A 72,089-nucleotide genomic window follows, 5' to 3' on the forward strand; every position below is an offset into this window, starting at 1 on the left:
TTTAATTTTGAAAAGACAGATGAGTTCTAGCAGCAGTGGGAAAGGGAGGCTGTCAGTCAGCATTTTTTGCATGTTTAGATATGTTTAGATATCACACACACATGCTCCTCACACTAAGCCACTCTACAATATCTGTGTTGCTGTTTCACTTGCATATAGAGGATAGATTTAAATAGATTGTTAATGATCAATTCATAGCACTCTTGACTGCAATGCGTTGCGGAGAACCTATTGTAGTGATTCAAGGAGACTTTGACTGGTTCCCCATTTTGCTTCTGGGTGCAATTTGAAGTGGTTTATTTTTAGAAAAAGGAAATAAATAACTGCACAAACCATCATATTATGCACAGTGGAGAAAAGGGACTATTATTACCCAGATGGTCCTGATACTTCCCACACCTGCATAATGTTTTAAAGAGATTCGCACAACCGCAAGTGATGCGTTTACCACCACGAGTCGTTTGACCCCCAGTTTCCTAAAAGGTGAAGAGTGGCAGGGCTTTTTTTCCTTGCTCAGGCAAGCCTGCCAAGCTCTTTCCCAGATGGCCTCTAGAATTATAACAGCATGTTTTCATTTTGTTAGGCATTTGTGCTATTGCCATTACATTTTATTTCTTATTTGGTTATTTTGCTTATTGTTATTTTATGTTTTTGAACATTAGCAGGTTTTATGGCCGTACAAGCTGCCTTGTGGGGAGGGGTTTTTCTTGAGTCTGAAAGGCAGGATGGAAAATTAATTGATGTGGTAGCATGCAAGTCTCTTTCCTATTAAGAGAACTCCTGGCGTATGTTGGGCACATGCCAAAACAGGCAACGGCTGCATAGGCAGGTTGTTATGCGGCAAGTGGGAAAATATGTTGTCCAGGATCACAAACCGCACTTCCATAAGTCTAAGGGAGGTTTGGGCAGGTGTGTATGTATCTATACACAATATATACACACATACAAACATCACCGCCATGTGAAACCTATGGGAGTTTAGAGTGCAACTTGTGAGATGGCACAGAAGAGAGGGGGCTGCAGTCCAAAAACAGAGCAGTGTCAAAAACCACACTGAACACATCTAAAGCCACTCTTTGGGTCCTGACTATGAATGTGCTGTGGCAGTGGCAGACCTTGGGGTCTCAAATTTCAGTGGCATCCCATGGCATGCCAAAATTCGGCACCCCTGCATCTCTCTCACTCCATTGTAAATCATAGTTGTGGCGCCCCCAGTGCCCCCCCGAGGCTCTGCACCCAGTGCAACCAAACTGGTTGCACTCCTATAAATCTTGCTCTGGCTATGGATCCATCTTGTAATTACGCCGAGTGCTCACCTGCAGCATGAAGTGGTATAATCCTGGAAGATATTTACCATTTGATTCTGCTAAGTGAATAAACTGCCCTTGAGCGGTGCTTACAAGAGAGGGAAGGCGAGTGGGGTGAACCCTTGCATGAGATCTTTGGTGTTGGTCGGCGTGTGTTATTTGCCTGTGGCAACAAAGCCTGCTCGAGGTCTCTGTGGAGGCTCAGAGGTTGTACAGAGTGGGTTGAGCTCTCCATTCTCATTGGCAGGGCCGGCCCAACCATGAGGCAGAGTGCAGCAGTTGCCTCAGGTGGCAGAATCCCACAGAATGGCGCCCCTGAAAGCACCCTGCCCACCCCGCTGGGGTCATGCAGCTGTGGCTTCTGGTGAAATCTTATGAAACTCTTGTGAGGAGGAGGAGGAGGAGAAGAAGAAGAGGAGGAGGAGGAGGAGGAGGAGCAGGAGTTTGGACTTGATATCCCGCCTTTCACTCCCCTTAAGGAGTCTCAAAGCGGCCAACAATCTCCTTTCCCTTCCTCCCCCACAACACTGGGGGCACTTGGGACTGGCCCAAGGTCACCCAGCAGCTGCATGTGGAGGAGCAGGGAATCAAACCCAGTTCACCAGATTACGAGTCCACCGCTCTTAACCACTACACCATGCTGGCTCTCATGGAACTCTTGTAAGATCTCCCAGGAGCTGCTGCTGTGTGACCTCAGTAAGCAAGGTGGGTGGTGTGGGGGAGCGGTGGCACCTTCCTGTTTTGCCTCAGACAGCAAAATGGGATGGGCTTCCCCATCTCCATGGTCGCCCCTCCTTTCCTCTTCTAGCAGCTTCTTCAAACCCAGCCTAGCTACAACTGCATTTGAAAGCTTTGCGCTATAAGGCTTACAAGGAGACTTGTTGAGGCATCTTCCTGGAACAGATGAACTTGCGCGCTTCCTGAATGGGCATTCAAACTTTTAGATTGGACTCTCTCCTCCCTGCCCATCTGTGCGGATAACACGTTTCTTATTAAGCCCTGCAGTGGGCACAATGTATTCTCTGCAAAATACACGGAAAGGGCAGCCCATTGATCGGGATAATTTTGGTTGCCGCACAAAGGCAGACTCAATAGCAATGGCAGCGACCTCAGGCTACGGGGCCATTCATTATGTGCAGGGTTGAAATGGCTCCCTTTTTATAGCCGCAGGGGAAAATTTCCCTGTGATGAATCACAATGTACTTAGGTAGCTTCTCCAAGAGGAAAATCAAGTTGTTGCTACCAGGTATAGAAGAAAGGGATTCAGATAAAAATAGGAACTCGTCCCAACCTTATCATTTGTTTTGCACTGCCTGATGTGAAGGGGGAGCGACAGGAGGTGAATAACAGTCTTCTGACCCAGGGTGCAACATCCCCATTGAGCCTTTGTGATTTGTGTGTGCAATTCGATTTAAGTGGTAAAAAGAAGTGAGATGGAAAACAAACTTCCACTATATTTGATATAGGCCCTGTCTCTGATGATACCTGATCGTTAACTGTAATCAGTCTGAATTTAGAGACACACCCTGATAGGCTGCTGAGTCTGGGAGACAGGAATTGCAAGAGGAGCCCTGATCAGAGACATAATGTTTCCCAAGCCAATGCAATGGTGGAACCTCTAGTGCTCAGCTGAATTGCAGGCAGGGGACAAAAATGGCACTCCATGAAATGTGGCTTCCTTTTTACGCCGGCTCCCTCGGCCAATAAAGCGAGATGAGCACCGCAACCCCAGAGTTGGCCACGACTGGACCCAATGGTCAGGGGTCCCTTTACCTTTACCTAAAGGGAACTATTTCCCATTAGAAGGCAACCAGTCTCCCACATCACAATCCTAGCATGCTTTGTTGAATATTTGAGGCAGAATATGGATGTTGGCGCACTGCAGATGCGTGGCATTGGCAATCCAATGTGCCTTGCTCTTCGCGTTCTGCAATGTCTTGCCATTCATACTGGCCAGGGCTGGCCCTACCATTAGGCACCAGGGAGGCAGCCACCTCAGGTGGTAGATGCTGGGGAGTTGTCTGTGCCATGCAGCCCACCCTCCATCTTCTAAGCTAGCCTGCTGCCTTCAGATGCCATGGAAGACACTGGCCCATCACTAGCATCAAAGTAAGATTCAGCTACCAATCTGGACAGCTTTGGGACATTGCATGGGGGAAGGCACCACCTTGTTCTTCGCCTTGGAAAGCAAAATGTCTTGAGCCAACTCTGATAACCCCACAGATCTAGTACTGAATCTGCAATGCAGTGTGGGAAGGCAAGGAGTGTTGGCTCAGTTGCCTTTCTCAGTGGAAATGTGTCCTTTGTGCTTGCAAGTGAAGTAACAGAAGAGGGAAACAAAGGCTGAAAAAAGGTGCAAAAAATGTACTGAAGAGTGTAATGTGGGGGTGTGTTTTGCTAGCACTTCATGCCCCCTTGAAACATCAACTTTCACAGCAAGGAATAAGATCACCACCATCATCATCATTTCAGGAAAGAAATCAAATCAGCACAGTGCCAGGAAACTATTCTCTTTTTAATTTTATTAAAAGTCATTATTTTTTTGTGATGGACAAACTCCTTTCATCTCAGTTTGAAATTGGATCAGCAGTTACAAGTTTTATTGGAGAATGTGCCCAAAAATAATAATCGTTTCCCCCACAAGACCTCAAAATTGCCTTGCAATATAATCTGCACCTCATCACATTGCCGTATCATTTTTAACTGTCCCTAAAAATTGTATATATGTTTCTTTCAAGACAAAACTGGCTCCCACCAAGGGCACGTTTGTAAGGTTCTAGCCCACAAAATCCCCTGAGCAGTTACACTACAATAACTGAACTTGCTTAACCGAAGTAGGAGAAGCTACCCACCCAGTCACACACAGTTTCATGCTAAGACATTGGCTTGGACTGGATAATAAAAGTTTGTTCTTTTAGTTAATGTATTATGAAAAGTCTCAATAAATTATTATTATTATTATTATTATTATTATTATTATTATTATTATTATTAAAAAGGATTGTAAGCATAAGGAAACTCTCACAAGGGAGGGAGGGCGCTTTGAAACTCTCACAAGGGAGGGAGGGCACTCCCTCCATCTAGGCCCCTCTGCTTGTTCCAGGAGCCAACTGACTGTGGTAGATTAATGGGAATCATAATATTGAAGTATTAGCCTACTAAAGCTTGGAGTGGATACCTTTGTCTTTCCCCAGTGAGGCAGCTGTGAGGACTGAAGGCCCCTTCCTGCAGCTGCCTAAGTCCTCTCCTTTCCAGGGTTTTCCCCAAGCAATCAGAGACTACTTCTGCTTACCAAAAAACTCTCTGCTGCTCTTTTCACTTCTCTGCTTTCTTCTGGGAGACCAGTGGGAGACCAGTGGTGGTAGGGAAGCTGGTCACAGCAGGAGGGGGAAACTCCTGGGATTCTTCAGCCGCCTGACAGCTCTTTCTCCTGGCTCCCCTTGCCTCCAGCCCCCTGAATCAGAACTGCTCTCTGCCCCAGTCGCCTCTTCAGCTTCTGACACCAGTCTCCTCCCTTGTCTCCCTCTGACCACTCACTGTGACTCTGAGCCTTCTCCCCTGGGGGTTCCCTTGGGGGTTCACCAGCTGCTGCCTCCCATCACTCCTCTGCAGCCAGCCAGACACCACATCTTGCCTTGCAAAAGCCTTTCAAGAGGGCCAGGCAACCCCCCCAGAAGAAGCACATCACTGGGTACAGACTGCCTATTGCAGCGGCGGAATTGCTCAGAATGAGGTGCATTTGCAAGATGGTTTTGCCCCTCATTGGGCAATTCGCCCAGCAATTCCCAACACCCTGCCCCATCTTGTTGAACAGAGTCCCTCTGACCATCTGGAGGGGCTGTGTGGAGAGAGGAACAAAGTCCCCTTGCACAAGCCTCCTTACACGGCTTAGGATCCAGCCCCCAGAAGCCTCAGTATTAAAGTAAATATTCCTTGCTTTTTGCTGCAGCTTCAATAGCAAAGGCATCTAATTAGTATTCGACAAGACGGCTTTTAGGAGGAAAGGTGTTGACCTCATCATAAACTTTAGGGAATGGAACAGTAGGCGAAAAGCTAACAGTAATGATAGAAGAGCGCCCTTACATAAAGCTGTGGGTCATTTGTGCTGAGTGCCTCCCTGTGTTTGTTCAATTTAAATGGATTGACCTTTGGTGCAATATGGGGTGGCTGCTATTTTTGGCTGGAAAGACAAACCAGCCAACGAGAGAAAGAGGACAGACTTGGGGTTATGGGGAGGGGGGTTAAACAAGATTTCCAAGTACCATTTAACTAGAGCTCCCATCACACATAGTTCATTACCCCCCCCTTTTAAAAGTATGATACAGTGGGAGGGAAGGGCACCAAGTTGATTAACGCTTTCCCTGTAGGCCATTGTTCTTAGCAAAATAATTCCCACTATGTGAAATTTTCCCACCAGAGGGAGTAAACGCAGGATTTTCTGTGGGGAGGGTATATCATTGCACATTATGGCTGCACTGAAACTGTCAGTCATCTATCCATCTCCCCACAAGCCATGGCTGCGGTCAGTTTCACGACACCCACCTAATCACTGCATTTCACTTTTCAAAAACCCCCACAGATTGTCAAAAGGCACAAGTGGACTTCATGTTCTCTGAGCCAAATGATGGGCTGTGTTTGCATTTGCATTGGTAGGATAATTTTTAATGGTTTTAAAACTAAGTGAAATTCAACTTTTCCCCACATGGAATGAGTTCTGAGACACAGAAAGAACATGGATTCCTGTCCTTGCTACTAACTTTGCTCGGGGGAAGAGGCACAGATATGCTACTACCTAATTACAGCGATGTCAAAATCCAAGATTTTTACACTGTTTCCTGTGGACAGCTACCACTTCTGCCCCGAAGGAGACAGAAACAGAGAAAGCGTGTCAATATGAACCAGGAAGTCACATCTTCAGACAATGGGTCTGTCATTCTTTCCTTTCTCTGTGGATAAAAGGAAGCCATTTACCTTCTGCTGTGGGGTAGAACAAAGAAGAAGGGCTTGCTATCAGATTGGCTCTGGAATCCATGGGGAGTGGGTCTGCAGCTCAGGGGTGTAGCATGTGCTCTATAGGGGTCCAAATTCAACCCTTAGCATATATCTTCAGTGAAAAGGGTCCCTGGCAACCTGCCCCAAATATTGGAGAGTTGCTGCTAGTGAGCATGTCCAACACAGGGCTAAATTGACCAAGGGGATGATATTATTTAAAGTAACTCCTTCTGTCCAGATCCCAGAACACACAGGTTCCCCCAGCAGGCCCAGAGGCAGAGGCAGCTGGAAGCTCCTGCACAGAATAGTCAAAACCTGTTGTTCTTTAGTCGTTTAGTCGTGTCCGACTCTTCGTGACCCCCTGGACCAGAGCACGCCAGGCACTCCTGTCTTCCACTGGCTCCCGCAGTTTGGTCAGACTCATGTTTGTAGCTTCGAGAACACTGTCCAACCATCTCGTCCTCTGTCGTCCCCTTCTCCTTGTGCCCTTCATCTTTCCCAGCATCAGTGTCTTCTCCAGGGAGTCTTCTCTTCTCATGAGGGGGCCAAAGTATTGGAGCCTCAGCTTCAGGATCTGTCCTTCCAGTGAGCACTCAGGGCTGATTTCCTTCAGAATGGAGAGGTTTGATCTTCTTGCAGTCCATGGGACTCTCAAGAGTCTCCTCCAGCACCATAATTCAAAAGCATCAATTCTTTGGCGATCAGCCTTCTTTATGGTCCAGCTCTCACTTCCATAGATCACTACTGGGAAAACCATAGTTTGAACTATATGGACCTTTGTTGGCAAGGTGATGTCTCTGCTTTTTAAGATGCTGTCGAGGTTTGCCATTGCTTTTCTCCCAAGAAGCAGGCGTCTTTTAATTTCGTGACTGCTGTCACCATCTACAATGATCATGGAGCCCAAGAAAGTAAAATCTCTCACTGCCTCCATTTCTTCCCCTTCTATTTGCCAGGAGGTGATGGGACCAGTGGCCATGATCTTCGTTTTTTTGATGTTGAGCTTCACACCATATTTTGCACTCTCCTCTTTCACCCTCAATAAAAGGTTCTTTAATTCCTCCTCACTTTCTGCCATCAAGGTTGTGTCATCTGCATATCTGAGGTTGTTGATATTTCTTCCGGCAATCTTAATTCCGGCTTGGGATTCATCCAGCCCAGCCTTTCACATGATGAATTCTGCATATAACTTAAATAAGCAGAGAGACAATATACAGCCTTGTCGTACTCCTTTCCCAATTTTGAACCAATCAGTTGTTCCATATCCAGTTCTAACTGTAGCTTCTTGTCCCACATAGAGATTTCTCAGGAGACAGATGAGGTGATCAGGCACTCCCATTTCTTTAAGAACTTGCTTTAGTTCGTTGTGGTCGACACAGTCAAAGGGTTTTGCATAGTCGATGAAGCAGAAGTAGATGTCTTTCTGGAACTCTCTAGCTTTCTCCATAATCCAGCGCATGTTTGCAATTTGGTCTCTGGTTCCTCTGCCCCTTCGAAATCCAGCTTGCACTTTTGGGAGCTCTGAGTCTACAGAATGCTTGAGCCTTCCTTGTAAAATTTTAAGCATAACCTTGCTAGCGTGTGAAATGAGTGCAATTGTGCGGTAGTTGGAGCATTCTTTGGCACTGCCCTTCTTTGGGATTGGGATGTAGACTGATCTTCTCCAATCCTCTGGCCACTGCTGAGTTTTCCAAACTTGCTGGCATATTGAGTGTAGCACCTTAACAGCACCATCTTTTAAAATTTTAAATAGTTCAGCTGGAACTAGTCAAAACCTAAGTAAGCCTTATATATGCAGCAGACAGCAAAGCTGCCTTTCATGTGGAGGATGACCATAAGAATATAAATCAGCGTCCAAATATATATGTGTTTGAGGCAGTGTCCTATGTTCCTAAGCATGGGCACCCAGGGAGGCTGCATAACGTTGGCCACTAAATAGGCCATTTCTAGAACAAAAGAAAGGATCCTTGCAGACACCTCTCAATCACCTCAATAAGAGTGACAAAACGCCTGCACCCCACCTATGAGAATTTCACTGAGATTTCCCCTCTCCTTTGGTGATTTTTGAATGCAATTTCTCTTCTCATTCATTGATAGAGAAGGTAAGGGAAATTTTAGCACAGTGCTCATCTTCTCTGCTCCACCTGTGACAAGTTCTTAATGCAGGAGTCTTGCTCTGAGACACATTAAGCTCAACTTGTTATTCTCGATCCAGTTGAATCTGTAAAAAAAGCAAACAAAGAAACGCCAAGCTGTATGCATTTTTTAAAGACACACAATCAAGGCAAACTCTCCAACAACTTTGCATAATGCATGGCTAGGACATCTATCCATTAAACATGATCTCTGAGAGCAACCTTGGAGAGGCAACTTTGAAATGGAAGGGAGAAAATGTCACCTCAGGGAGGGGGCATGGAGAAGGAAAGCAGAATTGGGAAACGGAGAACTAGGAGGAAAGTGAACTGTAATTGTACTAGAGTGTTAAGTATATATATTTTTCCAAGGAAGAGTCTGTTTTTATTCATCCAGCTGCTTCCATATGCACAATATCAATAACCTCAATATAGAGGATGCTGGGACACAGCTCATGCTACAGGACCATCTACCACTCTTCCTCCAACCTTTATCTGGGCCTTTTTGTTCATCTGGCTGCACATAACCTCACTTTCCCCCCATCTTCACAAACTTACAGCCTTATCTTTCATTGGCTTTGAACATGCCCACCTGTCTTGTCTTCTGCAACAAAGGTGCTTGTATTGTAGCTCCTGTCCCTCTCAGCTTTTCATTAAGATGCTGCACACCCGGCAAAGCTAAAAGTGTATATTGCAAGGTTCGCCAGGCTGTCAAGATCTGGCCTGTTCGGGATTGCTTTAAAAAGGCCTCAAAGCTGTACAGATACAAAGAACGGACCAGCGAGGGGCAAAAAAGAATACACATGCCTGTTCTGAAAACAAACTACAAGGCACAAAGTGCTGAATATCGCGGGAACAAGAAATGATGCTTAAGAGCACAAGAAGAGCCTGCTGGAGTAGGTCAATGGCCTGTCTAGTCCAGCATCCTGCTCTCACATAGCCCGCATGGTTGGTAACACTTCATAGCCCTCTTCTCCTTGAATCTGTCTAATCCTCTTTTAAAGCCGTCTAATTTGGCCATCACTTCCTCCTGGGGGAACGAGTTCCATAGTTTGCCTGTGTGCTGCTTTTATCTATCCTAAATCTTCCAACGTTCAGTGACATTGGATGTCCACAAGTTCTAGTGCAGGCACCCCCAACCTGTGGCCCTCCAGATGTTTTGGCCTACAACTCCCATGATCCCTAGCTAACAGGACCAGTGGTCAGGGATGATGGGAATTGTAGTCCAAAACATCTGGAGGGCCGAAGGTTGGGGGTGCCTGATGCAGTGTTTTGCTTGTTGGGATAGGGGTTATTAGTGAGTGCAAAGAGATGCTTGATGGTGCAGGGGACATGGGCTGGGGTCCAAAAGGGGTGGATAATATGACTTCTTAGAATGACAGACATAAAGTAATAGAGTGAGTAAGTCTCTTAACAGGTTCTGGGGAACTCAGTTTGAGTTCTGACAATGGCATCCTTGCTCACAGCGATATCCGTGCGTGTGTGAGAGAGATTTGCCTGGCTGGAGAGCACTGGGCACTGCTTGACTCCTTCATGAACCCAGCATTCCCAATTCGCCCCCAAAAGGAAATGGTTTCCTCTGAATCAAAGGCACCGACAGGTTTCTTCAGAGTGTTTGAATTTTACTTCTCTGGGAAAAATAACAACAACAAACCCACAGCTAATGGCAAGCAGGTTTCTGGCAGTGCTATGATCTCCTTCAGCATGCGATTTTCTCTTCTTCTTCTTCTTCTTTTTTGAAAAATGTGCTTTTGTAATGGCAGGTTTTTGACATACAGTACCAGAGGTGGATTGACGCTAGGACGAAGCCAAAAGCTATTTATTGTTTTTCACAAACATTTTGACAGTAAGGAGGGTGGGTGGAAGAATGTCACCACTCCTAGCATTTCTTTCATCACTCCTGGCAAAAGAAAAGAAAAAACACGTTGCTTGTTCATTTATATTGCGATCTGTTGCCCTTTCTCACAGTTGCCACAATTTCCCCTCAGTAGCCAAATATGATTAGTTGTTAATCTTTTATTTTCTGACGTCTGTCAGATTTACTATTAGTCAAGATGAGGATGAGAGCACCATTTGTGAGAGAATGGATAGCTAAGATCTGGGACTTCGCATCCATCTATATGAGAGGGTCAGCAGCAAGAAAATGTCTTTATGGAGATATGGAGTCTCTTTATAAAGTACTGGAGCAGTAAAGAACCTCTAAATATTGATCTGAATGCTTGATTTTAGAACAGAATGTTTTTCTATGTTCAGTTCTAGATAGCATTTTTACTTTTACTTTTGGCATTAAACTGCTTTGGTCGCCTTGTATGATGGGAGAGAGATGGGGGAAATGTATCTCTGTTAATTCTCCCCAACCTCTCAGTGGCTTTCAATACCATTGACCATGGTATCCTTCAGGAGTGGATGTCCAAGTTGGTGGGGGAGGTGGCACCGCTTTGCAGTGGTTTTGGTCCTACTTGAATTGTGTTTTCAGCCCCGTGGAACCTTCAGTGTGGACTTCCACAGGGTTCGATCATATCCCTTATGGCTAGGCTGTTCAGCATCTACATGAAACCACTGAGTGGGGTCATCCAGAGGTTTGGAGTATGTTGCCAGCAAGATGCTGATGATGCTCAGTTCTCCTTCTCCTTTACATCTTCAGGTGAGGCAGTGGACTGTTACCTTGCCTCGGTAATGGACTGGATGAGAGCCAACAAAAGGAAACTCAATCCAGATTAGACTGAGGCACTGTTAGTAGGTGGTTCACTAGACCAGATTTGGGGGGGGGGGGGAGAGATGGCCTGTTCTTGAGGCTCTCAGGTGGCCTCAGTGGCTCAGAGTGCCTTCCATCAGCTTCGGTTGGTGGCCCAGCTGTGCCACATGTAGGATAGGTTTAGATATATCTACAGATTTAATCCTGCATCAGTCTCTCACAATCTCCCCCCCCCCCCCACTCTTTCTAGGCACAGAAAGAGGGTCAGGGTGGTTTGTTTTTGGTTTTTTTGCCTCAGAGCTTTCCCTGCTAAAACCTGCTGTTTCGCACTCAATCAGAGTAAGTATCAATTTGAGTTTCCCACAGATTGCAGTTTGCTTCGAATCAGCTTTAAAGAGTGGGTTTTAAAGGTGAAAACTCTCTAGAGCAAATTTGGGGGGAGGGCACTCAAACACGGAGCTTTAAAACATGGACCATGCCTGGAAAGAGTGAAGGAAAGGTAAATGTGGATAAGGTTTCCTTCAGCACAAGCTCTTTGCATTTTTTTTTGTGTTCAAAAAGCAGCAAATGTTAATCAACCACAATTTTTAAAATGTTTCCTTTCTTCTTTTAGATGCCATGGCTGGACCTGCGCCCCCTCTATGTTTGCAAACCTCCAATGCTTAGGTTTTTGCTTTTTGCTTAACTCCAGTTTACATTCATATTTGCATAAATTAATAATTTATCATTTTTATTGACATGTTTTAGGTGGATAGTCCTTTATTTTATGCACACAGTCATACCTCAGGTTACAGATGCTTCAGGTTGCGCGTTTTCAGGTTGCGCACCGCACCAAACCCAGAAGTACCGGAATGGGTTACTTCTGGGTTTCGGTGCTTGCGCTTGCGTAGAAACACTAAATTGCGCTTTGCGCATGCGCAGAAGTGCTGAATTGCGACCCGCAGGTGAGCAGACACACTGCAAACGCTGCGGGTTGCGAATGTGCCTCCCGTACGGATCACGTTCGCAACCCAAGCATCCACTGTATAAGGTAAAAAGGTAAAGGACCCCTGGATGGTTAAGTCCAGTCAAAGGTAACTATGGGGTGTGGTACTCATCTCTCTTTTCAGGCTGAGGGAGCCAGCGTTTGTCCACAGACAGCTTTCCGGTTCATGTGGCCAGCAGAACTGAACCGCTTCTGGTGCAACGGAACACCGTGACGGAAACCAGAGCACACAGAAACGCCATTTACCTTCCCACCGCAGTAGTACCTATTTATCTACTTGCACTGGTGTGTTTTTGAACTGCTATGTTGGCAGGAGCTGGGACCGAGCAATGGGAGCTCACCCCATCATGCAGATTCGAACTGCCGACCTTCTGATTGGCAAGCCCAAGAGGCTCAGTGGTTTAGACCACAGCGCCACCCGCGTCCCCCATTTGTGCATATATTGCAGACTCTTGCTTGATGTGAGATGCAGAATAAGGGAGTCTTGTTCAGCCCTCCAGATTTTGGGGGAAATGAGGCACCATGACAACTACTGTTGTACCATCTCTGCCTTTTTACTGCCAGCTAAATCTGCCCTCCTCCTTGCCTGTTGTTTTCCCTGCCTGTCTCCTTGCTTTGCCACATGTCACTTAGGGCTCTCTGTTCTGTGCCTCGCTGGAGAGCTCAAATAAAAAAGGGCAGAGCAGGAAGTGGGAGCAAGAGAGGCTTTTGAGCAGAGATCTCATTAATCACAGCTCCACTTGCGCCAGGGCCTGCCATAATGGACTCACTGTCTCTTTGGAACACAAGAAGCCCCCAGGGAGAGAAAGGTGGCTGGATAAGAGTCCTCAAAACTTTTATAAAGGTCCAAAAAAGAGAAATGTGTGTGCATGCGCGCACACACACACGCACACACACACACACACACACACACACAGCTGCAAATGTGCTGAAGTTGCGTATGACAACCTGAACAGCAGGAAAACACTCATGCCTGCCAATTAACAAGGAACTGGAGCTAATTTGCCACCTGTACTGCACTTCTGAGTTTGTCAGGGAGAAGGGGTGGAGGGAAGAGAGAAAGCAGCCAGCAAGCCCTTCATCTTTGCTCACAGCTTCACAGGATGTGTCAGGAAATGCAATTCGTGGGGGGTGGGGAGGAAAGAGAGTCTCATAACAACAGCAACAGAAAAAGCTCCCTATATACCTGACACTTCCAAGGAAGCCAAAGCAATACACCTGGAAGAAAAGGGGGCAGGTTTTACAAACACAGCAGAGAGATTATTGAAATCGAGCCTTTGCAGCCCAGATAATTCCCTTGTTACCTGTAAATGCTCTAATGGCCATTTCTGCTATTTGTAAGAAGGGCATTGAGACAAATGTGTTTAATTTTGTTTCTTTGTTTGCTGCTTCTATCATATACTCCAGAAAATCAAACTAGCAAGAGGCTGGCTCACCCAACTTTGTGTCTGAATTAATTTAGAATAATCAGAGTAAGATACATGCCTTGGATAGTTGGGAAATGTATGCATGCTCCAGATTGGATCTGAAGTAGGCTGAGTTCCTAGGCTGTGCTATGTTGTGTGCAAGCAACGTTACTGACGTACGCCTGGTTCTATGAAGCATAACAGGGTCAATGCTTGCTGTATAATTCCACAGATCCATCTGCAGTCCGGGGAATGGGGATGCCAGTCCAGCAAATTCCATGGCAGCAGCATGGCTGCCACTGTTTTCCCAGAGTGATTTCCATGGTCTGCTTGCCACCTCAGCTTGCTGTTAATAGTCTCTGTCCTGCTTTTCAGTTTTGCTGGGGTCAGGGGCACCATAGGGGGTCGGGGTAGGGGCAAGGCCTGCCAAATTTCCCTTCAATATTCTGCAGTCTGTGGCAGGCCGCAATGGGACTTCCCATGGCCACAACAGGCCCCTTTAGGCCTACCTACAGCCACAGTGGACCCTGTTGGGCCTCCTCCCAGCACATGTGTCATGTGCTGTTACACGCGCACTCCATAACCCCCAAAGTTGGGCAGAACCCGGCATGTGTAGCTGCTGATCTGAGTCCCGTTTTGTGCAGATTTTTTGAAGGGATGCACAAAAAGTCTGCATTTAAAGTATATGGACTTTTAATGTAAAGTGCATATTTTCTATGGTTTTTTATGCTCGCCCATAAAATACATATTTGGGTTTGCACCTTTTGTGCACTGAAAGTGCATTGCAAAATTCAGAGACGAGCATAATCTGGCTGGGAGTTGCATCTCCAGCTGCAAGGAAATTCCGGAGTGTCAGATTGGGTCAGTCCACAGCAAATTGGGTCCTCCCTTAAAGAGGGCACGTATTGAGGTGAGGCCTGGACAACCGACACCCTGCATTTTCGGTGGGTGCGATTGGTCAGACACAACACCCGATTGCTAGTTCCCTCGAAGCTGGGTACAATCTGGCCAATGGGATGCAGTCCAAAAGGTTCGAGGAACCTATTTATGCCCAGGCACATGACCCAGAGCTTCCTCTTTCAGTGCGTGCATTCGGGACACCCGCCAACCTCTCCCTAATTTTAGGGCTATTGCGCTTGACCTTGCTATGCCATTGTGTGTCGTCTGTCGTTCGGACAGGGGCACAGCAGGAATCTTCCCCACTTGGCTGATTGGCTGCTGCCATTTGGGTTTCGCCTGCTGCGTAGCAAATCGTCACAACTTGTAAGGTTGCGGATAGGCTCTGGTTCAGGTGATAGGGATGGGAGAACGCTTTCGCCATCCCTATGTGGAGGGTATTCCATTAAAGGAATCCAGGGACTCGATGGTTTGGTCAACCCCTGTGAGGGGGTTGTGCCCGTGCCTGAGTCCAGGGGGACAGTTGGGTGGCGGAGTTAGCCCATTCCCGGCTTTCCGCTTATCCAGGTGTTCACCCTTGGCTGACCTATGCTGGAACCCTGGGTCAGCGCTACCTGCATGGCAGGGAGCTAGTCGAACCAGAGCCTATGCAACCAGTCACTTTCTGTAATCAATAAAGTTGTGGCCTAAATTCTACCAAAAACCAAACCAAAAATTTGAGTCAAGTGCTAATTTATTTAGGGGGGAGGTTTCTGGGTCTGAACACGCAAAAAGTCAAGTGGATGAATTCCTCCTCCATCCCTTTATGCTGCTCCATTTTGAGAAGCCACACAGCTTGCCCAGTTAATCATCCCTACAGTGTATTCATCATATTGTTTACCTTGCAACACCTACCTCTCCAGTTGTCAACAATTAGCTAATCGCCGCTCATTCATACTTGATTATTCTTAAATGCTCTGGCTGGAACTCACAAGTGGTACAAAATAGATGTTCCATCTTTTCTTGAGTCACCTCAACTTAAGAGCACTTAATGCAGATCAACCTTCATTAGAAAGGCAAAATGGGAAAGTTGTTTTAATATATGCTTCTCTGGCGTGGCTTAGTACAAACCCTTTCTCTTGTCCTCTTTATTATCAATAAGTCACAAGCAATTTGGGGGGGGGAGTTCTTTCCCATCTCTAAAGGCATTACAAACTGGGGCTAAAATTATGTGGGAGAATTCATTATATATTCTGGAAAGTTGTTTGCCTATCCACTGTGCATTTGGACAGTTCTTTAAGGGATCATAACCAAATTCTGCATGATGATTCCTGAGAATGAGGAGCAGATTTTTATCTCTATTTGGATATCATTTTTAATCAAGATGGTGGGCTGAACCTTTCAAAACTGTACTAATTTTAAGCAGTAATTTCAAAACTTTGAATTGGACCCAGAAACTAATTGGTAGCCAGTGCAATCGGACCATAATCGGTGTAATATGCTCAAACCAGTGAGCAACCTCACCGCTGAATTCTGCACTAGCTGAAATTTCCAAACTGTTTTCAGAGGCAGCCCTTTGTATAACGTGTTGCAGTAACTAACCTCAAGGCTACCAGACAATAGACAACAGTAGTTTGGCTAGATAAGGGCACAGCTGGTCCACCAGCCGAAGCTGATGGAAGGCACTCTGAGCCACTGAGGCCACCTGAGCCTTGTGACAGCAAAGGATCCAGGAGTACCCTCAAGCTATGAACCTGCTCCTTCAGAGAAAGTGTAACCCCATCAACAGCAGGTGATCTCCCACCCATCTGGTCTAGAGAACTACCCACTAACTGTGCCTGTCTTATCTGGATTGAGTTTCACTACGTTGGCTCTCATCCAGCCCATTACCAAGGCAAGACACTGGTCCAGCACTTCCACTGCCTCACCTGCAGATGTAAAGGAGAAATAGAGCTGAGTGTCATCAGCGTATTGCTGACAATGTACTTCTAGCCCATGTGTAGGAGACAAAAGTAATTAGGCTGTGAAACCTTTTTAGCAGAGCAATAACCCTTATAATTTTTGCAGTTTATTAAAGCTTAGGAATTAGACAGTTATGCCTGTTATCCTATTTGTGGTCTGTAGGCCTTCCCCAGTTCACCCCCAAAACAGAGAATGAGCCCCACGTTTTTAGTAAAATAAATTGAAAAATAATTTACTTACATTTCAATGAAGGCAGCAAATACAGCAAAGTAGTGTGCAGAGAAATAAGTTACGGTAAAATAAAAGTTGGTAGTCTTAGCTAACATAGCTGAAAACAGGGACTTTAGCCATACATGTCTGGTCAGGTTGGAGGTGTAGTAGAAAGATAAGAATCACTTCACAGGCAGAAGGAAATATAAAGGATTGTCTCTTTTGTTACAGAGTTCCCACCCAGAGGAGGCAAAGGAAGAGAGGGTCCTCTCTAGAAAGTTCAAGAACTCTCTGTGCACAAGCCCTGTGCTTGTCTAGCAAAACATGCATTTGGGCTTTGGGCTGCACACACCACAAAGGCAAGTGTGGATAAGCCAAAAGACATCAATTGGAACTAAGCCGTAACTACAGTTTCAAACTACATTCAACTCCTTTGGGCTGTAATCCTTTGCACACTTTTTTGGGAGTAAGCTCCGTTGAACACAGTGGGATTTACTTTTGAGTAGATATACATAGAATTGTACTATAACTTAGGACTGTTTCGTTATTTTATCATGATGAAAATATCTTTGGAATGCTAAAAGTTCCTAAAATGGAAGGAGCCTGGCATGGAGCTGTGTAGTGAGCTTTTATTAAAGACACCCCGGGTTATACCCAATGGATCCAGTTGTAGATCCAACCCCAGCCCACGTTCCCCACTCTCTCCTGGCATCACCAACCTTTCTGGGTGTTAAGGAGATAAAAAAGGAAAAGGTCCGTGTTTGCTGTCCTGAGATCCTAAAAGGAAGGTGCAGAAGAATGCAATGGGGGTACCATTTTTAAATGATCCCGTGTACAACAGAGCAAAACAAAAACCACAAACATTAAGATATTGCACAAAGAAAGCTAGCAGGACAGGGAGAAATGTTCTTGCAGAGCCCTCTCCCTGGCTGTGATGTTGCTCCACTTGAGGCATTTTTCGCTCCATAAGACGCACTTTTTTCCTCTTAAAAACTAAGGGGAAATGTCTGTGCATCTTATGGAGAGAATGTGTGGTCCCTGGAGCTAAATTGCCAGAGTGCGGCATGCTCCTGAGCTGCTCTTTGGGGCTGGCGGGGAAAACCCCGGATGCCGGCAGAGCCACCAGGGCTTCCCCCGAGAGCCCTGACAAGCTCTGGGAGCAGCGGGTAGCCCTGACAAGCTCTGGGAGCTTGCTCCCTGAGCTGCTCTTTGGGGCTGGTGGGGGAAACCCAGGCTTCCCCCTCCAGCCCTGGGAGCAGTGGGCAGTCTGCGCGCAGATGCCCCATGCTCCTGAGCAGCTCTGGGGTAGCCCGCGAAGCCTCCGTTCTGTCCCTTCTCCCTGCCTTATGTTTTCCTTAGATGGGGAACTTGTGGGGGGCGGGGGGCAATGCATCCCTTTTAATAGGAACATTATCTCTGTACCCATCTGAATATCCAGATTGATCCCGGACCTTCAGGAAGTCAAGAGCCCGAATTGGTTAAGGCTGCTTTGAAGGACACCCCCTTTACTTCAGACAAGCCCTCCTTTGGTTTGGGATTTGTCTGAACTGAATGCACACCCCTCATTGGGGGAAAGGTGGGTGGTTTCTGTGCAAATCCTGGTGGTGTTTGATGTCTTCGCCCATTCTAGTCAGGCCTCACATCTGGCATGGGAGGCAGAGGCGGGAAATGCTTGAGGAACTCATTCACTTCACATGTTGAAGTGAATTGACCAGAAAGATGCCCCCTCAATTAATTGTGGTTCTGAGCCATCCACTCCTCACTTCATTAGTGGAAGAGGATCTTCATTTACAGCCTGGGAGCAGAAGAGAGAAACTCTACACGCTCTTCTGGACCTTTCCTTGGCTCCTGGTATCACCAGCTGTTACATCTATCTGGGCTCGCTATCAGACTAGACTGCTCCAGCTTTTCCTAACCATTTGATCTCAGATTACTTTAGCTATGAAGTTTGCGACTCTTCTAGTTGACAGTTGTCCTGCCAGACACCTATGTGAAGCTGTTGGAAGAAGCTTGATTTGGGGTTAGAAGTACAGTGTAAGCAGTACGTTGATGACAACCAACTCCACTTTTTCCATATGCCAGCTAGTTAAAGGGTGGGGGCATGAGCTTCCCCCTGAGCCAGGACACACAAAACACTTGCTGGCACCCAGAGTAGCTGCCATGGCACCTTTCAACCTTCCAGTTTTCCTGCTACCCACAAGGATCCACCAAACACACCTGGGGCAGGAGAAGGAAAAGGTGGCAGAGGCAAGGGTTTTGAGCACCTGTGTTTTGCATGGGCTTGCATGGAACGTATGCAGAACAGGAATCCTCTGTTCCTGCTTGAAGGGTAGAGTCTCTTTGGCATGAGCAAAGAGACCCATGTATATGGTTTCTTGCCACAATTACTGGAGTTGGTTTCTTTCCTTATTTCTGGGATTAGTGTTTTTTGTCTTTTTCTGTTGAAAATGTGCTTTCTGTAGACAAATGCTTCTATAAATGTTATCACTTTTCCTAAAGTGTTGAAAGCCGAAGGAAAAGGAGGGTTTCATTCAAAGTCTTGTTTGATGACTGGCAAATAGGTGAATGTATGCATCATGAGACTAACAGTTAATTAACAACTCTAATAAAAATTGAAAAGGAAAAGTGAAATGATGGCCAGAATGAGAGATGTGAAGCAATATGTGACTTAGTGTTAAATATATAAAAATGCAGTGAAAATATGGACAGGCCACCATTTGGGTTGTACTCCTCCTGGAGGAGCAAAATTCAAGGTTGGGAGCGCAGTTAGATCTGGCCTCAGGTATCCTCTGTAGCTCATAACCATTTCTATCAGCTTTAGTTGGTCCACCTACTGCATTTGTTCCTGGGAAAAGGAGATGCGGCCATCTCGGTTGTATTACTGCGGTGCATTGCATGTGGGGCTGCCTTTGAAGACTGCAAAGAAATGATACTTAATATGAAACACAGCAGTTTGGCTTCTAACTAGTACAAATAATAGGAGGCATACCTTGCCATTTCAGGGGGACCCAGTTTGTTCCCAGGCGTAATTCAGAGAGCAAGTTTTAACACAGAGCAATTTTTAACACAGAAAGCTCTAGAAAGGGCTTGAGACTCGGGTATCCAAAGGACCTCCTGTTCCTCCACACTTACATTATCACAGTTTGGTGGTCATGATAAACAGGGTCTTCTCTGTCATGGCCCATCACCTAGTTTTGCTGTTCATGGCTCTGTTTATTGTGCTTTTCATAGGTGGTTGTGATTTCCCCCCTTTATACTATGAGCCAACTCATGACCCCTTGAGGCAAGAATATGGTCCAATAAATAAATCACTGGTAGCATTTAATTTTTAAAAGGTAGAACATAAATCTTTTGCCATATTGAGGTCATAATGAGTCCACAGAATAGATTGCTATCTATAGTCTTAAAGGGTTGCGGTTGCCCAACTTTATTTATTTATTTATTTTATCGTGGTTCAGGCTTTTGTTCTCCATCATCTTCTTCCGTTACACAAATAAAAAAATATCGTAACTTCAGAGGAGACAGCCCTGAAGGGCCAGTTTGTAAAGAAATAAGGCTAGAAAACGGAGAGAAGTTCTGTCTTTTATATATACAGCTATCAATATTAAACAGACGTAATTGGTGCCTTTGGGATACCATTTTTTTTCCCACTCTCAAGGAATTTCTAATGATTAATGCATGCCTGAGGTACCGCCAGCTTAGTGCGAATTCTGTGACATGCCTGGTGTCCAAATTGGAGGCCATTAACTATTCTTTTTATTGCGGACAAAAGTAAAGGAAAAGCTATGCAAAAGATTTCTTCTTCTTCTTCTTCTTCTTCTTCTTCTTCTTCTTCTTCTTCTTCTTCTTCTTCTTCTTCAGCACCTGCCATTTGGTGCTGCTTTGGATGATGTCACTGGAATCTTGATGCCACATGGTGAATCAACCTGTTTTGCATTCATCCAGGTTTCTGCATGAACAAAGAGCTACTTTTCAAGGCGTTATTATTATGGCCGTCCTACAGTCGAAACATTTCTGTTAATATATCAGCGGCTTTTTCTGTGATTAATTGACTGATTATATTTAAAGATATTTTCAGGTGTCAGGTCAGGGAAACCAGGCCTGAGGCTACGGCACAGGTTGGCAGGCTGCGGACCCAACAAATAGCCTGGTGCACACATAGTCAACCAAGTGATGATCTGCAGTGATGTCCAGCCCTGAGTGGAACTGAGAACCCAAACAACGGGAAGTCAGTAGTTCCAGATTCCCCAGGCAGGCAGAACAAAGGCAAACAAAATATTGTACCTTAGAGGAGGAGCAAGAACCAAAGATACGAGCACTCCTGCAGATGAGGTGGTGGCGTTTGGTTCAGGCTTGAGATGGGGGGTGGTCTCACATCAAGTCCAAGAAAGTTCCACCCCCCTCCTGGCACCTGTCCTGGATCTGGCTGCTCTTAGTGGTACTTCGCTCCTCTTTGCCCTTGCTTCCACTTGGCATGCAACGGTCCCGCAGCACACCTTGCCCCGCCATCTCTGCTGCACCTTCACCCAGCATGGCTTGCCCTGTCCTCCTGTGCACTCCCAACATCCTACGTCACTCCCTGTGGGAATGTTCAGGGAGGCACAAGAGGATATATTGTTTGATTATAGCCTTTCCAACTTGTGTTATCAAGTTCACAATTTAGCAGAGTAACATTCCCCTTTTAAACTTACAGCGGATGCGTTTGCTCAGGCTCACTAAAGCCTCTATAATAACTCTTCTGGTATTTTCCCAATATTCCCTCATAAAAGATAAGACACAACACAGTCTTCTATAAAAGTATATAAAGAGTTTACTCACATTCTGTTCACAATCGGATTCCAGAAGGCAGACGTAGCTTGGAAAAGTAACATACACCTGGAAACTATTTCATAAGGAGACAGTCCCTTTGTCCTCTCTTGACTGGAAGCCAAGAGAGCATCTTTGGTTAAGCAGATGTTGCTTATTCGATGCATGTAGTCAAAGAGAGAGAGATGGCTGCCCTGTGCTTTTGTCGTTACCTGCACAGGTGAGGCCACGCCCACCTCTAGTCACATGCAGAGGAAGTCTGTCCCAGCCCAGAAGGAAACAGGAAGTTTACCTGCTGGCTGGACAAACATCCCTCCCCATGTGGAAACATGTTCACTCTAGGAATGTTGTACTTGACTGCTCTTGTGTTTCACATCCCACACTCCCTTGGTCTTCACAATACTTCTCTTTCTCATGCCTATCCTGGAGAGCTGTGCCGACACTTGGGGTTGCATTTTCTCTCCTTAAATAGGGCACTGCTATTAGGGAAGATTCCATTCTGAGTTAGCTACAGGTGCAGGGACTGTTCTTCCAGTTCCATCTTAGCCTGGCCAGGCACAGCTGCGAGCATTTATTCAAGTATTCCCCACCTATCATTCTGCACAGGCTGCTGACGGCATTCATGCAGCCTCTCACTCCTTCTCCTAGGCATGCCAATGGACCAGTCATTAGAGTGTTGCAGCAGAGGTGTGACCCAAAGACCCAGACAGGATGGACCAGGACCTGAATTTGTCTTCTGCCTCAGGAGCTGCCGTTGGTGGAGGACTCTGCCTCTGAAGGCCATGACAGGTAACCTCTCCCCCAGCAACAGTTGCTGAAATGGAGGCTGTCAGTTAGCCCAAGAGTCTTATCATGTGAAGGCCGTTTCGGATTACCTGTAAAGGACTCGGGAGCACAAGCCCATGACACCCATTTATGTATGCTACTTTATATGTGAAGATTCCTCTGGGCAAACTAAGATGGACGGTGGTTTCACTGTAAGCAAATGAATAAGCGAGGAAATGGGACTGGGGACTCAGGGCCTGTTGCAGAAGACCATGGTCCAAGCCACCCAATAGGTAAGATTTAGATGACCTGTTAACAAGCCATTCATATATTTCTGTTAGGATATTTCCGTTCCACCTTAAAAGGGAGCAGGATGTTTGTGTCACAGCCTGCGTATTTCCTGTCTCACAGGATGTTTATGTTGTCAGTTCCTTTCGTTTTCTCCTTGTTGCCTGAGCAGCCGGAGCAGACGGTCATGGTTTCTTTGTTCTGACCCATGCTGAATAAACTGTAAATATGCTGTCCTGCTGTGCATCTTTTGCTGTGTGAATTCTGCTGATAGAGTGTGCACAAGTCCAAGAATGTGGCAATGTTTTCTTGAGGCTTCGTGTCGCTATTGCTGATACTGCGGGACTACGGGAGATCGATGGAACGTCCGGCAGCCGGCTTGGGGGCTCAGATGGACTTTGTCTCCCTGGCAGTATCCCAACAATTTCTTCCTTTTTCTTTCTTTCTATGATCTCTTCCTCACTCACTTTCAAATTACAAATTACGTACATTCTGGACCAGACTTCTTGTAACCTTAACTCCATCCACCCCCCACAATGCCGTCATTATTAGCGACACTATTACCAATGGTATCATTACTGTCTACTGGCATTAGGCATTTCTTCAGACCAGTTGCCAGCTACTAATTATGGGAGGCTATTAGGTGGGCGTTAACTTGCTGGCTCGATGAGATTTGGTACAATAAGATTTGTGGACCCTTCCCCCGCCCTGCTTAATTGCATCGGGCTGCTGCTCACAAACGCCAGGGTGTGAGTTCATTTGCTATATTGTGCAACACTTCAAGCAGTACTTTGCAGTGGCAGGCACTATCCATCTGGGCGATCTATAAAGCTGCATCTTCTCTGTGAGTTACCTACATGCGTCAAACTGGAGGCAGTTCAGTTCATAAAAGGGAGGAAATCGAAACACTCACCTTTGCCCTAACTATGGGGCAGCATAAGGGGAAAAGCTAAAGCTACCATCTAATGCACAGGGATCTCCAGGCATTAAGGCTCCCATCTTACACAATATGGGGCTGCCCCCTACCCTTTCTGCAGAAGGCACAACCACCTGTGTTGAAGGCCTCTTCACACATAGAGCTGTCTGCACAAAGGCTTCAGTGTGATCCAGAACCCCAACCACACAGGATTCCAGGTCATGTAGAAGCGTCCATGCAAACGGCTGTATTCACAGAAGTCCCCCAGTACAGACCCCTGTGCTGTTTGTGTAAGGGCTATACAGCAGGGCTACTTGGTCTATGCACATGGCCCACACTGACTAAAATGGGAGCATTACTGCCTAAGAGGGCTTAAATCTCACTGAAAGCGCTTCTTAGCAAGCAGGGATATGATGAGGCCAAACCAGTAACTCCTCCAAGGTAAATGGCATTGCAATCCTATTCATGTCTATTCAGGAGCAATCCCCATTGATTTCAACAGGCCTTATGCCCAGTGGGTTAAGAATGACAGCATGGGTGCCGCAGAAAGGGAGGTGAGGCATGCAAAAACTCACAATATATACTGTAGCTTTTGGTAAAATTTTATTTCTGGCCTTGCCTCAATTTGGTGGGCAAGTGCAACAGGAAAAGGAGGCAGACATAATAGTTGATGTGGCCTGAGCTTGCTCTGTGTACTGATTCAGAATAAGAAGTTTCTTTAAAACCAACTCTGTGCATGTTCAAATGCACTGTGCACCTTGAAATGCAGGGGGAATGATCACGGTGTTGGGCAATTGCTGCTCTGCCTCAGGTGGCAAAATGTTTGGGGCCAATGTGGTCACCTAAGGGGTTCATCTCCTGCTCTGCAGAGGTATCAGGATGTTGGCCGTTGGGACACACACACACACACACACACACAAAATGTTTTCATCCTTAAAAGTTACTTCCTAGTGGAAGAGCTGTGCCTGGTCTGTGCTCTTCAACTTCTCTGCCAGCCAGCTCTCTGCAGCCTCTATCTTATGCTAGGGGTAGACAACAGAGCGTCTCTGGATATTGTTGGACTACAACTTCCATTAGCTCCAACCAGCAGTGGTCAAGGCTGATGAGAGCTGCAACAACCAGGGGAGGGGAGCAGCCATGTTGGCGACCTACTGTCCCCAGCACCTACACATTCAAACAGGGAGGTAGGAGCCAGGGGTCAGGGGCCAAAACCAGTCACGGCTGTCAAATGCAGCCTCTTCCCCACCGTGCTAAAGTTTAGTAAAGCAAACCGTCTGCTGACTCTCTGGGCGAATCATTTGCTGTTGAATGTTTTTCTTTTCGTTGTCACTTTGATTATTCTCTCTGCTCGCCCCCCGCCCCTCCCCAGCTTTTGAATGCTTTAATTTTTTGTTGCTATCTGTTTTGGATTATTTATGGAAGAAAAGTGGGACACAAACATTCAGAATAAATGAATAAGTGTTACATCATGTCACACTACGAGGGAGAGAAGAGAAGAGCCATTAGCTTCCCACGTCAGCTGAAACACACAGATCCAGCCAGAGAGAGGGCGACCTTGCTGCTTCTGTCCCCTAACCCTTTTTAAAACTAGTACCTGGCCCCACCCTGTCCACCCCCCACCCGGTTCCTTTGACTCTTCTGTCTGAAAAATTTAACTTGCTCTAGATTACATAATGGGCTCCTTTGGGGAGAGAGGATTCATCTGGTTGGTTTGAGTGTGGAACAAGCTGCCAGAATGAAATAATAATGGCTGGTGTACACAAAAACCCAATTAAAGGGAGATGGCAGTTAGCAGAGGGAGGAAGTACAGTGAGTTCCAAGCCAGACACATTTTTATTCCTGTCACACACCTATGAGCCGCTCCCTTTCCAGAGCCAGCTTCAGTTCCAGTCCTGAGGAAGCCCAGCACCAGAATCTAACCATCAGCAGAAATACGTTTGGGCTGAGGGGGTCTCTGGTGTTTAAAGAGGCCAGCTGGCCTTTCACTTACAGCTGAATGAAATAATTCCCCTCTTTGCCAGAACCCAAAGTGAAACCCAGCAGTGAAACCCATTCTTAATTATATCATGTCACAATAAGACCTTTCGGGGTTCAGAGTGGTTTATCTTAACACAGTGGGGTGATTGACATGACTTCCAAATATAGCTGGCACACTTTTATTTAGTTCATTTTCTAGCCAACGTCCATCAAATTCTCCACAAAATCTACCTCTGCCAACGCTGAATATCTTCTAAATGTTTGAAGCAAATGTGTGGGTTCCTGCTCTTACAAAACACATAATGAATTCCTAAGGTAAATACCTTCAGGAAGACTAGAACGATCTGGAGAGTGGGTGCTGGGGGTTCGAATGCTCAGCAGTATTATTTGATTGTTGACATGTAGAGGTACTTATTATTCATTATTTTGTGACTGATATTCTTTAGTACAGTATTTGAAAACTGACTTGAAATGTTACTTATGCTTCATCGTTGACATGTACCAGTAGAAGTCTGTTGCAGCATTTTTGCTTGTTGCAGCAGAAGCAACAAAGATACATGTGAGGTGGAGGTCTCTAGTACACAAAAGCTTAAGTCGTAATAAAATAATTTCTTCCATTTAAGGACATGAATCAATGACAGCGCATGTTTCATGATATTTGATACCCAATAGAAACCAAACAGGAGACTGTGCAACCAGGGTAAAACATTCAAATATCATATTTTGAGTTCACATTTTCTAAAACAATAGAATGCTCCCAAATGTTTCATTTCTGTCATGTAGAATTAAATCCTCATCCTATTATTTTTATTGGATTTGTTTTGCAGCAAGCAGCAAGGGTGGTGACTTCAAGGAAGAGACGTATGTTTGCGGCATGGAGTGCCTAATCTTTCCATGGGCTTTCATAAAGCTTCGTGACTGTTGGTATATATACAAACTGGGTGATCTTCAACTATTTTTTTCTTAGTAGAGTAGACCAGTTGAAATTAATGGACCTAACTTGTTGTTGTTTAGTCGTTTAGTCGTGTCCAACTCTTCGTGACCCCATGGACCAGAGCACGCCAGGCACCTCTGTCCTCCACTACCTCCCGCAGTTTGGTCAGACTCATGCTGGTAACCTCGAAAACACTATCCAACCATCTCGTCCTCTGTCGCCCCCTTCTCCTTGTGCCCTCCATCTTTCCCAGCATCAGTGTCTTCTCCAGGGAGTCATGGATCACTGCCTTGCCGTGGCGAAGGGGCTTGAAGAACTCAGAGAAGCTATGAACTACGCCGAGCAGGGCACACAAGATGAACAGGTCATAGTGGAGAGTTTTGACCAAACGTGATCCACCTGGAGGAGGAACCGGCAAGCCACTCCAGTATCCTTGCCAAGAAAACTCCATGGACAAAGACAACAGGACCTAACTTAGTCATGGTCATTAATTTCAGGGGGTTTGTTCGGAATAAAATTTAGCTGAATACCACTCACTGTCTCCCCTTAGTTTTTGCAAAAACAGAATCATTGTGGGACATGGCAGGTGGCTGCATAGATAATTCCTCCCACCGCCCCCAATTCTCACCAAGGCTCAGACTCGAGAGAAGACCAAGCCTGGGTGCGATTAATTTGGCCTTTCCCTCTGGATTAATAAATGCTATAATGAATTTAATCCTAGACTCCTGAGTCATTTTAATTTTTCCTTGACTGGACAGTTATGTGTCTAATGGAGCAGAACAATCACTAGACAAAGTAAGAGGGAGCTGGCCTGCTGGGAGTGTGTATTCAATCACAAATGGCAGCCACTCTGCACAAACTGCCATTTCTGCCTTAATTATTGAACTAGGGTTTAATTACTCCCCTGATGACCAAACTGCTATAGTCCAAAAGCAGGAGATTTAGGCTTGGATGTTTTTACTCGGTTGCATTATGCACCATTATCTCATGCCACCATGTTTCAGAAGTGACAACAGAGACCCTCCTGCGTACTTGTAGAATTATTCTGAGCCTCCTCCACTATTACACAGCCCCAAAGGCTGTGCTATGCTCATTTATTTTGCCATAGCCTGTCCTATACTGGCTTCTGATGTTGGGAGTAAACCCTCTATCCAGTTTCCTTCTCTCCACTTAGCTGGCAGTAGCAGTTGGTGGTGCCACCCTCACAAAACTGGCATCACTACAGCTTACCTGAATGGCGCTGGGGTGAGGTTGTGCAGACACACTAGTGGAACCAACCCTTGCCAGTGTGTCCTGGGCAGCTCTAACCTTGCTGCCACCCTGGCCCACCCCAGTGGCATCCACATAAGCCAAAGTGATTCTGGTGTCAGAAGAGCAGCTCCACTTACTGCATTGGCCGCTGCTGGTAGCTAAACACGCAAACTTTTAAACCTGGCATTAGATGGCATTACACCCTGCTGAAAGTAAATGATATAATAATCATATAGAGAACTTAGCTCTCCACATGCCAGCCTTTAGGTCAACAAACAGCACCATCCATGCACAAGAGGTATCAGCAGGCTTAGCAACACCTCAGGGTTTGCAAAACCACCAAACATCTTTCGACTCAGAGTCGTCTTTCCCATTGGGCTTAGTGGTGCATTGCGCCAGGGCACCGGCCTCTCAGGGGCACCCCAGCGAGTGGGGGAGCTGCGCGGCTTTGCCAGCAGCTTCCCTTTTCCCTGCACACCTGCCAGCTGCGCCCCGTCAACCATATGGCTGGCGGGTGTGCAGCTTGCCTCCCAAGCCTCCGCCGGCTATGCTTAAGACGGCCCTGTTTCAACTAGAACTAGACTAGACTAGACTAGGGGTGCTGTGGGAGATCCTAAACAGCCCAGTGAGAACTGCGCTTACTCAGTGACCATAGAATCCTGACTCTTGGTGGGGGAAATGGAAAATTGGGTGGACATGGCAACGGAATGGTGTCTTTGCAAAGGAGACGAACAGGCTGCATAAACTTCATACCTAAGAAAAACACTCCAAGCACATTTCCGCCCTCAAAGAATTGTGGGCACTGTAGTTTGTTAAGGGTAGCTGGGAATTGTAGCTACAGTGCCTAGAATTCATTGAGGGGGAAATGTGCTTTGAGTATGCTTTAAAAGTACAGAGTGCAGACAGCCTGAAATGCTGTGCTTCCTGGCATTCCCACGGTGGACCTCCTTTGTGCCACGTGTGTGGCAAGCAAGCAAGGGCCCAGTCTTGCCCTTCCAATGCTCTCACATCACTCAAAGGTGGCTTACAGCAGATGAAAGCAATAAAACCAAATGATAACTGTACAAACCAATAAAACAAAGACAGGCACAGCAGATAAAAATCATCTAAAAATGAGGCATTTCCCCATTATTTCCAGCTCATGCCGAGTGCCTGTGAGTATGCACGCTTCCTTGAACGCAATAGGTATACGGTCTGTTTGTGTACCTCATGAATGATGCTCAGATGGGCACAGCGTGCGGCAGCGTATGAATTTAGCCTCCTGCACCCGGCTCCAAAGCTATGAGAGCCTCATAAATGAAATGAGCAGGGAGAAAGAGATTACATTTACCCATCATTTCAGCCCATTGTGTTGCTTGAATGGTGAGTCAATTTTTAAAACTGTTTTCCTAGCCTCAGGGCAGCCAGCCTTTTGAATTAGCAATCAGCAATCCCCACCAAAACGAGCCTGACACAAATGAGTATGCTTGGTGCAAACACTGCTAAATCAGTTACTCTGTTCTTGTTAATTCTTTTCCTTTTGCATTTCTGTTTATCCCTCTGTTAGAGCAGCTTTTTGTTAAGGAATCCTAGAAGGCTTCCTGTTCAGGGCCTCCGTGCTCTGTGACCAGGGGGCAATTTCTGATTGGTCCCTGAAATGCCACTGGGGGACAGTAGTCTTTATGACTGATTTGTGGACATTTTGGGGCCAGGCTGCATCCTGGTGCCTCCTCTTCTACATCTAAGTCACCTGTGGAAACAGGAGAGGAGGCAGCGGCAGAATCTCCAACGAATTTTTCCTCTCCATTGAAAGTTCTCTGCTGAGAATTTTCAGTTTGAAGTGGGGGGGGGAGGAATAAAGAGTGTGAAAAGGCGACAACCCCCATCCTGTTTTTGCTGCTATTGCTGCCCATTTTGCAGCAGCCAGTTACTGAACGCATCCCCATGGCTGCAACTTCATCCCACAAGTTCCTTGGAAATGGCACTGCATCTTAATGGGGTGGGAATTCAGGACAACAGTTGCTACCTGTCAGTGGGAAGACCAATGTCATGACTCCCATTTCATCTGCATCTCCCCCTCCCACCTGCTTGAATCATTAAAAAAAATAAAATCTGGAATTTTTTCTCTTTTGTAATACTTAGGACCATCCAATGGAGTTTTGGGCAAAGAAAAGCAAGTGTGGATGTGGATAGCTTTAAAAGAGTTTTTGGCAAAATTATTGAGGAGAAGAAGAAGAAGAGTTTGGATTTGATGTCCTGCTTTATCACTACCCAAAGGAGTCTCAAAGCGGCTAACATTCTCCTTTCCCTTCCTCCCCCACAACAAACACTCTGTGAGGTGAGTGGGGCTGAGAGACTTCAGAGAAGTGCGACTAGCCCAAGGTCACCCAGCAGCTGCAGGTGGAGCAGTGGGGAAGCGAACCCGGTTCACCAGATTACGAGTCCACCGCTCTTAACCACTACACCACACTGGCACACTGAGAATAAGACCACCAATGGCAACAGACCACAGTGGTTCTATTCCCCTTCCACCCCCTCTCTGGCAGAGGCATCATGGCTCTGAACATCAACCGCTGAGAATCACAACTCATTCCAGGACAGAGTGTATGTTCTATTATGTTCTATTTATAATATTGTTGTTGTCAGGGGCTCAGGAGTAGAAGCACAGGGGAGAGAGGAAATGGAGAGCGAAGGGGAAGAATCTGAGGGCAGCGTAGGGGAGTATGACAGTGACCCGAGAGATTCCATGAGCTTCTCCAGCGAATCAGAAGATTCCCAGAAGGGGGCGCCGATGGTCAGGGCAAGGGGGGTCCCAGGGGGGACGTACCAGAAACAAGGGGCCAGTGGGGACTCCCAAAGCAGCAGCGGGAGATCAGGACCAGCTTCCCCACCAGAGCGTAGTGGGGGGGAAGAGTCCCATGTGTCAGGACCAGCGTCTCCTCCAGCGGGGAGAGAAGATGAGTCAGGGCTGACCACGCCTCTATCGGAGAGTGGGGGAACGGAGGGGAGGTCAGGTCCAGCTAGCCTCCCCGAAGGGGGAAGCAGTGACAGGAGCAGTGTAACGGTCAGGAGGAAGGTTGCCAGCTGGGCGCGCGCGCCAAGTTCGAATGTACAGGCGTGCGGGACAGCAGAAAACCCGGATTGGGAACCAGGTCCTAAAGCCCGCCGGAGGCAGGGGGAAGACTCAGGGGACTCAGCGTCAGAAGAGTCTAGGAAGGGCGAGACCCCGACGGACAGGCGGAACCAGAGGAGGAAAGAGCAAAGGAAGAGGTGGAGCAAGGCTAGAGTCTTAAACTGGTGTCTGGGGGGAGGAGATTCAGACGGAGCTTCAGCGGTCTAGAGTTTGAGACGTAGAGCTGCACGCTGCGGCTGTGAAAGCGAAACTGAACTTCAATAAAGACTTTCGTACATAACAACGAACCGGCGTTGGTCCTTTGTGAGCTGGCAGTCTGACAGTTGTCTTCTTTTTTGTAAGGCATCTAGGGACTATTTATCGATGGGCATTCATAAAATAGCAACAGCAGCAATAACCACAACAAAATCTTAATCTGAAAAACCAGTTCATTATAAGATAAATTAATCAGGCTCCTGATGGCTTCTGGCAATTGAAGGAATCAAGTTAGGGTGGAGACAGAACTGTGCACATATAATTTCATCCTGTCTTTCTTTTCTTTTCTGCATATGACCTGGTTTTCCTTCCCCTTTCCTCTTACCCTTATGCATTTTGGCTTTATTCCTAGAATGGAAGTCTGTGGACAGAGCCTGTCTTAAATTTTAATTCTGGAATAGCAGTTAGAAGTCTCATTAATAATTTTATTTAGATCAATTCAGGACTTATGGATACTTTTAGGACTCTTTGCATGCTGCTGGTGTCATTGTGCAATGCAAATGGGCAACCAAAGAAGCCCAGAGGCATCTTATTGATTTATATTATTATTATTATTATTATTTTATAAAATTCACACGCCACTTGGTTGTAAAAACAAACAGACCTCAAGGCGGTTTACAAAAGGATAAAACAATAAAACCGAGAAAAATTCACAACCTTACTTCAAAACATTTTTGTTGTTTAGTCGTTTAGTCATGTCCGACTCTTTGTGACCCACTTCAAAACATACAAAGGTACAAATATTAAAACAGATTAATGTTTTGTTTTTTAATAATTTTTATTAACAGGCCAATCACATCACATTATTCAAACCTCATTGGTTCCGAATTATACAGCCAAATTTTAAAATTTTTGAGGGTACCCATATATCAAGCTCCGCACGAGTCCAAAATTCTGGATAAGTCCAGACATCACTTATTTTACTGCATTAATTAATCAGTTCTATCCAGTTCAATCTGGATAGTCCTTTATTACTTTCTTTCTCATCTTGTTGTAGTCATATATTCCTTTCTTTGCGATCTCTGATGATTCTCACAAGCAGACTGAAAGCTGGCGTCTCTGTGTGGGTTTTGTACTCTTCAAAAGCTATATCAGTCCAGGACAGCCTCTGTTTAACGCTTCCATAAACAAGGTTAATCTTCGGTCTGTCCTTTATTTTTCCAGGCTAGCCAAATAAATCAAATAGGTCAGAGGGCTCTGTCAGGTCAAACTTTCAATTCCGACACTCCTTCTCTTTCCAACATTCCTGATTCTCCTCCCCCGTCCTTCTTTCTCCGGCAAGCCTGTCTTGGCGAGACGCCATTTTTAAACTGCGTCATAAAAATTTTCCACTTTCTCACCTTTCAAATCTTCTCTCCTGTTGTAATCCATACCCACACAGTTCTTAAAATCCTGCTTATGATTCTTAAAAAATGCGACGATCTTGTTTCTTTCTGGGGTGGAGGGTTATTTTATCCCATCATATAAAAGGAAAAAAAGGGTTTTTCCTCCACCCCCCCTTCGTTCCAAACATACAGTCTCTTAGTGGTGACACATCAAAAGATTTACTTATCCATCCGTCACTCCCGGTCACAGAGATCCATTACTCAGCAGCCTTATCGTCGAGCTTTACTTGATATATGTGCTTCAGCTTCATTTCCAATCATATGTTTCCAATTATAATTCCTAAAACAGATTAATGTTAACCTCAGCTTTCTAAGCATCTTGGTAGCCTTGCCAAAGCAAGAATGTTTTTAGCAGGGGCCCGGGGGGGACCCTGCTTGATCTCAATACGCAGGGAGTTTCAGAGTTTAGGTACTGCCACACCAAACAATCCAGTTCTTACAAATGCAGAATGAGTGTTACAGTACGTGGTGCCAGTTCTGACAGTCGTAGCAGTGAAGTACACACACGTGGAGTAAGTCAATCTCGAAAAGACTGAGCAATTTGAAGGTTCTTAAACAGAGGCTGGATGGGCATCTGTCATGGATGCTTTAGCTGAGATTCCTGCATTGCAGAGGCATAGCTGTCAATGTTTCCCTTTTCTTAAAGGAAATTCCCTTATTCCGAATAGGATTCCTCGCAAGAAAAGGGAAAAGTTGACAGCTATGTGCAGAGGGTTGGACGGGATGACATTTGGGGTCTCTTCCAACTCCACAATTCTGTGATTCTATGATTTCAGCCCTTTGTGGGCCTGTTTTCAATGTCTGGCCATTTAAGCAAAAAGTCCAGCATGGGCACAAACGGGCCTCCAGAATCATATTCTGGATTTCCAGATTCCAGAAGCAAGGCTACCACAAATGTGCCCCATACCAGTCCCTGTGCAGTGAATGGCAGAAGGAGAGCAATGAATGACCTTGGCGCTGCCATTTGTACATCTTCCCAGTTGGAAAAGATGGAAATGAGAGAGAGCTGAGCTACATGATGAACAGAATCACGTGGTGTAATTCTCGATGAGCTGGATCACTTTAGCGCTCATTTGGGATTGTGTGTTCGAATGCTTCCTCTGTAAAAAAAAAAAAATACAAACAAGACCCCGGTCCCCACCTCTGGATATAAAAAATGGGCAAGTCAGGATATTAAAAACTGACTCAGCATTTCTGTGCAGTTCAGAATCTCAGGAGACCATCCATGTTATCATGTTTGGGGGAGCCCGCCCCTCTTATCCCTCTTTGAACGGTTCCAGTGTCATCAGGGCCATTTTGAACATGGCAAGGAAACAGTGGAAGCAGATGCACAAGGCACCTTCGTATCATTATTCCATTTGTTGTGGATATTGTGAAAACTGGCAAAGTGCTCCCTGCAGTCCTTTCTACAGGCTCTATTGCTTGAGACAATTGGCTTTAAGTTTCCTGTCTTGCTCTTTCATTCCCCATTTCACCAAAGTGCTGTCGGCGACATTTTTCTCTCTCTTCCCCCTCTGCGCGTGGACGTCCTGCATTTTCCAAGTTAGTTTTCCATGTTGTTATTGCTAACCGAGCAGTCTAAAATTATAGCCTGTTGAAGTGTCTGGGCCTGGAGAGCTGAATGGGATTCCATAAATCTTTGGCCATACACAGGAGCTTTGACTCTTTAGCCGATACTCGGCCAAACGGTCTGCTGAGCTAAATTGCTGTGTCTCTCCTTCAGCAGAGCTGCCTTGATGAACACCGGCTGATGGTCTGGCCATCCCCTCTGGGAAATGGCTTGACTTTTATGAGTTGGGGCAGCAGACATTTCTGGATGGTGAGCTCAGTGACTGAACTGGAGATTACCCCAATTAGATTCCACTAGCATTTATCTACCACTCCTGCCAAGCACTAAAAGCTGTTTAATGATCAAGGGGCTCAGAGAAAAGCACTTCAATGTTCTCTCCACTTAACACATAGATATCTCCCCACCATCACCCCACTCCCTGTGCGCATGAGTGAAGGTTTCTCTTTGGAAAAAAAATATAATATATTTGACCAGAATCTCCCTTGACACTCTCATCTACTTTGTGGTTTCTGAATGGCTGATTACCAGAATTCACAGGCCAGAAGGATCAATACCGTTGCGAAGCAAGTTGTAGGTCTTGATCTTTTATGCAACAAATCGAGCTTTATGTTGCTTTGGTTCCACCTAGGACTGAGATGAAATCCTTCGTTTTCTTCGTTCAGCACCCCCTGGGAGAGGGCTTGCTTGCTCATTTACCCTGGCTTCTTTCTTTCACTCAATTGTCCACTCTAGCTCTCACTGATGTCATCACATAATCAAATCTGGCTATGAAGCATTATGAAGGTATCCTGTTCATGGTGCCATTAGTTCCAGAATACCCTGGTGACTAATCCAGGAAGAAGAATACAGCTAGGAAAAGAATGGCACTCTTAATTTTTAACATACAAAATTATAAAACATACCACACAAAATTATCACAAATACAATCTTACTGGACTTCCATCAGCACCTCTGATAATCCTCCGTCTTACATCACTTCTTATGCATTTCCTAACTTAATACTGTCTTTATATCTCATATCCTGTCTTCTCTCCTTTTCCATTTTAACAATATTTCCATTAATACTCCTCACAGAACTTCTTGCAAACCTACAAACGTCGTCTGGTCATCACAAATACTTTTCAAATAGTCCGTAAATTTACTCCAGTTTTCGGTGAACTTCTGGTCCTGCCAGTTTCAGATCCTTCCTGTTAGTTTGTCAAGTTCTGCGTAGTCCATTAATTTCATCCTCCATTCTTCCACCGTTGGTAATTCTTCTTGCTTCCATTTTTGGGCCAATAGTATTCTTGCTGCTGTTACTGCAAGAAAACCCTTGTTTCTACCTGAAAATCAAGATTGGAGAATACTCAACCAAATCCAAAATCAAGATTGGGGAATACTCAACCAAATCATAATTCCATGAGAGAGGCTCTTTCAGGATTTCCCAGTGTGATAAAGGAACATTTCATTTTCTTCCACCAAGGAACCCAAGACAACTTATATGGAATTCTAAGGCTGTCTCCCCTTCAGGCAGACCCAGCAGACCCAGACTTGTTTCACCTCATGCACCTTCAGAGCAGATCCTGGAAGAGTGAAGAATATGGAATGGGAAAGAAATTCAGTGCAGATTACATTTCATTGCAGACCTACCTAATTCACATTTCAGTGCATGAACTGAAGCACTGCTATCCAAAATTCGCACGTCTCTGAATTTCGTAACACAGTTCTCAAAATAAAACAAAAATCCAGACATTAGAAAAATGTGCATTAAAACTTGCATATTAGTGAAAACAGCAAACAGAAATAAATATTAGGAGAAATTGATTGCAAAAAAATGAGTATATTAGGCATAATCACATACAAATGTGTGTATCAGGAGAAGTGTGCAGTAAAATGCAGGTGAACTTCCCTGAAGACTTCAGAAAATATATTCACACTCTAATGTGGAAACATCAAGAAAGGAATTTAAGATTAGAAAAAATGAGAACTGAGAGAAATCAAAATTGACAGATGTGTCCATTCCTACCAAAGCTAGTTCCATGGAATTGGGGACATGATATGCTATGGTGAATGAAACACACATATATGTTTTACATTTTAAACTCTTGCACATCTTATTTCCCCAAGCAGAATCACATGCTAGAAACTGTGGGAGCCTGTTCCAAAGACAGACAATATGGTACCAGCAATAAAGGCCCCATTCACAGATAAACTCCCCTATTCCTATGAAAAAAGAAGCTGAGATCCACCCTGGGTGCACTTTTCCTTGCAGAATTTACACAGAAGTAGGCCTGTAACCTAGTCTTTCAGATTTATTGTCACCTAAGCTGTAGTCAACAATGTCCCCAAATTTCAGCAACTCCTCCATCCATTTCCTCGATGACTACAGTCTAATGCATACTAATAACACATATAAAAGCGGCTCCCCACAATTCTGTTGTAGCAACTTATTTTTAATTTGCTCATTAACTCTTGGGTTCCCTAACATTGTGACTTCTCCTGGAAGTCCTTGTGTGCTTAGTGAATTTTTGACACAAAATGGACCTGACTTTATTCCTCATGTCTGTTACCTAGAACACTCATTCTGAACCAAAAGGAGAGTAGAACTAACGACCTGTAACCCAAGTTGTGCTTTTAGTCTCACTCTTGCCAGCCCTGCTCACGACTTGGAATTGCTAAACAGACTCTTCCCTGACTTACATGATGTCCTACATCCAACGTGTTGTTTATTTTCCACAAAGTCCTGGTGCCCAAGGGCAGAATTGTGTTATTGTTATATACCTGGAGGTTGTCAAAGCCATTCTGCATTAACCTCAAAGCCTTGTCTCTTCTCTGCTGGCTCTGACTCTTGCTCTACGTGAGTCAAGAGATTCTGCTCCTTAATCATTTCTGGAGGGTTTCATGGTCAGATTAATAGGCTTTTGATCAGATCTTGTATTTCTAAGTCATTTCTAGGGCTGCCAGCAGTCGTGGCAAAGCCTAAGAATGGGTCCCTCTAGCCTGCCAGCATGACAGGGCAGTGATTTGTGGGTTCGCGATATTTATTATTGTTGCTGTTATTAATAAAGTGCCCTCATGGTACGTGGCACTTTTCAGAGTGGCATAATCAAGGTCCAGCTTTCTGTGGGAGGGAGGGAGGAAAGCAGCCGAGAGTGTGGATAGATGATACATCCCAAAGTCATATTCCATGCTCACCTTTTGTTCATAGGTGCTGAGGAAGAATGCCCTCCTCCCTCTGTTCTGAACAGATCACACCCACATTTTGAATGGACCTGCCTCCCAAATTTTGACATCTACTGCCTTATGTGCAGCAGTCATTGGCTCAGTTCATCCTTGGCCGCTCTATTCTCCAACATCTCTACCTTTCTTCGCACCTTCTCATTTTTTATTTTACAACCTTATGCCCCATTCTCCACATTTCCACATCGGTTTGGGATTTGCTTTTTATAAAACAAGTTCTCAAGAAAATCCACCAGCATTTTCTGTGAATTTCTCCTAATAGGCACAGTTTCACAAAACCATTTCCCCTGAAACAATGCATTTTGTATGTTATTTTCATGAATTTGAGCATTTTTTTGGTATTCATTATTATTATGAATAATACTTATTTGTAACTTACTACAGAACAAAGGGAGTTGAGAGCCAGAAACTGTGGGATGAAGCAAGAAGCAAGCTGGAGGTAAGACAGGAAAGAGATCAAAGGATGCAGGGATGCCTCAGAGCTCAAGGTGGCCTTGTTGCTCAAGCAAGATGTCTTCCAACCCTTTCTGGGCAGAAGGATGACCAGCCAGGGTAAGTGGGTCTGTCCAGGACTTCAGGATGCTAAAATGTCTTGGTAGATGCCACCAACATATGGTCCAATGGCTCAACATACAAGACAGCTGCCCACAGGTTTTAGCTCTAGATCTATGGTTATTTTGCATTGTTTTGATTGATGTCTTTTTATGTATTGTACTTTTATTTTATATTTCTTTTATATGAATGTGTGTTAATGTCGTTCTCCACCTTGGAGGCCTTTGGGCTAAAAAGTGGTAGGCAAAGGAACCACACCATGTATACTGTGGCTTTTAAGCTGTAAAATTGAATTTTTAATATATTTTAATTTTAATTTTAGTGTAAATGCTCTAAACTGCCCTGGGAGCTGAATTGATGAAGGTCAGATTAAAAATTTAATGAATGAAGAAGCAAATACAAAAATACCAAATAAAATAAGGTTCCCAGTTCAAGATTTGGCAGCTCCTGACGTTTTCCCCAGGTCCTAAAGCACACCAGGTTTCCATGGCTCTCCCTCAATCCTTCCATTCACCTACTTCTTTTCGTGATGTGAGGCACCATAGCCATGCCACAGGAGAGATGGGAAGGGCAAGGGTTCATTTGTATGTGTCTCCTGTTTGGTAATTTTTTGTTTCTCTAAGCAAGAAATGCAAGCTTAATGCTCTCTGTACTCTTTGGTATTTAAATAAAAAATGCATCCCCTCCCCCCCTCAAAGGACACCGTTGCTGTGGCAACCAAGTAAGAGGGTGCAGGAAATGCAGCCATCACAGTCTGATGTGAATTTCAGACAGAGGGATTGCTGGAAAGGTAGAGAAGGCAACTGTAATGAGGCCACTGCAAGTTTAATTGATGCCTCTTTGTCTAGTTTTTCTTTGAGTGGAGAAGTGGAGCAAACCATCACTGGAAGACGGCAAGGGGAGTATTAACCACTGTGTATTTCATTGCCACAGACTGGTCAATGCAATGTGCTTTATGCATCAGAAACATTCACCTTAAACCGCAGTCTTCCCTCAAATCGGAACATCTGCCATCAATAGGAACTGCTCTGTCAATGCACTTTGCTTGTTGATGTGCAAATGTGAGGGTACGTGGGCTTGTTTACTGTCCTGCATGCAGCCATATTTCAATCTTGGGTCCAGATGGCTCAGTCATAGTCTGTGGCATCTGGAAACAGTGTCATTTGTACCTGCTGGGGCTGTGGGCTGCCCCAGAAATGGGAAGTTAGGAGTTTGATAGCCTTGCCCTCCATGAATTTCCCTAAGCTCCTCTTAAGGTGATGCAACTTGGTGGTCATCACTACTTGTGGAAGCCTCTCAAATATTGCATGTTGCCTGATGGCTTTGTATTGGCTGGCTGAATAAGCACAGACTCGTGTGTTATATTTAATTTCCTTACTTACATATCATGATACTTACATACGTGTGCATATTTATAGAGCAAGGCTGGCCAGCCCCAGGAACACTAAGATGGCCACATCTCCACGCTGTTTTCCCCCCCTTTCATGGAAGGCATTTCATAAAAATTCAGTGTGCATCATTTATTCATTTGGATACTAATTTATTCACTTGGTTTTCTAGCTCACTCCATTGCAGGCTGCAGGCTGCAGTTTCAAACTCCAACACAAGAATATCTGATAAGATCAAGTCGGAAGATGATAAAGTGCTAAAACAGCCCAGCCATTAAATGCATGACCTTGGTTATAAACGCTGGCCCCAATAACAATGTTCTCCAACAGTTTTGAAAGATACTCAGGACAATCTCCAATATATATCTTGGAGGAGGGGAGGGTGCTTGAGGCTGCAGAAACTGCTGAGGCTGTGACTCTTGGACACCAGCATGTGCTGCACTGCTCATAAGAGCAGATCTCTCCAGCAAGAGAAGAGAAGGACTGAGAGGTGGAAGAGTAACATGTAGATCAGTCTTTAGACCAAGGCTTTGGGGAGTTTACAGGCGAAAGGAAGTTCCATGTTTTTGGGGAGGAGGAGGCATGGAGCAGTCCTGCAGATGATATCTCTATGGCCTGGCAGGTGTTTACCATGGGTCCAGGCAGTACAACGTTAGACTCACTTGACTAAACATTTCTCCTATGGATGGGGCAAGGCTTTGAAAGAAGAGGACAGAAGAGAGCACAGATTTGCACAAAATGTGCCCATGCTAATTTATATGGGTACATGCAGATTTAGAAATGATTGCCCAAATTTAAATCAAAATACAGTTCCTCTTACGCCCCCTCCTGCTCTTCATTCTGATGGTTCTCTGTCTTTACCTTGGAGTTGGTCTGGGCACTGGCGGAAGAAGAGGAGCGTGGGGGGAGTGCACTGCCCCCGGCAGTGTGATCCTGGCAGGGTGCCATCACGGTTGACCCCCGGCCGCACTGGGCACCCCGCCCCTGCAAGCGACGCACCTCACCCCCAGGACGCGTGCCACACCCCCAGGATGCACCCCAGCCCCGCCCCAACCTGCTCTCCACCCCCCAGTGTTGGAGCATGAAGCTCTGCCACTGGGTCTGGGTAGCCCTTCAAATGCCTACAAAGGATTGTCTTCTGGGAGCCTTTCAGATAGAGGACTGCCTTCTGTAAAGTAGGGTGCATGGCCACCCTGTGTGTAATGGTCCTTCTGAGTCAGGTTGAATCACCTTTGAGCTGGACTGCTCTTGGACTTGAATTCCCACTTTGTTGTGTCAGGCAAAGCAGACAGCCGCCGACATTTCCCTGCCCCCACTTCCTTTTTTTTAAAAAAAATGTTTATTAAAGTTTTACAAAACATATATCACATATAACAAAACAAGAACAAAAACAACAGACATAAAATACACACTTAACAAGATAAAGAAAATAAAGAAAAGAAAATTCCACTTTTAAATTTCAAAGTTCCATATCCCTCTTTCCTGACCTCCTCACATCTCCCTTTTTTGTATTCCTCTTTATTCCGTCAAATTCAGCAAATTCTAACCCTTTTTCCGATCTTATTTATAATTATATATTTCCAGTTATTATGTCTCTAATTTCCCTTATCTTGATCCTTTACTCCACCTTATATACTTTGACATAATATTATTCTATTCATACCCCCTCCTTTTTTTAAAAAAAATTCTTCTTTTCATAGCTCTTTTAACCATATCCCAAATGCCATGTTACCTTCAAATCCCACATCATTTTAACACTCAAACATTTTACAATATTTTTGTAGATAGATCTTAAACTTTTTCCAATCCTCTTCCATCAATTCTTCTCCCTGGTCACGGATTCTGCCAGTCATTTCTGCCATCTCCATGTAGTCAATCATTTGCATCTGCCACTCTTCCATGGTGGGTAGATCTTGTGTCTTCACTTCCACCTTCCTCAAGGGGGAAAAGGTGATCCCCCACTGATTACCACTGATTGCAGATGGACTTGATAGCACTAGTGATGAGTCAACTCGACTTGATTCAGAATCAGTGCAGTAATTATAAGTTTTCTCAGGGAACTTTTTTTGGATTTTTTTCTCAACCGAGCTGTCATATTGACATGTGTGCAGCATTGATCGTGTAACGCACATGAACCCTGTCATATTCCGACAATGGCAGGGAGGCACTTGGAAATTCAACCCTCTCACCTTACTAAGCAAGCATGCTCACAACACAGCTGAGCACCAAGAGCAGGACAACTTCACACTCCAAATCAGGGTGCTTATGAACTTTGGCAACATCTTTGGATAAAACAGCAATAAGCAAGGAGAGTTGCTGTTGCTGCTGTTTTTTTTAAAAGTAGACTTATACCTGAAATTGATCTCAGAGGTTACCAGGCCCAACTCTTGACACAGTGGGTAAGTATGATATACTAAACCCGACAGATTCTTATTCAGCCATTCTTTTGAACATTTCCAAGGAAGGTGATCCCACAGCATCTCTAGGAAGTGATTATTTTATGGATTTCTAACCTGCCTTTGAGACTGTATATTCAATTTTGCCTGTGCTTAAAATACTTAACGATAGCAAAATCTTTCTTCATGTGATGGGCAGTTGATGTTCTGTGTTTTTCTTTGCATTCCTCAGAGTACTATAGTCACATAGTCAAAACGGAGGGGGGTGGAATATTTTGCATGCATTTCAAATTGGCTGATGTTATGGATTTGATTTTGCGTTCTTTTCCTGATTTTGCTTTGAATTTCTAGACTTACTTTTACGGGGCAGTATTAAAATACTGTGTCCCATCAGTGCAAGGATTTCTACTTGTGCAATGAGACTGAGGCTTCCCCCCCTCTTCTCCCCACTGCATGCATTCTGTGCCCTGCCTAAATCTGGTTCGGAGGGTGGGGGGAACACATAGAACAGATTTTGGGGAGTTCAAGGGGAGGAGGGGGTGAGAGCACCTCATTGCACAAGAAGAACTCCTTGCCCTGATGGACTGAGAGACTTGGTGCTATTACTGGATTCCACCCCTGGACTCAATTTTTTTTTTACCCAAACATGAACCTACATATATACTCTTAAAATATATATTATAGCATAAAGCTTCAAACTGCATATAACGCCCCCAACCCATCGTTTACATTCACATGAGAAATTCTGCCCTCTGATTAATTTAAGCCCTAGTCAACATTCCTTTCCTACTTTCTCCCCTATTTTTCTCCAGGCTAAGTAATTTATTGATTGATTAATTTATGCACACCATTTACATGTTATACCATAACAAGAAGTTATTTCGCCAGCTTACAACAAAAAATGAAAAAAATAATTTCCAGCTAGTATTCCTATGTTACAGTGATGCATGATCCAGCACAAAACTTAAGCAACTGAACACAAAGTAAATTAAACATTTTTACCAGTTTACTATAGAATCAAGAGGTCAAGATGCATTGTAAAAGCCTGATTTAAAAAAGGTTGTGTCAATAAAAAAGGTCTTCATTGGTGCAAAGAGACCAGAGTACCAGCCAAATTGGTTTACCTGAGCCACCTGCTGCATCTCACCTGGAGTGGGAACACAACAAATCTCAAGAGACGGGGGCTGGGGGTTCTGACCCGCAGTTTCATAGACCTGCCCCCTCCGTTTTAGCTCAGTTTAAAATTATGGTACATCCTTTGTTTTCTTTGATCTACACTGTGCTGCTTTTGCTTTTACTTGTTTTTATAATCACATAAATTGTTTTGCATGTTTTAAATTGAATGTTTATAATGTTACAACTTGCCCTGGGAACTTATAGTGAAGAAATCTTAGAAATAAATTAAGCAGTCTGAGGACTTTATAGCTGAGGTTTGAAATGGGAACTTACTTATAAGTGGTTTAGAACCCACTCCCTTAATTTCCATTGGGCACACATTCTCTCTTATCATCCACATAGGTCTTGTATAAATTGTATGACTTCCCATTTGTCAACTCCTTGAATAATGGATTTTCTATATTTGAATTCTGTCTGAAATGACTGTGGTGTAGTTGATCATAAAATTTAGATCGCAAAATTTAGTAGTTTACTGAATTTTCAATATACATTTGGACTTTGGCAAAAGTGCTGATCATTTTTCGGGAACATTTCTGACAGCATTGAAAAACTGCTCCCCAGCACACCTTGTGAATATGTTCACATATTAATTTAAACTGCCATTGCTAGCCCTTATTTGGCCCCGAGTGCATGATCAGGTAGCCACTGTGATTTTTATTTACTGGTGTCTGGGGTTGCAATCCTTTTGCATATAGCATTGTAACTGTATCCTGTTCACTGTGAGATTCTCTGATCCGATGGAATCCTCCTGGTGCTTAATTCAGGAAAAGTAAGATTAAGAAAAGGTCCGTATAGTAAAAGCTATGGTTTTCCCAGTAGTGATGTATGGAAGTGAAAGCTGGACCATAAAGAAGGCTGATCGCTGAAGAATTGCTGCTTTTGAATTATGGTGCTGGAGGAGACTCTTGAGAGTCCCATGGACTGCAAGAAGATCAAACCTCTCCATTCTGAAGGAAATCAGCCCTGAGTGCTCACTGGAAGGACAGATCCTGAAGCTGAGGCTCCAATACTTTGGCCACCTCATGAGAAGAGAAGACTCCCTGGAAAAGACCCTGGTGCTGGGAAAGATGGAGGGCACAAGGAGAAGGGGACGACAGAGGATGAGATGGTTGGATAGTTTGACCAAACTGCGGGAGGCAGTGGAAGACAGGAGTGCCTGGCGTGCTCTGACCCATGGGGTCACGAAGAGACGGACACGACTAAACGACTAAACAACAAAAACAACAAGATGAAGAAGGCAGAATAGCTGGCGATGGGGACAGGCATAGGAGGAGAAAAAACTCTACTTAAATAGGATTGGGGGGGGGAAAGGATGATGAATCCCTGTAGTACTGATATTCAGAACAATGTGCTTGTGCCTCTACATACATACATTTTCTTTTGCATTATTTACCATTGACATTATTAGTTGGGAAAATGATTACACTTCTTTAATCCAATTTTACAGCGCATTGTTTCCACTTCCTTTGGGCTCTGCAGGGGTTCCTGCTGAAGCTTGGATACTAAAGGAAGGTTTGTTTTAAAACTGCTGGGAATTGTGCCACTGTGAACAAGTATTTAGAAGTTTCCAGCGAGAGCTGAAAGAGAAATACACCCAGACACATACAGTCCATAAAACTGCAGTCTGTTTCTCCTCTAATTGGTAATAAATGTAAATGTTTAGTTATGCCTGGCTGGGGAGCTATGAACAACACATCTGTCTGGCTGTTTTCTCTGTCTTCACAAGGACTGCAGCGTTTATGCCATCTGTAGCTGAAGGTATGGAGAGCGAGCAGGCAGCCAGCAGCCGGAAGGATAAAAGCCAGTTTATATGCTTGAAAGAGAGATGGATATTGGTTTTGGGAGGTGAAGAGGAGTGAGAAACACAGGAAGGAGGAAGGGGGGAGGTGGTTCTGGACAGTTAAAGACCCAGAGTAGGAGCCAATGGAATCAGAAGAGACCAGAGCAGACAGTGAGATCAAGGAAGTGGAGTCCACAACGCTCTGTGACATGGAGAGTGGTTTTCTTCAGGAAACGATGGCAATGCTAGTGCATTAATTGCCTTATGTTTCCAGGACTGAAATTGATTCTGAAAACAGATTTTTATTTTTATTTTAGGAGGGCTAAGCTTTGATGAATTCTGGATCTAGCTAAGTCCATGTGTCAAATATATGTGATTTTCCACTTCCAGGGCAAAAAATGCTGTGGCACATAGATGTCCCAAACACACAGCAGGTTTGAGAATATAATTGTCAGGTTGCCCCCACCTCCCCAAAAAGAATGGCTAGATTTACAAGATGATGTGCACTTAAGTGAATTGTGCATGGGTTGCATAACGATTCTTATCTACACTATACTGCTCTTAGAGGTATTAGTGTTCTTTAATTAGGGTCACCATGGGCAACTGAGCCTGTTGCAGATAGCAATGTCCATATGATGAACAACTATCATTTGGGTCTGCATTGTAACAGTACCATAGCTGCTTTTGTGCATGAGTGCTCCAAATATACAACATCATTATGCAGGAAGGCAAACATATCTATACAAAAGAAGGGAAAACGTAAGTATGCTCCTAGCTCTAGCCATGAGCCAGAATCCAGTGGGTTAACAGGCAGTGCTAATGTTATAGAGATAGGAAAATAAAGTGAAATAGCTATGGAGGGAAAAAAATTTCTACAAGTTGTTTATGGACTGCATTGGTGCATTCTCTTGTTTTAGCTGTTATATATGACATTACCTCTGTCTGTTGCTGTCCTTTGTGCTGAAGACTGCTTGTTCTGTGTGGTCTTTGTAAGATCACCTGACCTTTTTATGTAGTATGTCTGTTTCCTGCATCGTCTTTTATGTGCATCAGTTCCACAATATTGAGAAAGGCAGGTGGGTCTGGTCAACTAATTTTTTTGTTACGGAATGCCTAGATGCTGTTTCAGAAGCCTATGAGTGGCAGGCATAATGAGTGGCAGCCTATAATTTGAGCACTGATCTACATTTTGTCTTCATTCAGTATTCCTGGTGGCGAGACCTGTTGAAATATGACATTTCTAGTTTGCTGATCTCTAATTGCCTCTCCCACACCACTCTTATTCTGACATTGCTTTCCCTTACTTTGAAGGACGGGTAGATTCTTCCTGTTGGGCTTTGAACTCCTTTTCTCGATTCAGTCTGAAATCCATATCTTTATTGATCAAAACAATTTTCTTAGTGTGACGACTGCTTGGAAGAAAGTGCAGTTGCCGCTTTTGGACCCTGTCAGGGGGCAGTCCTGGGAAATGTTCTGCAGACAAGTTCTATGAAAAAGAATGGTGTTTGCAATTATTTCAGCCAGGAGCGCGTAGAGAGCTGATCAATCCTTCTGCTTGGGAACATAAAAGAGGATTGCCTGCTGAGGTCAGGAGTGAAACATTCCCAGTGGGAGACAGCTACAGCCTTTGGTTCATTAAGAGGAGAGTGGCTGCGCCTTCTGCTGCAGCATCTGGTATCAGCCACTTCTAGATCAGGCCATTGGGCCAAGCCTTCATGGGAAAAGACATTAGGGAATCAATGCCCTTGATTGCTTTAGCTGGGCTTTCCTGGGTTTTGCACTGTTCCAGGTGTGGTCCGGTGCAGAGTGTTAAATCACAGAGCTACAGAAGTAATTCCATAAGCTATGAGGGTTTCAAAAGAGAAGAAAAATTGGCACAGTGTTAATCAGGATGTTGTAAAGAGTGGGAGGGCTACCCGTGCTTCAATTTTTTAAGACTCAGCCCGGCACAGAAGTTATGCTGTCTGCTCTTTCATTCTGCAATCTGCAGCTGCTCATTGGTGAGGGAAAGGCACTCTGCACTTGTCCAGAGGTGATACCTATGCTACAGTTTGCTTTATATCTGCTTCTTTAAAGGAAGAGCATGGCTGGTGTTCAAATTACATATACACGACCCCGATTTCCTTCCATTTTAGCCAACCCATGTCCCCTGTAGCTGCAGTGGGGAGAGACATCACAGAAGGTAAATTCATTCCTCTGCTGCCCCCTGTAAATTGAACAGTGGACATGGTCTGCTTAAAGGAAAATAAATAGCCACTAGGAGTTTAGTTGCTTACCAAGGATCACTTTCCATCTTACATTTTCAGCTGCATACATAGAGATGTTTTAAGTAGACACCTATAGAGAGGATGTGCCAGACATGTGCAATCAAACTCACCAGTAAACTGATAATACGCTATGGTGCATTTACTCCATGCGATGGGAAATGGCCTCAAGTGGTTGGCTCGGAGGTCAGCTATTCAAAGAAAAGGGGGAGTGAGCCACTGAATCACTCTTGTATAATAATAATAATAATAATAATAATAATAATAATAATAATAATTTATTTATACCCTGCCCTCCCCAGCCAAGACTGGGCTCAGGGCGGCTAACAACCAATAATAAAAACAAGTTGATTAAAATACAATTTAAAAGATTAAGATACAACGTTAAAACATTAGGATGCAGTCTCTTCATAGAAGGAGAAAGGAAAAAGAAAGAGGGGGAGGGAATCAAACTATTCTAAGCCAAAGGCCAGGTGGAACAACTCTGTCTTACAGGCCCTGCAGAAAGAAATCAGATCCCGCAGGGCCCTGGTCTCATGAGACAGAGCATTCTACCAGGCTCGAGCCAGTGTTGAGAAGGCCCTGGCTCTGGTTGAGGCTAATCTAACTTCCTTAGGCCTGGGACCTCTAGGGTGTTGCTATATATGGACCTTAAGGTCCTCCGTGGGGCATACCAGGAGAGGCGGTCCTGTAGGTATGAGGGTCCTAGGCTGTGAAGGGCTTTAAAGGTCAAAACCAGCACCTTAAATCTGACCCTGTACTCCACCGGGAGCTAGTGCAGGTGGAAAAGCACTGCGTGAATATGCAGTGGCGTAGCGTGGGTTGTCAGCACCCGGGGCAAGGCAAGTAATTTGCGCCCCCTAACCCATGGATTTGCGCCCCCTAACCCTAACCCCCAGATGTTGCGCCCGGTGCGGCCGGCCCCCCCTGCACCCCCACGCTACGCCACTGTGAATATGCTCCCATGGCAGAGACCCCGTGAGGAGCCTCGCCGCAGCATTCTGCACCCGCTGGAGTTTCTGGGACAGCTTCAAGGGCAGCCCCACGTAGAGCGAATTACAGTAGTCAAGCCTGGAGGTGACCGTCGCATGGATCACTATCAGTATGGAATGACTTGGGCTTCTGTTCTCAGCAGCTATCCACTAGTATCATCTCCCACCCAAAATGATGAAGAAACTACACAAATTGACTACATGGGAAGATATTTGTAAGATGTAAGGCATAGTGAGCGCAAGGGGGCGGGAAGGAGAGAGGGAGAGAACATTGGAGTGTGCCTGTGTTCTGACTGGCTGAGAGTGAAGTGTGACAGACAAGGTGGGCGGGGAGAAAGAGGGAGGGAGGGAGGGAGAAAGAAAAGGGTGGCTGGTGTGGGTGCTGCAGTGTAGTGGTTAGAGTAGGAAGGATCAGATAGGATGAGGATTAAGAATTGATTTGATTTGATATAGAAATATTTGTATGTCACTTTTCCAACAAATGTTGAGCTTGCGATAATCACATTAACAAAACAGCAGGCATTGCAATCACAAAGTACCATATTAAATATAGCAAACAACAAGAAGAAATTCATCAAAATAGTTAATGCAATTCAATAATGTCACCATAACTCATAGTATTGCAAGGATACTTTCTGATCACATGCATTTACTCCAGAAAAAAATATGGATTAGCTGTGCCCTGTTGGTTACCAAATGCATGGCTTTGCAACACTGCAATGGATAGAAGGCTCATTCACTGTAGGTGAACTTACATTTACAAAACTATTTGGGGTGAGTGGCCAAGGTCAGAGCAGGCTGGTGGTCAGCTTCAGACATGGTTGGAGGAAAAGGATTATCTGGACCCATAAGAACATTTTATGGAATGCAAACTTCCCAAACACAGTCACTGAAAGGAGCTCCTATAGGAAACCACTCAGGGTGCAATCCTCAATGAAACGAGAAGACTTTTGCATAGCAGCACTGCTAGGGGGACTGTGCATTAAGTGTGCAGTCCTGGTATTCCTTAGCTCCATAGCGGCTGGTAGCAGCTGGTTTCAAGCACTCTTCATCTAATTCAATGAAAACGAGACATTTGAGTGAATGAAGATAATTTAATAATGAATGGCTCTAACTTATCGGGAAAGCTCTCCATTCCTTTTTGACAGCCGCTGCCTCTAAGTGCAATTTAATAAGGGACTCGCAGTCATTTGGCATGGAAACAAATGCTTACTGCAAGGAAGACGACCCAGCCATTCCCCAGCAAGCTGACACCATTTCCAAAGCAGCACAAACACAAGGGTGTGTGTAAAATACCCTACAGCGGTAACAAAACCTCATCCTCCGTAGCTGAGATGTGATTAAATATAAAATCAGCTTTTGATTTGGTTACAGACTCCGCTAACCCAGAAACAGTACCTCGGGTTAAGAACTTTGCTTCAGGATGAGAAAAGAAATTGTGCTCCAGCGGCCCGGCGGCAGCTGGAGGCCCCATTAACTAAAGTGGTGCTTCAGGTTAAGAACAGTTTCAGATTAAGAATGGACTTCCGGAACGATTAAGTACTTAACCCAAGGTATCACTGTACATGTTAAAATGTAGGTTCAAACTGGCCTTTGCTGGCAGGATGGAATTCAAGGCTCTATATCATCTTCTTCATAGGTCTGAGGGCAGGACAAGATCTGAGTCTTGACTTGAGGGTGTGCTGAAAATTGGATCCCTGCGTCAACTCCTGCGCCACCTCCCAAAATGTTTAGGCAGATTTGTCGTGTTCCCCAAGCCTTCGTCCAAAACATCTTTGCTGGCAGGCCAAACACAACAGAGCACTACTGGTGACTCTGACAGAACCTATAGATAAAAAAGGAAGAGTTACATGCTAAAGTCTCAAAAAATCAGAAGCCTAACCGATAGTAGATGGGTCCTGCTGTGGTCTAAACCATTGAGCCTAGGGCTTGCTGATCAGAAGGTCAGCAGTTCGAATCCCCGCGACGGGGTGAGCTCCCGTTGCTCGGTCCCTGCTCCTGCCAACCTAGCAGTTCAAAAACACGTCAAAGTGCAAGTAGATAAATAGGTACCGCTCTGGCGGGAAGGTAAACGGCATTTCCGTGCGCTGCTCTGGTTTGTCACATGACCCGGGACCTGTCTGTGGACAAACGCTGGCTCCCTCGGCCAGTAAAGCGAGATGAGTGCCACACCCCTAGAGTTGTCCACGACTAGACTTAACGGTCAGGGGTCCCTTTACCTTTACCTTTACCCGACAGTAACTCAGTCTTTCAGTGTGGCTGCCTCTGCTCTGCAGAACAGTATTTTTGTCAAGATATGACTGGTGCCCAGAGGCATAACTAGGGTCCCTTGCAACCTTGGCAAGGAGCTGTAACAGCACACCCCAAAAAAAACAATTTACCACAATAGCCATGTTAGAAATTACTACATTTTACATGCAGTACTCGAGGCACCTGAAATGAGGGTGAGATGAAGAGGAAGGGTGAAAAAATTCACATGCCTTTGTGCCGCAGTTTGAGAAGGGCCAGAAGTTTCTCCTGCCTTTGATCTCGCTGCAATAGTATTGGTGTGTCGCCACACACTCATGTCACACACTCTATACTCTGAGAGGCAATTTCTGCTTCCCCCGCCCTCTGGTATGCCTCTGTAGTTTGTGGAAACAAGTGAAGGCATTTTTATTTTGACAAGCTTTTCCAGCTAGATTCCATCTTGTGTTTTCTTTTCTGTTGTTCTTAAACCTATACTTTGATGTTCTTGTACGGTTTTAGAAACTGTTTTTGCTGCTTTTAAGGATATGTTAGTAAATTGCCTTGGAGCATATATACCTGGAATTGATGCACAAATAAATTAGATAAAGATGGTGATAATGAGTTTTCTAATAGCATGTAGGGAGTATTTGAAAGTATGTGTGTGTGTGTGTGTGTGTGTGTGTGTGTGTGTGTGAAGACAGGAAACAGTATAGATGTGGTTAGGGCTATCAGTTGATTTTAAAAAATCTTAAATTGATTGGCCTATTCAGTGATTAATCAATTACATGTAAATAAGTTAGCATGGTTCCAAAACCACAACTGTCTTATGGATATACTGAAAAAAGTGCACAATGACTTGTGATTTATTAAACACATTTACCCCCCTTTTTTTGGTAGAAAACAGGGCTGTCTTTAATACCTTCTTTTTCTTTCCGCCTAACAGTAACACAGCAAAGCCAAACAAAACTTTTAGTGCACCCTTAACACAGCACAACAAATTAAAATTGGCTCCAATCAAGTAATCAGATAAAACTTGATTAAGTTACTATGTAAACCAATTAAAGTTTGCAGCCCTATCAATACTATTTTTGAACAGCCATGGAACGCAGCACAAATCCTTTCCCCTAATCTTGTTCGCAAACTGTCATATGCAGGACTGAACATCTGATGCCCAGGAGGCTTGGCTAGGGGGTCTTGTGGGGTCTCCAGCCTCTTCAAATTGTACTCCAATAACCTCATATTTGTATGACCTTTCCCCACCCCCTTGCTAGCAGGACAGTCCTAGACAATGGCAAGTGAGGCCAATATACCAGACCCTCTGCCATTTGCAGCCACACATCTCCAGACATGCCCTGATAGCAGGTTCGAGGCAGAGGAAGGAAAGCAAAGGGATGGCAAGGTAGGCATGTCAGGGTGTTCCAAGAAGGGGGGGGGCGCGAAAACTTTGGACAGGAGGAGGAAGAAGAAAAACAAGGCATACCGAAGAGTGTGCCCTTTCCACCTAAGACATTAGTCCTCCTGCCTTTCATCATCACCTTATCCATGGAAAGTTATGGCATCTCCTGAAGATGCTTCAGTGCCAGCCCTGCACAATCCTTGCAGCTGCTCCACCATCCCTGCTCTCCACAGCCCAATGCTGTTATGTAGCATCTGCTGCAACAGAACCAGGAAGTGGAAGAAGCAACCTGTGTTAAGATGAGGAGGTTCTGTTTTCCTTTCCTTGTGCTCTCCTGCTGGTGCCTATTTTCTCTTGATGGTACTTCAGGACACTCTTTAGTTGATTTAACCCAGGTAACTATTGGTTGGGGTTGCTTTCCTTCTTCCCCCCTCCTTTCTTGTCAATCAGTTTTCTTCTTGTTGTTGTTGTTTAGTTGTGTCTGACTCTTCGTGACCCCATGGACCAGAGCACACCAGGCACTTCTGTCTTCCACTGCCTCCCGCAGTTCGGTCAAACTCATGCTGGTAGCTTCGAGAACACTGTCCAACCATCTCGTCCTCTGTCTTCCCCTTCTCCTTGTGCCCTCCATCTTTCCCAACATCAGGGTCTTTTCCAGGGAGTCTTCTCTTCTCATGAGTATTGGAGCCTCAGCTTCAGGATCTGTCCTTCCAGTGAGCACTCAGGGCTGATTTCCTTCAGAATGGAGAGGTTTGATCTTCTTGCAGTCCATGGGACTCTCAAGAGTCTCCTCCAGCACCATAATTCAAAAGCATCCATTCTTCGGCGATCAGCCTTCTTGATGGTCCAAGCTCTCACTTCCATACATCACTACTGGGAAAACCATAGCTTTAACTATATGGACCTTTGTTGGCAAGGTGGTGTCTCTGCTTTCTTCTTGAGGAGAGTCTTTCCTGAATGGCCACCCTGGATCTCCTCCTTCTCAATTCTCTTGTCTTGCTTAGCTTGAAATGTTTTTCCATGGCACCATGTCTTCCAGCAAATGTCTCTCTTTTCCTTTCTCTCCATCCATTGGGTGGGGGAAGTAACTGGGCAGGTTTCCTTCTTTCTGCACATGGCAGTTATCAGCCTCTTTCCTCCTCCTCCTGTCTCATCTTTTGAGTTTGATGCCCTTCATTTTTACTCTGTGACAGATTCAGAGATGCAACAGTCCTTCTTTGCTATTGTTGTTTGTCTTAATTTCTCACTGATTTCCTGGTTATCATCTTTCGTGTCATTTCCTAACTGGAGTTAGGAAATTTAAATATACATAGATTACATTTACAAGGTGTAAAATTGTCTCTGTTTGTTCAGCTCTTCAGCCTTGTTCCTTTCCCTGCCTGAGCAACAAAATCTGTTTAACCGCACTCTTCATTTTGTTAGTTCAGCTGTATGTTCTCCTTTGGAAACAAACCCAGTTACCCGGTTACTGTGGTGCAAGTTTCCATGGCGATGATCACTGCCCCTTCCTCCCTTTCCTGGCACTCTGCTACAGCAAGGACCCTGGGAATATAACTTTCCCAGGATACCCAACATCATCAGCATGTATGCTGTCCCCTTTTTGTCCTTCTCTTTCCGGCCAGCGCTCCGCTCTATTTTTTTTATTTTGTCTCTAAACTCTTGGAAATCACTTCTGCTAATCAGCTTTCGGATAATCAGACTTGCTTCCGTTCTTTTCATTCTAATGAACAGAGGCGCCGAGTTGCGTTAAAATTGGGGGTGGCCATCGTGTGGGTGGATGGGAGATGCATTGGCCTGGCATCTCCCACCCACACGATGCTCACTGTCTGCAGTCTTACCTCAGTGAGACCTCCCCCTCCTCCTTCATGTTGCCTGCTGAGGCGCTTGGTCGTGTTCCTTTGAAATTGCCAGCACACCTTCCCAGAAGGTGCCCTGGCGATCGTCAAGACACTTTGCTGCTCTGTGTCCCTGGTGGAAATTGCCAGTGCAGAATATTGAGGGGGCCCAGCCCCCTCCTTGAAATTTTTTTTGGGGGGGGCTCAGCCCCTTGCCCCCCCCCGATGGTGTCCCTGCTAATTAAACAGATATGCTTTCTGTTGCTGCTGTTCTTCTGTCTGTCATAGACCCTCCAGATGTTGCAAAACTACAACTGCCATCACCCCTGGCAGGCATGAGTAATGGAAGGGATGATGGGAGTTGCAGTTCAGCAACATCTGGAGAGTCACAGGTTCCCCACACCTGCTCTTTCATGTCCCCCCTCTAAATTTAGGAGTCTCAAACCTCTGCTCCAGCTCTTGGGCCATTTTCATTGCCCTTTTATAATAATAATAATAAATCTATTATTTATACCCCGCCCATCTGGCTGGGTTTCCCCAGCCACTCTGGGCGGCTTCCAACAGAACACCAAAATACAATAACCTATTAAACATTAAAAGCTTCCCTAAACAGGGCTGCCTTCAGATGTCTTCTAAAAGTCTGGTAGTTGTTTTTCTCTTTGACATCTGGTGGGAGGGCGTTCCACAGGGCGGGTGCCACTACCAAGAAGGCCCTCTGCCTGGTTCCCTGTAACTTGGCTTCTCGCAGGGAGGGAACCGCCAGAAGGCCCTCAGCACTGGACCTCAGTGTCCGGGCAGAACCTCTTTTGAGGTGTGGGAACCGTACACATGGGGTGGTATCAAGTGCTAGTCCTACTTGGAGCAGTAGACCTATTGAACCAACTTACAGTCATTAATTTCAATGGGTCTACTCTGAGTAGGATGCAACCCAGTATTCCAAGTATAGTTGCACTATAGTTGTGTGAAGGTATTACACAAGTGACAGCTTTATTCACAACTCTTTTTCTGAAGAATCTGCCTTTTTTAAAAAAAACTGCTGTATCCGTACATTTCTGTTCATTTTTTGTTGCATTAGCTTCTTCTCCCTTGTTGTATTCATTTAAAAATTATTTGTCTATGTTTGGCACTGCTGCTCCTGCCTGTTTTTAATCACTTTTTTCCTATAGCCACACATGCCAAAGATCACATCTGTTGCCCTGTGCCTCCATCTGTTTAATTTGGCAGTGCCTAATCTTTGGAACTCAATGCCCCAGGACACTCATATGACCCAGTCGCTCTCACACATTAAGAAGGGCCTCAGAACATACCTGTTTCACATGCCTCTTCCAATTAATGGAGATATCTTCGTCCTCCCTAAACTCTTCTCTTTTAAATCTCTGTGTTTTTTGTCTGCTTGATTAGGCTCACAGCACCTTGATTAATTTAAAACTTGGTGGCATTTTGCCTGTGCCTAATAAAGGTCATCGTGGTCTGGTGGCTTTTGGGTTTTCTACTTTTGTGCTACTGCTAAATACGAAACAAAGATCAGTTGGAAAATCAGTTGCTGTTTCGTGCTCCAGGGGTGGTTGAGGACAGCGTGGCATTTTTCAAGGCAGCAAGTGGCGCAGAGTGAGTTTGTAGCACCTGCCCAATTGGCGCCATTTCCATGCATGGCACCCAAGAGAGTCCATAGGTGCTATACAGAAGTGGTGAGTGATGTGTGTTGCTGCCCTCTGTTGTCCAGGACTGGGATTGCTGGAGGTTATTTCATACGCTGTTGACTTAAATTCGTTCTTTGGAAGGCAGGAGACAAGTTATGCTCCATCATCGTGTGTCATGTGGTCATAATATTCAATGCTCTGAGAACCTGAAGTACTTATAGAACAGTGATTACATAATCACATGAGCACTGTTCCAGGGTATTTTCCATTACAGTGGTACCTCAGATTAAGTACTTAATTCGTTCTGGAGGTCCGTTCTTAACCTGAAACTGTTCTTAACCTGAAGCACCACTTTAGCTAATGGGGCCTCCAGCTGCCATTGCGCCACTGAAGCACGATTTCTGTTCTTAACCTGAAGCAAAGTTCTTAACCCAAGGTACTGTTTCTGGGTTAGCGGAGTCTGTAACCTGAAGCGTATGTAGCCTGAAGCCTATGTAACCTGAGGTACCACTGTATATCTATTCAAAAGAAAGATTGGTTAATGAAGAAATTGCATATCTTTCTACTTACAAGTGTTGAACTAATTGGCTGGTGAAGAATTCAACGGAACAGTAGTTGTTATCCAGAAACACTGTTCAGCAGAGTTCAGGGTTGGACATCAGAATTGGACATTTGCTGATTATACAAAGCTTTACAGATTGCTCTCCGCTGGGTAAAGTCTGGCACCGTGATTCATTTAAGGACTTTCAGATACTTTCAGAGACTTCAGTTTGTTAGTTTTGATGTTTTGAATTATTCCATAAGTTGTCCACATTGTTATTGTTTCTGGCCATCGTGTTGCTTTTGATATTGCGTGCTTATAGATTCGGCATACAAGCTGGGACTGGTGCATTTTCTTCCACCACTGATTTCAGTGTGGTGTAGTGGTTAAGAGCGGTGGACTCGTAATCTGGTGAACCGGGTTCGATTCCCCGCTCCTCCACCTGCAGCTGCTGGGTGACCTTGGGCTAGTCACACTTCTCTGAAGTCTCTCAGCCCCACTCACCTCACAGAGTGTTTGTTGTGGGGAGGAAGGGAAGGAGAACGTTAGCCGCTTTGAGACTCCTTAGGGTAGTGATAAAGCGGGATATCAAATCTAAACTCTTCTTCTTCTTCCTCTTCTTCTTCTTCTTCTTCTTCTTCTTCTTCTTCTCTGCCTTTGCAGACAAAGAGGGTGATGCTTTGAAAGTAGATTGGAGTGCAGAGCCAAGTTGCCCCCCCCCCAAAAAAAACTCACTATCTGTTTGTGGGTAAAAAAACAGTGTGTTGGCAGTTTTTCAGGTGTGTGAAGTCAATTTGGGGTGCATGAGGACAACTGGCCACCATCGGAGGAGCCCCGCTTGGCAGCCCCCCCCAATGCTCTTCTGAGGGATGTTCCATCACCACTTGGTGGCATTCTGTTGCAAAATTGGCAGCTGTCAGCTGCCCAAAGAAGCACTTCTCCTGCTGCCACAGCTGTCATCATGGAAGATGTATCAGTGATGAAGAAAAGCAAAAGAGGGTGAATGCCTTCACCCGCTTTCATCCCATTCAGCCAAAATTCTGGGATATATAGATAGAGATGTGGCCCAAGCTTAGCAGAAGGTCTCAGGTTCAGCCCTCAACAACCACACTTAAAGGATCTTAGGTCACCAAACTGGGGAAAATCTTGTCCCGAGACTGTGGACCGCTGCTGTTGCTCAGGGCAGACAATGGATTGAGCTGCAATGGTTGGTGCCATGTTGAATTGGGTCTTGTGCCTTTTGAGATGAGCCTGACTTGAAAAGAAGTTCATACCCTGCTTCTCCCCCACTGCTCCATCTTCCTTGCCCATTCTCTCAAGGTTACTCCCAAACCAAACCCCACCTTAAGCTGGGGGAATTGTGCTGGGTTTTTCCTTTGGTATTGTTGGTTCAATACCAATTTCACCCTCTCAGGGGGAAAAAACAACCATGATCAAAATGTTCACCTTCCCAAAATCAGAACAATATTTTAGACATGTTTCTGAAGCTGACCAATGCACCGTTGTGGCCTTTAAAAGAAATCATACTTTACATCAGGTTCACATTCCGACTCAAGATTAAATCTCACCTGCATGATCCATAAATCTGGACTGCAAACTTTTTATTTATTTTTATTTTGCCAGATTAAAAATAAACTGGAGTATCCCATTGACTTCAAAGGAATGTAAGCATCCTTAACTGTGCGTTAGACTGTGCCCATGTTTAATAATGAAGTTTTTTTTTCCAAAATTACACTCCAGGCAGATTTCAGAATTTTATATGCTTTTTTATTTGAACAGCTTGAATTTATGCTGTTGGAAAGCTGAAAAGTTATAAATAGAAGCATAACCTGCCAATATCAAGATATACTAAAAAGACAGGGAAACATTTCCTCATCCGAGACATTTTGCTGAAAATGTTTAGTATTTTCTCCCCCTACCCACTCCAACCTGTTTCTCAAAGTAAGAAGGCAGGCAAGGCCTTTCTGATTAAATCCCGGTTCTGTAATTAACGGCGGAAGAATTTCCTTGCTGGATCACAACAAGCGACCATCTGGACTAACGTTCCGTTTCCAGCAGTGAAAGTTTGGGAAGCTCTAAAGAAGAGTGCTAAGGACCTTTCCCTTTGTTGTCTGTCTGCTCCATCTGGCATTCTGAGGTATACTGCCTCTCTACACGGAGCTCTGTTCAAATATCAGGGCAGGTAGCTGCCGGTTGAGTTATCCTACACGAATTTGAGGATTAATCTATCCATGGCAGATAGCACCAACTATAGGCAGAATGTGTGTGTGTGTGTGTGTGTGTGTGTGGTGTAGAAACACACATTTGCTGCTGAAAATGGGCAGTGAAGGGATCTTGGGGATGGCTAGGAAGCGACTTGCAGCCTGATCTGAGCTCTCTGTATGACCAAGTTCCTTTATACTGCATCAGATATTCGGGACTTCCGGAGGCGGCGCGAAACCGTGATGGCGGACCTCTTCGAGCTCTGAAGAGGGGCACCGCAGAAAAGGGTTGTTCGCGACGGCGCAGCGGCAACCCATCAAGACAAACCACGGGCAGAGTGAGTCCGTGGCCGTGGGACCCGGCGGGCACCTGGAGCGACCCCGAAATCACAAAAGGAACCCCGTAAGGGGCTCCGGAGTGAAGGAGGGGGAGCGGTGCTGTGGGTTCATCGCTCTTTCTGCGGAGGCGAAGCCGCGCGGCTGTCACGGATGAGCGCTGACCTTTCTTCCAAGAAGCATCGGGCTGAAACATCAAACCCGTGAGTAAGGACCTAAGATCCTACAAATTAATTCGGAAAATTCGGCTAAAAACGGGAGACGAGAAAGAGGAAGTCCGTCTTCCGGCACTGCTTTCAAGATCAAAGCAGACGGACTAAAGAGCGGAAAGCGCTGTGAACAGGGAAGCTTTAAAGCTTTAAATTGGGACTTTCGTGCACATCTGAATTTTTCTTTTAAAGAATAAATACAGTATAAATTTGACCTGGAGCGGTCCCCCAAGGGGCAAGGGAAGACTCTAACCCCAAATTCCCGGGTGGCCGGGTAAAGTTGTTTAAACTGCGGAACTGTTGCAAGCTTCCTGATACTTTTGTAACTGGAGAGTGTAATTTTGAGCTCTGCTAGCTGAAGTGGATATAACTGTAGGCACCTTGCTGGAACTTTGTTACATGTTTAAAAGTGCTCTGCAGGACTTTTTTCTTAGCGTGCTGGAACTAATTTGCTTTTAAAATTGTTTTTAAAGTTGGAACAAAGAGACTTTAATCGTGGAAAAGTTACCTTCTTCTTACTAAAATTTTGGTGGCACTCCCCCTAGAGGACATTGGGAATATAGAGGCCTGGGAAAAGTTTCTCTGTTTACCTTCTCTCAATAGACTGTTTTCAATTTTGGGCTTGCCTTTCCCATGGGATTACAACATTTGACCTTGAACATTGACTGATGAGTGGCACGGGAAAGACAAGAGCAGCCAAAGCTAAGGAAGCTAAGGAGAAAGAGAAAGTAAAAAAGCAAGCACAGCTTTTGCAAACAACTTTAACTCAGGGACGTAGACTATCAGTTCCAGCTGTGCTTGCGACACAAAAAGTAGAAACCGAAAAGCCTGAAAAATCTGAAGAGGAAGATATGGCAGCAGGAGGAGCTGAGGCAGTACTGAAACAAGTTTTGGAACAATTGTCAGCAATAAATCAAAAAATTGATAATCAATCAACAAAAATTGACCAAGCAACATCCTCGATCCAGAAATTGACAGATCAGGTTTCCCAACATACCCAAGCAATTGAAAAATTGCAAGGAGCAACAGAAGAGAATCGTAAACTGGCAGGGGAAGCCGTTCAAATTGCAACATCAGCTAAAAAAGAAGTCGAGGAAGTTAAAGCAGAAGTCAAGCCTCTCCATAAACAGATAGGGGACCAACAAACCTATCTTTCGTTGGTGGAATTGAAAAATCGCGAGACCAACCTCAGACTAAGGGGAGTCCCGGAAATTGAACAAGAAGACCTAATAGGACTTTTGACAACAGAGTTTACAAAGTTCTGGGACTTAAAAGAAGAAAGTGACTTCAAAATTGTATCGGCTTTTCGGTTGGGAAGATTAGTAAGAAAAGATAGATCCAGAGACTGCCTAATAGCTTTGAGATCAAGGGAGGAGAGAGATAAAATATTAGGCCTACACTTCAAAAACTCAATTGTGATACAAGAGAAAAGGGTGGAAATTTACCGAGACATTCCTAAACAGTTATTGGACTTGAGAGCCACCTATTCAGAATTGGCTAAGTTGTTGAGACTCAACACAATTCCTTACAGGTGGGAGTTCCCACAAGGGCTATCATTTACTTACAAACAGAAGAAGGTTAAAATAAGATCACCAGAGGACCTACAAAAGTTCCAGCACGATCACGGAGAAGATCTCCAAAAAGAAGCAGCAGCTAATTGGCCTATACCCAACCCAGGTGGAGCAATACCTGCACCTTCGGAACCAGAGGAGAAAGAAGACACACCGCTCTAGGTGTAGCAGAATAGTTCAGGATGTCTCTGCGGCTACTCAGTTGGAATATAAATGGCGGAAATTCCCCGGAGAAAAGAAGGAGGTTATTTCACATATTGAAGAAAGAACAATTGGACATTATTTGCCTACAAGAAACCCATGTGACTAGGCTCCACAGGAAGGTTTTGGTTAACAAAAGATTAGGCCAAGAATTTATTTCGTCTGACAAAGTAAAGAAAAGAGGAGTGGTGATTTATGCCAAGGAGAGCCTGACACCTAAATTTCTATTTAAGGATGAACAAGGAAGAATTTTGGCAATTGAAATTCAAACCCAAGGAGTAAAAATATTGATTTTAGGAATTTATGCTCCAAATGACGGGAAATCGGAATTTTTCAAGAAGCTGCATGAGACGTTGCTGGATTATCTGGATTATGCTAACATCATAATGATGGGAGATATGAATGGAGTGGTGTCTACACACATGGATAAGTCTTACAACCAAAACTTAACATTAGACGGCAGACTGCCCAAAACTTTTTTCGAATTGACTGACAATCTGGATTTGATCGACATATGGAGGACAAAGAATCCCTTAGGTAAAGAAGGAACTTTTTTCTCTGAGGCCCACCTGTCTTGGTCAAGGATCGACCAAATCTGGACCTCCAGGGGGCTGGCACCCAAGATTAAAAGGGTGGAAATCTGCCCAAAAACATGCTCCGACCATAATGCCTTGAAAATAGAACTTAGATTAACTCAACCTGGTTCCTTCAGATGGAGAATGAATGACACACTACTAAGAGATCAAGAGATTGTGAAAAAGGCCCAAAAAACATTAAAGGACTATTTTGAGATAAATCTGAATACTACAGTTGAAAAAAGAACGATCTGGGACGCAAGCAAAGCTGTTATGAGAGGGTTTCTGATACAACAGAATACAATCAAGAAAAAACTCTGGAATGGAAAGAAGGACAAAATATTGGAGAAAATATACCAAGGAGAGAAAAAACTGAGAACCAAACCAAAGTCCAAGGAGGTGCTGAGAGAAATTAAATTCCACCAAGCAGAATATTCAAAATTGATCAATCAGGAGATTGAATGGAAAATAAAACAGATGAAGCAAAGATCCTTTGAATCAGCAAATAAATGTGGAAAGCTATTAGCTTGGCAGCTGAAAAAAAGACAAAAGCTAAATACGATAACAAACCTAGAGATTGATGGAAGGATGGTACAGAAACCAGAAGAAATTAGGAAGTGCTTCCACAGATACTTCAAAGAACTGTATGCACAGGGGCCCCAGAAAGAATCAGAGATAGATCAATTTTTAAAGACAAATGGACTATCAAAAATAACTCAAGATAAAAGATCAATCTTGAACTCTACAATAACCTCACAGGAAATTGAAGGTGCCATTCAGAATATGCAACTAGGCAAATCTCCAGGCCCGGATGGACTTACCTCCAAATATTATAAGGTTCTGAAGGACTATTTGATACAACCTTTGTTGGAGGTATGTAACCAGATCATGGATGGGAAGAGGGCACCAGAAACGTGGAAAGAAGCCTTCATCACATTGATACCTAAGTCAGAATCTGAAAAGACTCAGCTTAAAAACTACCGTCCCATCTCACTCCTAAATGTGGATTACAAAATATTTGCAGACATTTTGGCAAATAGACTTAAAAAAGTTTTAAATGAAGTAATTCATAAAGACCAAGCAGGCTTTCTCCCTGGTAGACATTTATATGAGAACACTAGAAACATCATTGACATTTTAGAACTTTTGCAGACTAATAGGAACACAAGGGCGGTGTTAATTTTTATTGATGCGGAGAAAGCATTTGACGACATATCTTGGATGTTTATGAAGAAGAACTTGGAAGGGATGGGAGTGGGACGGGGGTTTGAGAATGGATTACATGCAATCTATTCAGAACAAAAAGCTAAACTAATAGTGAACAATGTGGTGACGGAGGAATTTAAAATTGAAAAAGGGACACGACAAGGGTGCCCTCTATCCCCTCTGTTATTTATTTCAGTCCTGGAGGTGCTATTGAATATGATCAGAGAGGACCGGTTGGTACAAGGGATAGAGGTCGGAGTGAAACAATATAAACTGAAAGCTTTTGCAGATGACCTAGTTTTGACACTGCAGGAGCCAGAATCCAGTACAAAAAGAGTTCTCGAACTTATATCGGAATTTGGTCGGGTGGCGGGATTTAGGTTGAATAAACAAAAAACTAAGGTTCTGACCAAAAATTTAACAAACACAGAAACAGAGGGGTTTCAGAGAGAAACAGAACTGAATGTGGTTAAAAAAGTGAAATACCTTGGGATTTATTTGTCCTCCAAGAATTTGAATTTATTTAAGGATAATTATGAGAAATGTTGGTTGGAAGTTAAAAAGGATTTAGAAATTTGGTCAAGATTGAAACTTTCCTTGTTGGGAAGAATCGCAGCGATAAAAATGAATGTGTTGCCGAAAATGTTATTTTTGTTTCAAACCTTACAGATCGTGGACAGAGTGGACTGCTTTGGAAAATGGCAGAAGGATATATCTAGATTTATCTGGCAGGGCAAAAAGCCCCGAATAAAGTTTAAAATATTAACAGATTCAAAAGAAAGAGGGGGGTTTGCCCTGCCGGACCTGAGGTTGTATTATGAAGCTGCAGCCTTCTGCTGGCTGAAAGATTGGTTCTTGTTGGAAAACACTGATGTCCTAGATCTGGAAGGTTTTAATAATGTTTTTGGATGGCACGCATACCTATGGTACGACAAGGTTAAAGTACATAAATTGTTTAAAAGTCACATTGTCAGAAAAGCAATTTTTGCAGTCTGGATGAAATATAAAGACTTACTAGAGAGTAAAACTCCGAGGTGGCTATCACCAGTGGAGGCCAAGGCCCGAAAAAGACCCAATATGGAGGCCTATTGGCCGAAATATTGGGAACTGACTGAAAAAATTGGAGACAATTGGAAGTTGCAGAGCCAGGACAAACTAAAAAATAAGGTGCGAGATTGGTTACATTATGCTCAAATTCAAGAGGTTTTCAAAATGGATAAAAAAGTTGGTTTCCAGGTGGAAAAGTCGAAACTAGAGACAGAATTGTTAGAACCAAAGACAAAGCTGTTATCTAGAATGTATAACTTGCTGCTTATGTGGAACTTACAGGATGAGACAGTTAAATCTGCTATGATTAAATGGGCACAGGATGTTGGACACAACATTATGTTTGAAGACTGGGAAAGGTTATGGAACACCGGAATGAAATTCACGGCAAGTACGGCCTTGAAGGAAAACATTATGAAAATGATATACCGGTGGTACATGACCCCAGTCAAGTTAGCTAAGATACACCACCTGTCTGACAATAAATGTTGGAAGTGTAAGGAAGCAGAGGGGACTTTCTTTCACCTCTGGTGGACATGCCCAAGGGTTAAGGCTTTCTGGGAAATGATTTATAATGAGTTGAAAAAGATATTTAGGTATACCTTTCCCAAGAAACCAGAGGCCTTCCTGTTGGGCATGGTAGACCAGAAAGTGTCAAAGAAGGACAGAACTTTGTTTATGTATGCTAGTACAGCAGCAAGAATACTTATCGCAAAGAACTGGAAGACACAAGATTTACCCACGCTGGAGGAATGGCAGACGCAGTTGATGGACTACATGGAGATAGCTGAACTGACCGGCAGAATCCGAGATTTGGATGTAGAAACAACTGAGGCGGACTGGAAAAAGTTTAAAGACTACTTGCAAAAGTATTATAAACTGTATGAATCTTAAGATTGTGCATGATTTCGAAATGATACGCTTTAGCAATTATGATTAAGTAAATAGTAAACTAAGTGATAAAAGAGAAAAGGAGATAATATGAACTGAACATGTTACGTTTATTTTAAAGGTATAAAAACTGTGACACAATATATTGAATTTAGATACATAACATGTAAAAGTTACAATAAGGTATGACATAAGGTAACAAATTGCTGACATTGTTAATATAAAGAACGCAGAATCGGAAGGGGTGGGGAAGTCCAAATTGGGATTTTTGTTAAAAAAAAAAAAAAATGGTTTCTTGTAAATTCCTTATTTGCTTGCAATGTATAAAAGTTGGAAAGAAACGTAATAAAAAATATTATAAAAAAAAAAAATATACTGCATCAGATATTCACATATCAAGCTCAGCACTGTCTCCTGTGCTGAGCACCAGCTCCCCAGGGACTCACAGCTGAGATCTTTTCGAGCACCTTTCACTTGAGATGGGCTGAACCTGTGAGCATGCAAAGCCATGGCCCGAATTGCTGTGAACAAGCATTACAAAGTTTTGAGGCCAAGTTGGAGGTTCTTGGTTGGAAGGACCACCTGAGGAATTTCAAAGGTGGTTTGTTGTTGTTGTTTAGTCGTTTAGTCGTGTCCGACTCTTCGTGACCCCATGGGTCAGAGCACGCCAGGCACTTCTGTCTTCCACTGCCTCCCACAGTTTGGTCAAACTCATGCTGGTAGCTTCAAGAACACCATCCAACCATCTCGTCCTCTGTCACCCCATTCTCCTTGTGCCCTCCATCTTTCCCAACATCAGGGTCTTTTCCAGGGAGTCTTCTCTTCTCATGAGATGGCCAAAGTATTGGAGCCTCAGCTTCACGATCTGTCCTTCCAGTGAGCACCCAGGGCTGATTTCCTTAAGAATGGAGAGGTTTGATCAAAGGTGGTAGGATGTGTTTTTAAAGGATCAAGGACAAATCTTAAGGGTGCTCCCCCCTCACCCGCAACCTTAGTTGAGAAATAAACTATCGTCTGTATTGTATGATGGAAAATACAAACCTTCGGCTGATCTGTCTCAAAATAGCACTTGCCCTTTTGAAATAGCATCACATTGCTGGCTCACATTTAATTTATGGTCCCATGGATATGCCTTGGCAGAACTCCTGCTTAGCAAATTATTCCACATCTTGTATAAACTGGTGTGTCGTTTGGCATCGGCAGGTAGGGTTGCCAAGTATTCAATTTTGCCGAAGGCATCTAGAAAATTACAAGCATGACCTGAATCAGGGACCAAGCCTTGGAGCAACCAGGGAATGTCTCAAATGCATGTAAGATGTTGAGCTGTGTAGGACGGGGAGAGAAATAATGATCGGTTGGATTATTCAAATTTAGCTGACAATTGGCTGCTCTGTGATGATATTAAAAAACTATTGCATAGGGCAGTCAACTCCTTGGTAGACGTAGCTCTGAATGGAAGGACATGCAGATGTCCCAGGTTCAATGCCTTCCTTCTCCAGGTAGGCCAGGAAAAAACTCTGCCTAAAACCCTGGCAGCTCCCTAAACTAGGGGTTGCAGGTGGAAGGTCACACCTCAGTGAAGAGCTGGAGCTTCAGATTAAATCTACTATTTTTTCATTCATATTGTGCTAGAAACTTAACCAGAGAGTTGCTTACAGCAAAGCCAAAACAAAAACAGCACTCCATTTCAAGCCACTGTGACACGAAATTCATGCTAAGGTTTCTAACTTGCCGTGTGATAATTCGGTTTATCCCAAAGGAGCCCAGAGCAGAGGCACATTAGAATCAAATGTAATTGCAAAGTTGATGGTTGGACGAGGGTTTTCGTTAACAACATGCATCAACACAAAGTGCTCTTTGGACCACGATCTTGTCGTCATGTGATTTGGAGCAATCAAAGCCATCTTAATGGATGTAGCAAGGAAACTCTTATGAGCTACAAATTGTGTCCTTCTGCTGATATCCTAAAAGAATAAGCAGCAACTGAGTAATAGCCAATAGACTGTTCCAGCTCCTTCTCTCAGTTAAAGGGAGGGTGGTAGAAGGATTATTGACTATGGAGGTTATGTTTATCCGAAATATAGTCGGAGTCTTGTAGTGATTTCATGCTCTTTATTGCAGCTTGTAAAACAGTGATTGAATTGCCCCCCAAACCTCAGGCTTTTATATACATTATTTACACAATGAGTTCCATCTGATTGGTTGATTCTGCTTCCCTCCTGGAGCCTGATTGGTCTTTTCCTGCAGGCCAATCAGTTGTTGCATTCTACGATCCTACCAGCCTAATAGGCTGATTAACTTCCTCCTGGAGCCTGATTGGACTTTTCCTGCAAGCCAATCTGTTGTTGCATTCTACGATCCTACTTGCCTATTGTTCTAGGATCCAAGCTTAGTACATAACATTATCCCAGTTTTTTCACTGATCTTGCAAGCTTTTGTACTCCTTCAGAATCTCTTGGGAGAGACAACAGAGGGACAAGAGAAATGAGTGTGTGCACCACAAGAAACAATGCCTGAAGACATTGCCTGGCTCCAGCCTGGCTCTCTGAAAAGAATCTGTGTAACTCAGAGATCCATGTGCTGCTACACTGGCTGGGGCTAAACTTCATCACATACTGCAAAGAATAATAATAAAAATTAAAGTCTTTTTCCAAAATAAAGGATGGATGTGTCAACCAAACATGCAACATTAAAATAAAATATACAACCACAAGTAAGGCTGTCAATAGTTTTCTTTTATACATACAAATAAAGATTTGCCTTGGCTGATCAAAACATGCTCTGCTCTCTGTTGTGTATGAATTGTTGGAGCGGTTTGTGATGTTCCCCCATTAAAATATATGAAGAACGGAAACCACATTTCAGGAACATTGTCTTGTTGAATAACCTCTCCTGCCACTCTGCTCTAATGTGTGAGCTTCCATGCTGTTGCAGGCAGCCAGATTCTGGAAAACCAGCCCTGGATTGGAGCGCCATTCATGGCTTTATATTCTATTCATGGTCTTATTTCTATCCTAGGAGTTGCCAGCAAAAAGATAAGTCAATCTTTATTCAGAAGAGGATTTTGAGCATATTTAACCACAGGCAACAAAGCTAACAGGGGTCTGTTAATGTTGTATAATGTTGTCAGGCATGTTCCTGAACAATTGCAGCAAAAACTCAAGTGACCACGGGGGCAGGGCCACGAATAAGAATAAGAATAAGAATAATAGTTTATATGCTGCCCATCTGATTGGGTTGCCCCAGTCTCTCTGGACAGCTTCCAAAAAAATATTTAAAAACAAAAAACCTCAAACATTAGAAAACTCTCTGTACAAGGCCATCTTCAGATGCCTTCTAAAAGTCATTCTTATATCCTACAGTGATTCTCTCTCCTGGCCACCTGGGCAACAGTTAGGGGTCCAGGTCTTATTCAGTCATGTCAGTCATGCAGGTAGTTCATATAACTTGCCTGACCCAGATAGGATATCAACTCTAGAATGGAGCTCTTCAGAGCTGTTTCTCATTCCACTTTAACTCCAAGCCCAGAGCTCGACAAGGTTGGAAGCAAGTGCATTTTGTTTCTGGAGAGAGCATCAAACAAAAATCTTCAAGGACAGTCGAGGGCCTGTTTGTACCTGGCTGGGATGCGAGCTTCACTGCCAATGTTCTGATCTGTGCCACTTGGAACCAAATAACATGATGTTCCAACATTTTTTTGTTATTTGTTATTGTTTTCCATTTCCACAGAGGTATCTAATCCAATACATGCCCCTTTCTCACGTTGTTTGAATGTGCTGGCCTTTATTCCATGGGTAGCAACGGAGATGGTCTCTTACTCTTCTTTCTTGAGAATGATTCCATTTTTGCCATGGAATAAACCTTGTGAGATAACCAAAGGTTTGCTGAAGCCACGCCAAATGTATGGAAATCAGGGATAAAAATTGGCATATTCTCCATCCCTGCTGATTCCAGTTCGAGAGCACGCCTATTATAAATTTTGAAGTTGGAACAAATTCTGCAAGTTGGACAATTTATAGACGATGTGTCACTTTTCCTGCATGCAGTATTCTGCTGTGCAGCGAGTTTTGCTACTTTTGATTTGAGACATTTGTTCCAAGATTCCATGCTGCTTCAGATTCGGGGGGGGGGGGGACGACGACCCAAGGCCTTCATCACCACACATTATGGAATTCCCTGCAAAACACAGTAAGGACATGCTTACACGGCTTCAAGTAGGAATTAGACAGATTTGTGGCTGATAAGTCTGTCAAAAGGTATAAGCCATGATAGCCCAATGGAACATTCCTGTTGAGATGCAGTGCACCTCTCAATACCTGGAGCTGGGAAGAAAATTACCCTCATGTCCTGTTTATGTAGGGACGCGGGTGGCGCTGTGGGTTAAACCACACAGCCTAGGACTTGCTGATCAGAAGGTTGGCAGTTCGAATCCCCACGATGGGGTGAGCTTCCATTGCTCAGTCCCTGCTCCTGCCAACCTAGCAGTTCGAAAGCACATCAAAGTGCAAGTAGATAAATAGGTACCGCTCTGGCAGGAGGGTAAACAGTGTTTCCATGTGCTGCTCTGGTTCACCAGAAGCGGCTTAGTCATGCTGGCCACATGACCCGGAAGCTGTACGCAGGCTCCCTCGGCCAATAAAGCGAAATGAGCGCTGCAACCCCGGAGTCGGTCATGACTGGATCTAATGGTCAGGGGTCCCTTTACCTTTACCTTGTTTATGTACTTTCTAGAAACATCTGGCTGGTCAGCAGGATTGCTGGTCTGGGTGGATGGAGGGTTGATCTGATTCAATGGGGCTGTTCTTATAATAGTTAAGTGAAACCTCTGACTACCAGTTGCTGAGGGAGAAAGGTGGAATGGTTGTTGTCAAGCATCTGATGGGGTGCTGTGGGAAACAAGAGAGTGCATTTGTGGGACACACACACTCCTATACTTTTATCCTACCCCGTCCATTCCAAGAATAATGTGGCGTAAGCAGATGCATCCCCTAGAATCTTGAAAACTAATCTAGACTCTTCAATGGCACTTAGGTCTTAGTGCACAGCAATGACAACATGGTTTTGATTGTGGAGTCCAAGCTGGACCCACAGCGGGTGGACCACTTAAACTCCAGAATCCAACCTAGATTGTGCCAGAGACAAAATGAAAAATTAAATATATTGATGAGATAATTTACAGAAGTCAACTAAGGCCTCAAATGTATGCACATTTCACCCGGGATTGGGCCAAACTGAACACACTGGAACATAAATGCACTAGACTGGGCTGTAAGTCACTCCCACTGAAAAAAGAGTGAGCACTGTATCATTTGCAAATACTTCAAGTACCATTTTGAGCTGGATTACCAGATGCAACACAGGAGGTAATAATAGTCTTCTACTTGGCATTGGTTTGGTCTCTGCTGGAGTACTTGCACTGAGACTGAAGGACTGGGCCTGTGGATTTTAAAAATAAACTGGAGAGAATTCAGAAAAGAGGAATCTGCACAGCTGGTCACTAAGGCAATTGAAGGAAGAACACACAGCTGTGGATTTATGTTGCAGCAAAGGAGAGTTTGTGCTGCACACCAGGCCATGCTTCCTAGCTGTTACAATTGGGCAATGGAAGACTTTATCCAGGGGAATTGTGAGCTTGCTTCAATCTCTGAGATTTTTCAGAGTATTTGATTCAGGGATAATTTGGGTCACAAGAATCTTGCTACTGCACTGCATTAGATGGCCCAAAATGTTTTGGATCTGTAATTCTGTAGCAAGAATTGATGCAACCCATCCAGCAGTTCATGCAGCCAGTGTGGTGTAGTGGTTAAGAGTGGCAGACTCGTAATCTGGTGAACCGGGTTCGCTTCCCCGCTCCTCCACATGTGGCTGCTGGGTGACCTTGGGCCAGTCACACTTCTCTGCAGTCTCTCAGCCCCACTCACCTCACAAAGTGTTTGTTGTGGGAGAGGAAGGGAAAGGAGAATGTTAGCCGCTTTGAGACTCTTTTGGGTAGTGATAAAGCGGGATATCAAATCCAAATTCTTCTTCAGTCCTGGGCGCTCTTCCTCATTTCAGAAGAGGCAGGAGAACTTCCCAGTTGAAGGTATCTATCTGTCTATAAAATGTTAATGATGTGTACTTCACTTGTTGATATTATAAACTTGTTATAATGATGTGTACTTATACTTGTTGATAAAACAATATACAATGCCTTTTTATATGTTATTTTTCACTAATATATCCACATGTAATCATAGTATATGCATTTCTGCACACATTACTTGGCTGGAGATTTCTATTGCAAAATTCAGATCCTATTTTTAATCCACCAGTAGAGATCACATTTGGCGTGCACACAATGGGTGAGAAAGTTTAAGTGTTTCAGTAGTTCTCCCGGAGATCAGTGTTTCACTTTGCCTGGATTGTGTATGTGTTACAAAGTAGAATCCATCCAGCCATGCTATTTGCTACACTAACATGTAGACCTGATTCACTCGTTCTGAAAGGACTTGGTGCTGTTATGGACTTTGTGCTGCTCCCCACATCTAACGATGCATCTTCAGCTGGGCTCATCACCATTGATCACAAAAAATCTCCATTAAAGTTTCTTTAAATAAATGCACCACTGCATTAACTGGAATTGGGTGATAAAGTTTTTTCCAATCAATGCCAGTTTCAGTTTTAAAATTAGGTGAAATTTAAATTAATGGTTACTTGACGGTAAACGAGATCCCTCACTTCCTGGTCCCGTGTAAATCAGTCATTCCAGAAGAAACACCATAAAATGCATGAGTGCTGCTCTGCCTGAGTCAACTGAACCCAATGGCTTTGCTCATATGCTCTGCCCCATCCCTTCAGATTGACTAGACAAAACTGCAGCACTAGTTAGATGGAGGAATTAACCCTGCTGCAGCATGCAGTCCATGTGCTTTTATTTTTATATGCTGCCTTGAGTACCTTGGTAGAACAGATGAAAAAATAAAATAGTTTCTCCCTATTACAGTCTGATCCTTCCTACCATTTATATAGCACTTACATATTTGCAATAATTTGCCCTCACAAAACCCTTGTGGGATAGGTCATTGAGGTTGAAAGACTGTAGCTTGCACTCTGAGACGTGGTTCTCGCATGCGTGCACATCACTTGGCCTCTCATCACTTGATGAGTAAACACTTGGGCTTGCTTCACATGGTTTTCATGTGTGTTTCTTATCTTGTTTATGAATGGCAATAGGATGTGTGAACCAAATCCATTGAAACATCTGTTCACACTAGGTGATATGAAATAAGTCTGTGCTGAGTTATATAGATAGGGCCTAAGCCACTCATAGGGACGCGGGTGGCGCTGTGGGTTAAACCACAGAGCCTAGGACTTGCCGATTAGAAGGTCGGCAGTTCGAATCCCCGCAACGGGGTAAGCTCCCATTGCTCGGTCCCAGCTCCTGCCAACCCAGCAGTTCAAAAGCACGTCAAAGTGCAAGTAGATAAATAGGTACCGCTCCGGCGGGAAGGTAAACAGCATTTCCGTGCACTGCTCTGGTTCACCAGAAGCGACTTAGTCATGCTGGCCACATGACCCGGAAAAACTGTCTGCGGACAAATGCCGGCTCCCTCAGCCTGTAAAGCAAGATGAGCGCCGCAGCCCCAGAGTCGTCTGCGGCTGGACTTAATTGTCAGGGGTCTTTTACCTTTTAAAGCCACTCATATATTTTTAGATGAAAACCATCACCTTCAAATTGTGCCTGGGAAGTAATGGGAAATCAATACAGATCCTGGAGCACATGTGTAATATGTTTTCAGCAATTGTAGCATTCTGCACCAATTAAAGTTTCTGCATGCTCATCAAGAGCAGCCCCACATTACAGAAGTCTAGCCTGGCCTTGAGTTTAAACAGGCATGAATGATGCTCACTAGGTCCTTGGCAGTGTAGAAAGCAATGAGGACCAATTATTCACAGGGTACCATAAGACTTTAACTCTAGCTGGGAGATTTCGCAGGTTCAGATTACACAACTTTGCTTTTCAATCTCTTAAGACTTTTTTTATCAGCCGCATTGAATTTTATTAACAGGGGTACAGATTTTTTTTTAATGAAGTACGGCCCTTAGACCCTCTTTATATTGTGTAATCTCATATCTCCAACTCTTTATCCAAATGAAGCATAAAGCATTTACAGCTGTATTCTCCATCTCGCCAACTGGGGAATGCATTCATTTGCAGTAACACGGCATTCAATGGAGTAGAAAATAAGCTCAGAAAATTGCTCTCTCTGTGAAGCTCTATCAATAAATTGGAGAAACCCATTTGGATTCAACTGACCGATCTCTTTGGTTTGACAAAAATTAATGTGGCCAGCCATCGGTATGAAGTTAGCAAAGCAGAAGGCTGTCTCTCAAAGTTGCAGCCTGCTCGGTAAACATTCATGCCGAGAGGATCAGGGGTGTAAAAATTAGGACTACAGCAATTTATCATCTCCATCGCCCTATATACTAAATGGGAACTCAGTTTCCTTAATCTAATTTCCTATGAAGTAGAATGGTGCCCCAGCCCCCCTCTCATGGTCCAGTCTACAGGTGATCAAAGTCCCAGCTGAGGACGTCGGGACTGGGGGCAAAATGGCGGGGTGGGAGCAGGAATGAGAGTCCA

At 44.4% G+C, this 72,089-nt stretch overlaps 1 long non-coding RNA gene across 1 annotated transcript; it reads right to left on the reverse strand.

Moving 5' to 3' along the window:
- Nucleotides 1-7,707: 7,707 nt before the first annotated feature.
- On the reverse strand, nt 7,708-17,425 carry LOC128415260 (uncharacterized). The gene is made up of 3 exons (XR_008330904.1): nt 17,282-17,425; nt 13,295-13,326; nt 7,708-8,517 (listed from the first exon to the last, which is right to left on the reverse strand). It is a non-coding gene; the product is annotated as an uncharacterized LOC128415260 (long non-coding RNA).
- Nucleotides 17,426-72,089: the final 54,664 nt, after the last annotated feature.

Source organism: Podarcis raffonei, chromosome 6 (genome assembly GCF_027172205.1).
Source record: "Podarcis raffonei isolate rPodRaf1 chromosome 6, rPodRaf1.pri, whole genome shotgun sequence".
Classification (NCBI taxonomy): Eukaryota; Metazoa; Chordata; class Lepidosauria; order Squamata; family Lacertidae; genus Podarcis; species Podarcis raffonei.